This window comes from Ailuropoda melanoleuca, chromosome X, assembly GCF_002007445.2.
Source record: "Ailuropoda melanoleuca isolate Jingjing chromosome X, ASM200744v2, whole genome shotgun sequence".
NCBI lineage: Eukaryota > Metazoa > Chordata > Mammalia > Carnivora > Ursidae > Ailuropoda > Ailuropoda melanoleuca.
In genome coordinates, this window is record NC_048238.1 from 85134444 (window position 1) to 85206532 (window position 72089).

The window sequence follows — 72089 nt, forward strand, 5'->3', positions numbered from 1 at the left end:
TGGGATCGAGCCCTGTGGCTGGCTGCCTGCCCAGTGGGAAGCCTTCTTCTCCCTCTCCCCACCCCGTTTCTACTGCTCATGCTTTCTCTTGCTCTCTCTCTCTCAAATAAATAAAATCTTTTTTTTTAAAAAAAGATGTTAGCTTTAAGTTTTTCCCTGACTCACTTCCCTGTCAGTTACAGGTGGCTTCTTTAAGAAGAGCTAAATCCACAAAATATTGAAATGAGGGAGTAACTATTTGCATTATGAAATCATCGACAAGAAGATTTCTGTGCACAGTTTGCCTTAAATATATTAACTAGGATTAAATTTGTAAAATTTCTCCTGATATGTATTTATAAAATATGTAAAAATATGTCTATATTTATAGTCAAATCTGTTCTATGAAGGAAGTTATGAGTAATCTATCAGCCACCCATAAAAGTATTGAGTTCTGGTGTTGAAAAATCCTTTGGTAAAGACTTTTTGAAATGGAATTATCATCTGTTATTTATTGGCATTTGTCCCTTGGAGTTTTGCTCCATTGAGCTTTCAGTAAAGTGGTGGTTGCCACTATGCAGGTTTTTTCAACCTTGATTCTATTAATATCTTGGGCCAGATAATTCTTTGTTGTGAAGTTCTGTTTTGTGCCTTGTAGGATGTTAAGCCTTGTCCCTGGACTCTACCCCGTAGAAGCCAGTAGCATCTTCCCACCCCCTTTTTTGGTCACAAAAATATCTCCAGAGATTGCTAAATGTCCCCTGAGAGGCAAATAGTCCTTGGTTGAGAACTTCTAAAGTATGCAGATCTTGAATATTAGGAAATACTTATATATTAGAATAATTATAGCAATACTTCTGTAACACTTATTTGTGGCCAGTGTTTTGCATATGTAACTTATTTAATCCTTACAGTTCTGTAAAGTAGATGCGCTTATTATCCCATTTTCCCTGTTTTTTTTAAAAATTTAAATTAAGTATGCTCCATGCCCAGCATGGAGCCCAATGTAGGGCTTGAACTCACAACCCCAGAATTAAGACTTGAGGTGATATCAAGAGTCTGATGCTTAACTGACAGAGCCACCCAGGTACCATACCCCATTATATCATTTTAGAGATAGGGTAATGGAGGCACAGAGTGGTTAAGTAAAGATTTTTGTAGTGCCAGGATTTGAATCCAGGCTGAGTGGCATCAGCATCTGTCCTCTGAAACACGCTGCACTATCTGTACGATGGATTGGCCAGATAATAGAATTTTTTTCTGGAGAAACAATATTTGTGTTCTTTCCTACTTATCCACATTGACCATCCAGAGGGATGTTGTGCATGGTCAGCTGTGGGCCTGCCACTGTGAAGGACTTCAGATAAAGGCTAAAGTAGTATAGTTAATACAATTTTTTTTAGATTTTATTTTATTTTAATTTTTTAACGATTTTATATTTAAGTAATCTGTGTATCCGATGTGGGGCTTGAACGCACAACCCTGAGATCAAGAGTCTCGTGCTCTCATGCTCTACTGACTGAGCCAGCTAGGTGTCCCTCTACTTGTTTTTTATACCAAACATTTGTAGGAGACTTTGATAGACTGAGTATGGCATATGTGCAGGCAGGGCTCATCTTATGCTGACTCTAGAGTTAAACACTGATGGTGGGATTGTATTTCAGTAGTTTTATGAAAAAATAATGAAATTGCAGCTGATCTTGGTAGACTCACCTTGCCCAGAACTTGATTACCCAGACTGAAGAGCGAGGATAGTTCCAAAATTCCAGTGTATTTTTGGTGGTAGTTATGCAAAATTTTCATGAACTTTGGGTACTATGCAGATGAAGGAGTGCTGAAAACATAACCCAGGCTTCTTTTTGGATGAATAATAGGTGACATTAAAGACTATTATTTGATTTTTTGCTTTTGAGATTGGGTCTGATGATTCTTTTACTAGTAGGCGGTACCATACCCTTGATCAGTCTTAGCCTAAAGGAGAACACATGGCTGGAAAGCCTGTTTGGGGTAAGACAGTTCTAGATTTTAATTCATTCCATTTCTTCCTTTATTCATTCACCATTTTTAAAAAAGATTATTTATTCATTTGAGAGAGAGAGAGTGAGAGAGCACTAGTGGCGGGGGGGGGGGGGGGGGGGGGGGGGGGGGGCAGAGGGAGAGGGGGAAGCAGACTCCATGCNACTCCATGCCAAGCAGGGAGCCCAACGTGGGGCTCTATCCCAGCAACCTGGGATCATGACCTGAGCCAAAGGCAGATACTTAACTGACTGAGCCACCCAAGGTCCTGCTAGGGGAAGGCCTTATTCACCATTTATTAAGAGTCACTGTAGCATAGTTTTTAATACTACTGACTCTCAGATTCTACCTATGACACTAGTTGTATGGCCTGGGACAAATGACTTAATCTTTCCAAGCCTTAGTTTCTCCTTTGTAAAATTGAGATATTGTGAATAATATTGACCTCAACATGATTGCTTTGAGTATTAAATCGAATAATGTACATAAAGTACTTCACTGACACTTAGCTAAGTAACATATTCAGTAAGTGTTAGCTATTCCTAGTCTGCGGTACCTGTCATGTCCTTGTGTTTGTCTACTAGGGAGAGGAAGCAAGAACATAGTTACCACACGAGGCAGAAGGTCCTGTGTCATGAAAGGAGGAAAGAGAAAATGCTCTGGTACTTCAGAAGAGTATAAGAGTCCTGGATGAAGAAGGAAGGAAGGAATCATGGAGGAAGTAACAGCTAAGCTGAGCCTTGAAGGAAGGATAGAACTAAGGCATGCAGTTGTGAGAACAGTATTTCTAGAGTCAGCTATAAATACCTCCTGAGACTGGACTGCAAGTGATGAGTCATCCTTTTCTTCTTAATCCTAGCAATGTGCAGTGAGGAAATCCATGGTGGTAGCAAATTCTTACCGACTAGTGTTCCTTCCCCTTCATTTTCTGTGGAGAACATAGAAGCGCAGTCTTATTTCCTGCTGCAGCAAGAGAGGCACTAAGTTCAAGGTCATGTAGTCAGCCTTAAATTAGACTCAGGTGCCTGAACTCTCTAAGTAATCAAGCACCATGTACATTTTGATTAGGCATTTACTCTAACCTAATATCGTGTGGCGCTTTGGGGATGCGGAAGTAGTATGCCCTTGAAGAAACTATGGTCACAATGGGAAATAAGACACAAATACACTAAATAGTATTATAAAATAATATAGAATCTAATATTCAGGTCTGTGGTGTGGACTTCTTTTTTTTTTTTTAAAGATTTTATTTATTTATTTGACAGAGATAGAGACAGTCAGTGAGAGAGGGAACACAAGCAGGGGGAGTGGGAGAGGAAGAAGCAGGCTCCCAGCAGAGGAGCCTGACGTGGGGCTCGATCCTGCAACGCCGGGATCACGCCCTGAGCCGAAGGCAGACGCCCAACCGCTGTGCCACCCAGGCGCCCCTGTGGTGTGGACTTCTTATCTCAAATAAGTTCTGGAAAAAAAGATTGATCAGTGGAACCTGGGTTGATTTTGGAAAGATGGCTTCATGAGATAGGAATTTGAGCTTTGGACTGATGTAGGGGAGGGGAGAGGAGAGCATTTGAGATGGGGAAATTTATTTGGCAATGCTGGTAATTCGTGAATGAATGAATAAATATAATGTCTTTTAATTCATGGATTAAAATTTTAGTGATATGTGCATCTCTTCAGCTGAGTCATATTTGCAGAGAGCTGTGATTTGATCTCTGCTGTCCGAATGTTCCCACTCCAGGTGATTTATAAAGCATGCATGTATGTGGGGCACTTCTCATATTCCTGTTTTTGCTGATGCTTTCCACCATCCAGAAACTATGCATATGTGAGCTAAACAAATGTCATGTCATTGACAGGAATAAGTCTCCATTTCTAGACATTTTGAGGAAATGAATAATATTGGCTCATTTCAAAAAGGGGTCTTTCAAAGTCAGCACATTCTCTGACATTCTCCCTTCTTCCCCTTCAGTATGTGAACCCCACTGATTTCTTAGGAAGATGCACTGGTTGTCATGGTAAAAACTACGCTAATTGGGTTCCTCTAGTTGATGTTCTGTCAGGCTCACTGCCCCACTGAGGATTTGGAATAGAGCGCTTAACTTTTTACTTCTCAAAGAACATGTTCTCAGGAAGTCAGCTGGCTCAGCAGAAAATGGAAGGTATTTGAAACGTCCAGTACGTTATCCAAATATTTCACCCTTCATGGGGCCAGACATGCACAGTTTCAGTTTCATTTGGGATCTTCTTTCCACAGAGAGTGCTGATGGAAAGTCAGCTGGAGATTTTTAACTGCGTTAAGTGGATTTGGGGAATCTGTAAAGAATGAAAATGTGTGGGCAGACCATTAATTTGAGAAAGGAGACCCGAGTCCAGGGCAGGGCTGGTCCGAAGCAAACAGAAGTAGTCATCCTTTGTGGTCATCTTGCCCTGTTTCCCACACCGCTAGAAGAAATGAAGGAAGGAAAAAGGAAGGCACGCAAGCCTAGTACCTCTCCCACAAATGATGATCTCAAATTCAGACTGTTCCTGATATCCCTTCTCTTCCAGGGTATTTTCTTTTCTTGGGAGCCTATAGAAAAATCTGAACTATGGTTTTCATGGCTCTGAATGAGTTAACATATCACTTATATAACTTACCATTTGAAATTCATGTTCTTGATGACCATTGGGCTAGATATTTTGGTATTCTTATATGACATCAGGTTAACGGTTGCCATCATCTACATATTGGTGTAATTTTCCTAGCCCTTCTTGGTAATACTGACTCACTGAGAAATTCTGAGTATACTGTGTAGCTCTATGCTTCAGTTTTTGAGGTTGATTCTGCTGAGTTGGGAGGAGCACATGCCTAGGCTGTATGAGATCAAGGGTTCCCCTTGGTCTTTTTTTCTTTTTACTGTCTCCTAGAATACTTTCAGTGATGTTGTAACTCATCTGAAGACCCTTCATCCCATCTCTTTCTTTAAATCCACTTTTAACTGTCACTGGTCCTCTGTACCTCAGTGTGAATGGGCGTAGGAGAAGGCTTTTTGCACTGGCCACCTGAGGGAACAAGGAGAGGAAACACTAGGGTGAAAAAGTGCCTACTGGGGGTTTGAGGCTAGGAAAACAACTTGTATTTTCAACAATTTTGCCTCAGGCCTGGTAGTGGGGATAATAATGATAATTATCATCAGCAAGTGGTACCCAATTAAGTGCCTAATTGGGCATAATGCTGTCCTTAGAGAACTTCACAGACCTATCCATTTCTGCATTGAGCCTAAGACAAACACAGTTATAGAGACTGGGTTATTCATTGGTAATTCCAGGTCGATGCTAAATGTGTGGTCCACATCACACAGGCTAAAGATCAGTTCATTTTTGAGGAATAAGGGGCTGTGAGATTAAAGGTCTGAAGGCAAATGGAATCTGAATATTATTTTGGCTTTACTCCTTATCAGATATTCAGAAATAGTTGAGGTTCTCTTTCCCGCTTCAGAAAGTAACGTCACAGAGTCTTCGATGATAAAGAATGCCCTTGCTAGGCAGCAGGAACATTGTTCACACTATCAGAGATCACGGTCTCCTCTTGGAAATGGGGATGGAAAAGGAGAGGGATGGATGGGGACTCCCACCAAAATGTGCTCTGGAAGATGGTTTTGGGTGACTTTATAGAGTATCAATATATGTTAAGATTTGAATTCTTATAAGTTCCAGGTGCTGTGTGGAGTACCCTACATCGGTTATGTCATTTAACCCTGATAACAACCACTACCTAGATGAAGAAATAGAGGGCCAGAGAGTGTAAGGAAGTTGCCCCAAATCACACAGCTATATAGATGACCTCCTCCCAATACACCCGTTTTGTACTAAGTTTATGTGATAGTTTCTTTCTTATCACGGGCACCATCTCTGCAAAAGGTGGAGGCAGTTAGCTGAGGACTCCACTTCATTGGATTCTGGGGTAATTGAGGTTTGGCTCTTTCATACAAGGTTGCAGATGATTCATTTGGCTCGGGCATAGCCCCTTACTGTCCACCAAATAATTGCATCTCATGGTAGTGTTTTGCTAGAGATCGAGGAGTCTAATATTTATACACCAAGGAAACCTGATATATCAAAGGAGAGGCCTGAGTTAAATAGTTCAAAGGGCTTGGAGCGCTATTGAATTCAAGCTGTTCTTATAACCCAACAACCCACAAGCTCCCCAGCCGTAAGGGCTTGTTTACACAGGGTTCCTTTATTTTAAAGGGAAAAAGAGCTTTGCAGCTCCTAGGGTGGAGGTGAAGCTCGCCTCTGCTGTAGTTCCTACAGTTTGCCCTTACATGTTTCCATAGAAACGGAATTGTTGCTTGAACTAAAAATTCTTAGATTTGTTTTGAACTTAGATTTGTTTGAAACTTGTGCTAACCGTATCAAAACTGGGGGAGAGTTTCCTGGCATTCCATTCTACTGGCAATTAGTGGAGTCTTTGTGCTTAGAGGGGAAACAAGGCACAAGGCCTCTGTCGAGTCCGGTTTGCATTAACCCTTGATATCAGTGGAGAGAGAGATCCCTGCGTGTGTGAATCCCCTTCTAATTCTTTCCCAAACTCAGTCTTTCCATTCAGCTCAGCCATCTCGCCCCAGACTATAGGATCCTTTTGGAGGTGAGAGTGTAGCTAAGGGGCGCCTGGGGGGTTCAGTTGGTTAAACGTCCGACTCTTGGTTTCGGCCCAGGTCTTGATCTCAGGGTCATGGGTTGGAGACCCACGTCTGTCTCTGGGCTCAGCACAGAGTCAGCCTGTCCCTGTCCCTCTCCCCTTCCTCCTCCTCTTCTCCCCCCCGCCCCCCCAGCTCAGGCTTGTGTGCGCTCTCTAAAAAACATACATACATAAAATTTTTTAAGAAAAAAAGAGTGTAGTTAAGAGCATGGGCTCTAGAGTCAGGATAATTTGAGTTTGACTTCTGGCCCCACTACGTATCACCTTATGTGAGCTTGGGCAAGTAATATAAGCTCTCTGATCTTCAGAGCTTCATCTGTATATGGGGGATAAAACTGATACGTGCACGGTAGAAATAATGTGAAGGCATAGTGCCTGAAACATGATAAACATTCAATAAATGGTAGGTTTTGAAAAAGTTACTTGTCCTTCCCCCAAAACCTTGACAATCTCTCTTAATCCATCACACCTTTGAAGACCTTTTCTTGAACCCCCATCTCATGTCACCTGCTTTGATGTCAATTGCTTGGCACATTTGAGGTTTTTTTATCGTAGTTTTTTTATGGCGGTGTCTCACAAATCACCTAGATTGTAATCACTTAAGGGCACAGGTGGGCTCTTGCCTGGCCCAAAGCTGCGCACCCAGGAAATACTAATCAAATACTTGTGGGGGTAAAGACTGGGCTTTGGGCTTCAGCAACTTATCCAGAGACTGGAGTTGGCTTTTTGTCTTCACTGGAGTCCAGGTAGGCACTCTCTTTCCTAGCTTTTGCTGCCCCCACTAATAATTCAATCTGGTAAAATACATCTAATGTGCCCAATGTTATAGATTCCATCTCTAAGGACTGATGAAAATGAAAGAATGTTCTCATACAACCTAAGGCTTCTCGGCCTGTATGTGCCGATGGCTCATTTTATTTGGGGAAACACTGTATTAGGTTTGGTCAGCCTTCAAGGGAAGCCACTGGGGCCTCTTACGGAGGGTAGACTGGCAGTGCTTCCAGCCAAGCAGAGCTGAGCTAGGCTAAGATCAGCTTCACTTTACATTCTCCTGTGGATCACCATTGGGTGGTGGTATTGCTCAGACTGAAGTTTTTAGCCTTCAGCCTGGGCTACTTTTCTCAGATATTTTGCAGTTAAAGATCCTATCTAAGGTGAAAAATCAGTTATGAGACAGGGCTCAAGTTAAATGGTGAGCGGCTTGTAGGTAGCCTGTTGTGGCCAAAAAGGGACACAGTAAGGCATTATTAAGGCAAAATCAGTTGGTTACCAGGGATTTGCAAAATACAGGGGGAAATGAAAATAGGGCTTCTTTGATAAATGAACAAAGAGCTTGGTTTTCCTCATTTCTAAACTTCTCTGTCACTCTAGTCATATAGCCGAGGTTATTCAAACACAAATTCTTTTTGCCATACTGAATAAAAGAGGAATCCAAGGAGGGTCTTTGGGAGATTTTCGGGTTAACAGCCACATCCTAGGGAGTGGATAATTTTGCTCGTCCCTCTTTAGCTCTCCCTGTGGTTGTCACTTTGGTTGGCATCTAGGTGCCAGGTTGGTTGAATAGTTTCCATGAAGAAAGACTGTGTTGGGAAATTCTCCCTCCAGCCTGCAAAGCCAAGGACCAAGGGCAGGCCCGAGACACTGGTTTGAAGGCAGAGGAGAGGCAAGGAAGAAGGGAAGTGGGTGAGAAGGGAGGTGAAGAGCAGAAAGGCAGAGGGGACAGTATCTGAGCTTACTGAGCCAGCCTGTTCATCGTGTTTCCTACCGCCGGTCCTGCCTCTCTCTAATCCATTTTCCACACAGCCACCATTGATTTTCCTAAGCATAAATCTGATTGTCTCATTCCCTTGCTTTAAACTCTTCAGTGTTGCCTATTAAGCTGAACATCAAGTCGAGGCTCCCCGACATGATGTATAAGGCCCTTCACAATCTGTTTCTTACCACGATCTATCTCACCTCTACCTACTTTCTGTATCACACTTGATGCAAGGGGAATATTGAATGGCTTACAGATCTTTCTACCTCGCCTTCCCTGCTTCTCTCTTAGACACACAAAAGGCTGCCGCCATGTCCTTGCCTATGCAGATCCTTCCGCATGGGACCCCGTGTCCACCTTTCTTTGCGAATTCCTGCTTATACTTCCAAGACACAGCTCAGATACTACCTCCTCTAAGAAGCATTTTTCCAAGCCCTTCAGGGGGGTTTATGTTTCTCCTCTGAGTTCCATGGCACCTGTGTATACTTCTGTCTTAGCACTAAGCCCATTATACTGAAGTTGTTTATTTACATGTCTGTCTTCCCCACTAGACTGAGAGCTTCTTGGAGGATGGGACTGAAGGCATTCAGTATTCGAGATGGTGGTGAGGGCCAAGGGGAGGGCCCAGAGAGGGCCAAGGCAGTGGTCTTACGTACCTGTCAGAAGTCGCAGTGGTTTGGGCTTTCTTCTTTTGAAGATGCCTGCTTTCTCACTGGCTGACATATTTGTGAAAAGTTGTCCATGCAATTAGTCATTGGACTCCTGGCTCTAGGAACTGTTTGCACTTTAAATGGGTGCTTTTAGTGCCTTCCCTTGAGGAAACAATGGAATTTCAGGTCCTAAGGCAGGCTGATGTAGAGACATTATCCTTGGCCCATGGACCACATGGTGTAGGCAGCTATCCACGAAGCCGTGTTTAGGGTCAGCCCTCAACCCAGTGAACTCTGGTCACCATAGTGATCTGTGAATACTCAGTTAATTTGTCTTTTAGAAGAACAAAATATGGGCATATTGATTCTGGTCCTCTAGCTGGAGTGTGAGGTCCTTGAGGAAAGAGACTGTTTCCAACTTGCCTGGGCTTCCTCAGAGGCTCTATAATATGGGAGAGGCTCTGAGGGGGTTCTGGCCAATCCTGCTGATTTATGTGAAGGTTTCTCTTTTCGCATTATGCCTAAACCAGCATGGAGGCAACACTTTGATACAGTTTAACCAAGATTGGTTGTCCTGTGCTTCAACTCCCAGGGTGCTATCTTGACTAAGTCTTAAGTAAGAGCTGGTGCAAGGGAAGTGAAGGATGGGTAGATGAATGGACCATCAAACTTGGCTGCTCTCATCACAGTATCATTTCTCAGAAATCTTAAATGATTCTTACCGAACAATTAAAAAAATGAAGGAATCATATCTTATAGTATCTGTAGGAAAATGTGCTTTAAGTAGCAAGATCCAGTCTGTCCTTATTGGAGAAATGCCAGTTCTCCTGATGGAAAAGATTTTCTCAGACCATCTGTCAGTTATAGCAGTCTGTGTTTAACCCCTTCTGTACCAGTAGAAAAGAATTCACTAATCTAGGAAGTTGCTGCAGTTGGTGCTCTGGTGGATAAGACATGGCACCTGCCTTCAAGGGGATCAACATTTGAGGAGAGACAAGAGCTAGAGGCTCAGGGGTAAAGTTGGCTGAATGTACTAAGGGCAATAAAGGATTTGCCAAATGTGGCGGAAGCACCCTTGAGAGGGTGATTACTTCTGGCTAGGGGCCGAGAAATTTTGATGGAAGCATTTGAAGGCAGGGGGAGGGGCAGGAAGTGTGGGCCCTCTGCTAGAGGGACAAGCATGTTCAATGCCAATTGAGGTGCCCAAGTCCAGCATCGGTCTGCACAATGGGAATAGTCTGGTGCTATAGGAATAGGGGATGTGGAAATAAAAGAGGTGGGTTGAGGGTCGGATGAAGGGCGTCACTTGACTGTCAGATTAAGAGGTCGGCATTTGATTCTATAGACAATGGATTGTCAGTGGCAGGTTTTATAGTAATCAATATCTTGTTCACAGCTGTGTGCAGGGAGGATTATTTGGGCAGCTTAGGAATTACGGGTTAAGTACTGAGCTCTTTCTCTAACCTTAGGGGAGGTAGAAATGGATTCATGGTTTCTGCTAATCAAGATGTGATGCATTGGGTTTTAGAGACTTAGAACTATATTTTTATTTTATTAGTTGCTACTAGATTGATAGCCCTGAGGTCACTGCTCAGGATAAGACAGCTAGCCCAGGTGGCATGGAAGGGTACATTTTTCTGTTGGACTTTGAACCTGTGTGAACTTCATGGGCTTTGAGTTAAACCTGGGCCAAGTTTTCAATATTAGTTTGATGACCTTTTTAATTTTGTCAGTGTGTGTATTGTTTTGATTTTTTTTTTTTACCAGTTTTTTGACTCTTTTTTTTTTTTTTTTGTGTCCCATGGAATAGAACAGCTGGAGGTTGGGGGTGGTAGTGAGGAGGATGTGGGATCATATCTGAAATATCTGTATTTTTATTCTCCTAAGTTCCTTCTGGCCGAGTGCTATCAAGAGGCATTAGTTATGGGGTATGTTTTTGGTTGGAGTAGCCCTAGTGTTTATCAAAGTGTGGCTTTCTTTGACCACCTGTAACAGAATTCACCGAAGGAAGAAATCTGGGTAAAAATGCAGGTTTAGGGCCCTGCCTTAGATTGCCCGAATTCGAGACCAGGTATCTACTTGTTGAATAAGCTCCCTGGGTGATCAGATGCGTGCTCAGGCTTGAGGAGCACTCGAATAGGAAATGATTAAAAGCCAAGCAATTGAGTTTTGTTTTGTTTTTTAAAAGATTTTATTTATTTATTTATTTGACAGAGATAGAGACAGCCAGCGAGAGAGGGAACACAAGCAGGGGGAGTGGGAGAGGAAGAAGCAGGCTCCCAGTGGAGGAGCCTGATGTGGGGCTCGATCCCATAGCGCCGGGATCACGCCCTGAGCCAAAGGCAGACGCTTAACCGCTGTGCCGCCCAGGCGCCCCAAGCAATTGAGTTTTGAATTAAAATGGAGATCATAAGGTAGAAAAAAGGTAGATCTTAAGGCTATTAAAAGGAATTTCAAAAAGTCTAGAACACTTGGCCTTTTGGATTTTTTCTTTTAGTTTGTCAAGCTAGGAATTTTTAGGTCGAGGAAGAGTAACTTGTGGTAGAAGGATCTTGCTGTTCTGGAATGGTCTTTCTTCTTTGTCTCTCCCTGTACAAATCCGACCCATTCCTCAAGACTCCTCTCCCCTCATACGTGTTCCAGGACCATTCCAGCCAGCGAAGATTTTCTTGGCTTTCAGAGCTCCCTTCACTTCCCCGTTGTTCCTTACTTTTCCCTTTTAGCCTTGGGGCCTTTCGTGGATCAGCTTCCCTTGAGCTGGTGGTGACTGCTCTTGAATTTGGATCTGGGATTTATCTGCTTCTTGCCTGTTGATGTTGTCTCCCCAACTAGTCTCTAAAGTCCTTGGGGCAGAGGCTGTAGTTTATTCTTCTTTAACGCCACTCATGTAGCACCTGACACCATGCTTTTCATCCAGTAGGAGCATGATAAATGCATCGTGAATGAAAGGATTTCAGAAGACATGATGTAGCTTTGCTTGAGAAATACAAATGCCAAAGCTATGTTGAGAAATAAAGGGGAAGGTGAACCTAAGACACACGCTTATAGTCACTAAAATAGTCAAGTCCTTACAAATGAAGTGTGCAAAGTTCTCCGTCTTCTCAGTAGCTTTTAGGGAATTGCAGCGAGTCCAAATTCTTGATATTCATTTATGAGAAACCCATTTCCATAACTCGCCCTCCATTTTCAACACGTTCTTTCAATTCCAACTATGACTCAGGCTTGCTTTATTTCTGGCAGCATGTCGTCTTTTAACTGGGGAGTGAAAAGAACTTGGAACAATGACTTTCAAACTTCCCTAGTCCTTCGGTAATAGTCCTTCTTAAGTGCTGAGAGATAGCGGGTGGTGCGTTCACTGATTACATCATCCATTATCCTGGCCCTGTCAGGGGATTTTTTTCCTCCTTTTGGGATTTGATAACTGACCCTGTTTGATTTCATTTGTCAAAATGCATCTTCCCCATTTCTCCATTCCTCCTCGTTCTTCCTTTGAAGCCACAGCTTCCCTGATTTTCGAGTGTGGGGGACTCGGGGTGGGTGGGAGTTGATGCCTGCCTGGGCTTTTTAAGTACCAGCAGCAACATTATTTCTATATTTTTTGTTCTGCCACTGAAAATGCCTCAGCCCACACATAACTAGTTCTCATTCTCTTCTTGTTCCCCCACCCACAACATCCTCCCGCTCCCCCTCCAATGCCTGCCCCCCTTCTCGGTGGCTACTTTCCTTCACAGTTCCAGAATGGTTTCATTCATCACTGTCACGGTCCCTGTCGATGGTAAACTCTTCCATCTTATCTGCGGCCACCAGTAAATGAGTTTGCATTTAATATTTTAAAGAGTTTTCTTTGTTTCTGACATTTCTCCACCCACTGATACTTGCACTTATGTGGCTTGCTGTCACCTTTTTCACTGCCAGTTGGTTGTCAGGCACCAGTCTCCCCCAGAAAACGCAAGAGGATCATCTTGTCACTCAGGAAATCTGTCTGATTGTCATCTGACATTGGTTACAAGTGCTCACTTTCTTCTTTGGGCGAGGAAGGCAGACTTAAGAAGAGGAACAATTTAAGAATTTGGTAGAGGAGGCTAAAAGCTGCAAGTGATTGGGCTGGACGCTGGGAAATTTTGGATTTGAGTTCCTGCCTTGGGCTGACCTGCTGTCAGTTCTGTGTGAATTACTTACTCTATCCTTGTCCTCTTCTGTTCTATGGGAATGATGTTAATTTCTAAGCTGGGATGGAGGACGGAAGCAATGGATATTGTATTTTGAAAATAAAAAGAACTTTGATAATAATGATAGCGCTTGCTGAAAGCTTGCTATGCACAAGAATGGTAGGTTGTTTGCACACATGATCTCTACTCCTCAAGACAACATTGAATCATTTGGGGCTCAGAGATAATCAGTTTCTTGCTCACGACCACACAGCTTATAAGCGATGGAACAAAGATTTGAACATAGTTCTGTCTGTCTCTAGAGTTTACACTCTTAGGACTCTGTTACACAAGCTCGGGGTGGTACTGGGCACAACTGGGTGTTCTCAGTGATTTGTGTCTCCTCTTGCCTTGTTTTCCCTTAAGACATCCACTAATGTGGGGCTGATGCGTGACTAGGAGTGTCTGAGTTTGAATTTTAGCTCAGCCATTTACTAACCACTTAAATTTGGGCCAGTTATTTAACCTCTTTGTGCCTGTAGTATCTGTGAAATGGGGATGAAAAAGGATGAGAACAGCTTCTACCCCACAGGTTTGTTGTGGGGCTTAACAAGTTAATATAGATACAGTACTTTTGCTTAGCACATTGTCAGCCCTCAATGATCATAGCTGTCGCCATCATCAGCTACAGCATTATTTCCCCACAGTGATTCTCCCCAGACCTGTTCTGTGTAGCTCACTGGCCATGTTCCAGCTGTCTTCTTCCTTATTAAACACAGAAACAAACAAACAAACTCTTTGTTCTGTGTCTTTTCTGAGAGTCTTACTCTGTACCTTCCAAGGTGACTGATCCTTCCAAGATGAATTAACTCATTCTGGGGTGTAAGTAGTGGATGCTTTATGTTGGGCATGAAGTTTCTGATGACACTGTTCTTTAACTCCAAGAGGTGAAATCACGTAGGATGATAGATTTTAATTGGTGGTGCTCTGAACCTGAATGGAATAAGGCAGGGTGTGGTTTGTGGTATAGTTAGGATGAGGGCATATTTTATTCAAATAGAGCAGAGCCACTTTTATATCTTTTTTTTTTAAAGATTTTATTTATTTATTTGACAGACATAGAGACAGCCAGTGAGAGAGGGAACACAAGCAGGGGGAGTGGGAGAGGAAGAAGCAGGCTCATAGCAGAGGAGCCTGACGTGGGGCTCGATCCTAGAACGCCGGGATCACGCCCTGAGCTGAAGGCAGACGCTCAACCGCTGTGCCACCCAGGCTCCCCGCCACTTTTATATCTTTTAGACATACATTCAGCTTCCTGGTAAAAATTTGTTAGAATTATAAAAATAGCAAACACTTACATAGTAAGTACTTTGTGCCTGACCTTATTCTCAACACTAAATATTATTTCCTTTAAGCTGTAAGATAACCAATGAAGTAGACATTATCCTCGTTTTACAGAAGAAGTTAAAGCACAGACATGTAACTTGTTCAAGACTAAATAAGTAGTAAGTGGTTGAATTGGGATTCAAGCCCATGCTGTACTCTTTGCTACCATACTGTATTGCTTCTGTTTGAAGGAAAGGTTGTCTTGTCTTGTCTTTCTTTTTTTTAAAAATCTTTGAAAACCAACTGATCTTTAATAATGAAAATTTAGGGCATTGATTTGTGGTGAGGTTAGGTGATATCAGAATGCTGTCGCTCTGAAACTGTAGTTTTTGTTTCAGTATTGCAGTATTTTTATTGTTTGAACATTTTATTTTTTTAGTAACTGCCCCTGTAATTTTCTTAAAAAATTTTTTTTAAAAAAAATTTTTAGAGAGGGAGAGAGTGGCGGAGAGGGGCTGAGGGAGAGGGCGAGAGAATCTCAAAACAGACTCCCTGCTGAGCACGGACTCCATCTCACAACCCTGAGATCATGACCTGAGCCAAAATCAAGAGTCAGATGCTCAACCAATTGAGTCACCCGGGTGCCCCAAACCCTGTAATTTTCAAGAAGTATTCTGTTACCAGGTAGTAGAAGAGAGTTATAAGTCGTATGATTCATAAGGCTTGAGGCAGAAATCAAAATATCGTCCTTTTTAAATTAAAGTACTCTATTAGCAGAAAAACTTACATAATATGAGTCTTAATTTTTAAAGAGTTCCTTATGGGACAAAATCACAATGACATGGAGCCCCCCTACAGACCATGTTATCCAAAAAAAAATGGCTGAAAGGAATTAAGGTTGTTTCACCTACACAGAGGAGACTTATGGAGCTGAGAGAAGTATCTTCCAGAACGTGAGCATCCAATGATTGTCATGAGGAAGTGGGACTTGGATTGCTCTCTTTTGTACTTAAGGGCTGAGCTAGAGCTAATACATATAATTTTAGGAAAAGTAGATTGTGGATCAGTTTAACGGAAGCTTTTAATAAATAGCTCGTATTTTACGAGGCAAGCTTTCTAATGAGTGCTCTGTTATGACTACAATATACTTGGGGAAATAAGACGTTCTGAGATGCTTATTAGGGAACCCTTCATAGATACCTTTTCTTAGCTATTTAAGTGTACTCTTTCAATTCGTTAAAATTTGGTCCTAGAAGACAGTGGCCTCTTCTGTATACACATGCACCATTTATTGGATTCTTCTTATTAAGTCTCAGATCTTATTTGAGCTTTGGTTCACTACTCAGAAAACTTTTTTGTGGTTGATGGCTGCTGCTTTCTTTTAGGTGGTCGCATTTGTGTTCTACCCTTTGCCTTCTGACTTGGAAAACCCAAGAGACTTCATCCTTAGACCTGTGAAAGCACTAGAAATCCCACATACCTCCACCAGGAGGAGAGAGAGCATCTAATTCTCTAATTCTAATTCATCTAGAGCTTCCTGGTATCCTAGCATTTTTCCTGAGCAATTACCTTATAATGGAGGGAGACTGGATTATAAAATGACAGAATCTTGTAAAACAAAATGGAACAGAATATGAAAAAAATTTTTAAGTTTTTATTTAAATTCCAGTTAACATACCGTGTTATTTTAGTTTCAGGTGTATGATATAGCAATTCAGCACTTCCATACATCACCTATCGTTCAACATAATAAATGCACTCCTTAATCCCCATCATCTATTTGACCCGTTCCCCTACCTTCCTTCTGGTAACCATCAGTTTTTTCTATATAGCTAAGAGTCTGTTTCTTGGTTTGCCCCTCTCTCTCTCTTTTTTCCCCCTTTGCTTGCTTGTTTTGTCTCTTAAATTCCACATATGAGTGAAATCATAGGGTATTTGTCTTCCTCTGACTGATGTATTTCACTTAGCATAATACTCTCTAACTCCATCCACGTCATTACAAATGGCAAGATTTCATTCTTTTTTATGGCTGAGTAATATTCCATTGTGCATATATATATATATATATGTGTATATGTATATATATATATAGCTATATACCATATCTTTATCCATTCATCAATTGATGGACACTAGGGCTGTTTCCATAATTCCATAATTTGGCTATTGCAGACAATGCTACTATAAACATCAGGGTGAATGTATCCATTTCAATGAGTATTTTTGTATTCTTTGGGTAAATGCTTAGTAGTGTGATTGCTGGATCACAGGGTAGCGCTATTTTTCACTTTTTGAGGAATCTCCATACTGTTTTCCCCAGTGGCTGCACCAGTTTGCATTCCCCCCAACAGTGCATGAGGGTTCCTTTTTCTCCCCATCCTCACCAATATCTGTTTTTTGTTTTGTTAATTTTAGCCATTCTGACAGGTGTGAGGTGATAATCTCATTGTAGTTTTGATTTGCATTTCCCTTTCCTGGATGCGTGATGTTGAGTATCTTTTCTTGTGTCTCTTGGCCATCTGTTTTCTTTGGGAAAATGCTTATTCATGTCCAGAATCTGAAAATTTTAAAATCACAGGGTGGACCTTGGAGTAGCCCATAATAACTTAAAAGTATTTTCCTTTTTTGACCCTTCAGACTCAGGGAAAAGTTTTTCTCATTTATCTTGGGAAGCATAGTTTTGTTAAAAAAGAACTTTGATTTCTTTCAGGAGAGCAAACTCCAGTAAGAGCTCTTGAAATATGTTCTTCAAGATCATTCTGATAGAGAGTTGAGGTTAAAGATGCTGTTTCATCTGCAGTCTGTTCTGTAGTATCAAATATTGGCTCCATTTATAATTTATCAAATTTCACTATCCCATGACAGATAACCACTTTGATGAAATGCTTAGGAATGGATGGTATCTTGTGTGTCAGCCTTAAATATAGTAAGATTTTAAACAATTTAGAAATCGCTCTTGGAAGTGTACACTAGTTTATTAGTTGAAAAACCTGCAATAATTCTGTTTGATTAAAAATCAAGCCAGGTCCTCCCCCAGCCAACCCTCAGTTTTCTGTTAAATATTTTCTTCTTATCTCATATGCATGGCTAAATATTATGTCCCTCCAGACTCGTGTTAGGAGGAAGGAGGAGATGTATCATCATTTTTTTCTTTTTCTTTTTCTTTTTTTTTTCTTTTTTTTTTTTTACTAACCACACTAATGAGTCATGGATAATAAAGACAAATTAATCTCTCAAACCAGACTCCATTTTTATTGAGGCTTCACCCTAACTATAAACCTTTACATGGAGCTGTTAAACATCCATCTGTCTTTCATATTTGGAGCTCACCCCTTTGTTTCTCTAGTCTGGAAGCCAAGGGAGCCAAGAGCAGGTTAGGGAAGAAGCAGCCTAGAGCCTGGTATCTGGCGTAATATCTGATGTTAATGTCTTAATGTATGATTGGCTCAGCCGCTCCTCAATGTAAGAAAAATAACTGAAGAATCCACAGAGAGCTGCTCTCTAGGAGAGGTCACTTTTTTTTTTTTTTAAATCACTGGTTGCAAACTGGTTGCAGGAGGTGGAGTTATAATAGCTGCTGGAAGTGGTATTCCATTTTTTACATGAGTCAGTAGAGAGAAGCCAACTGCTTCTGGACTACTTCCACTTTTTCCTGCACTTGTGATAAGGAAACCTCTATTAACCCGAATGCCGGGGTATAGGAAGAAGGAAAGCATGGAAGGTTATTAGTGGGATTTTTCAGGATTACTTTTAAATTCTGGTTCTCTTTCTCTTTTGGTTGAAACTATTTCTAAAACATTTGAATAAGAATAACTACTGTTAATTGGGGCTGGACTTATCAGTGCTTATCTTATAATTGCCCTGGGAGGTGAGTGGTAAATATATATCCTGATTATACAGAGGATAAATCTGGAATTTGGAGAGCTTAAGTACATTTTCCAATTGAATTATTGTTAGCTGGTGCTTGTGAAGCTATGATCAAAATCCTGTGATTCAGCCTTTTGAAAATAAAGCAAATAACCCCCCAGTTGAGTTGTTTTCATAAGTTTGAATTTTTGTCTATTGAACAACATAAGGTAGAGCAGATCAACACACACAAACTGTAGGCAGTTCCTCAATTTATTGTAATGGGATTTTAACTTTATTTCAAACTACAGTTAAATGCCAAGGGGATTGTGGAGAGCTAGTTTCTGGGAGAGAGGCTGTCTTTCCTCAGCAATGGGAACAGAACAGCTTGTCTATTTTCTTCTTAATGAGAAATGGCAGGTGAAGTAACTTCTGGTATGCTGGATTTCTGATAAATACCGTGGAGATTCCGACCGTAATTCAATTAGGTCAGGCCTGTGAAGCATTTTATGTTTAAAAATACAGTGCAGAGTGCTTGAAAAGAGTGGAGATGAGGGAGAATGTTTAAGATGTGCTCTAGAGGGAAAAATCTCAAGGAGAATCTTCTCGTAAAACCGTAGGCAGTCGCCGCTTCTTTGTTGTAGCCTTAGAGCTGTGCATTTTGGTGGCTATCTGGTAATTGTGGCCCAAGAGCAAACCTCTGATCAACTGTCTGTGTAATTGTAGAGGAATTCAGTTTTTCATTTTGGTAGTCATGGCCATATGAATGTGCTGATAAAACAAAAGGTGAATAAATCAGATTAAATTTGTTGTGGTTTACCTAATTATGCATGGAAAACAATGCATAATTAATAAAAGGGGTCCTGGATGCAGAACCATATAATGCTACTCTTAGAACTTTCCAGTAATTTGTAGATATTAAATTCTTCAGTAGAAGTGGTATGTCAATATTATTTTCTTTTTCTTTTTCTTTTTTTTTTTTTTAAGATTTTATTATTTATTCGACAGAGATAGAGACAGCCAGTGAGAGAGGGAACACAAGCAGGGAGAGAGAGAGAGGAAGAAGCAGGCTCATAGCAGAGGAGCCTGACGTGGGGCTCGATCCCACAACGCCGGGATCACGCCCTGAGCCAAAGGCAGACGCTTAACCGCTGTGCCACCCAGGCGCCCCGTCAATATTATTTTCATAGATAGGCATAACATGGCAAAATGTCATGAAGGGCTCTAGATGTATGTTTCAGAATTGTTTTTTGGTCTTTGGGTATATCTGATAAGACATCAGCATTAGCTAATGTGTTTAGCAAGGAAAAAGCAACTAGTAAATTCCCTAGTCAAAGTTAACTATTCATTTAAGGGAAATAGAGGATCAGTATTCTTCAAAGCTGTTCCTTAAGAACAAAACAAAAATATGGCCACATTTATTAAAATGTATTAGTAGTTTATGTAAGCCAAGTGTCTATCACCGAGTCTACAAATTACAGTCTGAGGCAAATATGACCGCCACATATTTTTGTGAATGTTTTATTGAAATGGGCACACAATTTTTTTCAAGGTGTTATCTATGGCTATTTTCATGGTACGACAGCATAGTCAAGTAGTTTTAATGGACGTAGTATGACCTGCAATTCTTAATATTTATAGTTACTCTCTGACTCTTTATAGAGAAACTTGACTGATCCCTGCTATATAGTATTTCATAGAAGGATCTGTGCTGAGGCAGCATTTATTTGCTCACCCTTGTAATTATGAATGCCTTGTTTCTTCGAGTAAGGAATTACATTTGTTTGCAGTACAGTAGACCCTTGAAAAACTGGTTCGAACTGTGTGGGTTTACTTATGTGGATTTCTTTCAATTAATACAGTGCAGGACTGTAAGTGTATTTTCCTTATGATTTTCTTAATGACATTTTTTTTCTCTAGCTTTTACTTTATGGTAAGAAACAATATATATGATATATATATCATGTCATGTATTGACTGTTTCTGTTATTGGTAAGGCTTCCAGTCAACTATAGGCTATCAGCCGTTAAATTTTGGAGAGACAAAAGTTGTACAGAAGACAACATGGATTGTTGCCATATTTTGGCTGTTGTGAATAATGATTCTGTGAACATTGGTGTACAAATATCTGTTCTAGTCCCAGTTTCAGATTCTTTTGGATATAGACCTATGGGTAGAATTGTTGGGTCATATGATAGCTCTATGTTTGATTATTTGAGAATCAGACTGTGATGTTTTACGGTTTGATTTTTTTTCTTTAATGTTGAACCATTCTCGCATTCCTAGGATAAATCTCACTTGGTCATAGTGAATAATCCTGTTGGATTCAATATAGTGATTGTTCGTTGGGGATGTTTGAATCTATGTATGGTATATCAGTCTGTGATTCCTTTGTCTTGTGATGTTTTTATGTGTCTTTGGTAGCACAATAATGTTGGCTTCATAGAATGAATTCTGAAGTATTTCCTTTTCTTCTGTTCAGTTTTTGAAATAGTTGTGAAGTTTCGAGAAAGACTGGTGTTAATTCTTTTTATTTTTTAATTTTTTAAAAATAGTTTCCATGCCCAGTGTGGAGCCCAACGGGGGGCTTGAACCCATGACCCTGAGATCAAGACCTGGGCTGAAATCAAGAATCAGATGCTCAACCGACTGAGCCACCCAGGCCCCCCTGGCAGTCTTATTTAAATATCTGGTAGAATTCACCTTTGAATCCATCAGGCCCAGGACTTTTCTTTCTTGGGAGTTTTTTGAGTATTGATTCAATCTCTTTGTTATAGGTCTGTTGAGATTTTGTATTTCTTCTTGAATCAGTTTAGGTAATTTGTATGTTTGGAGGAATTTGTCCGTGTTTTCTAGGTTTTATAATTTGTTGGTGTACATTGTTCATAGTATTCTTTTATAATCCTTTTTATCTTTGCAAGATGAGTAGTCATGTCCCTATTTTCATTTCTGGTTTTAGTTATTTGTGTCTCCTGTTTGTTTTTCTCGATAAGTCTAGCTAAAAGTTTGTCAATTTTGTTTACCCCTTTTCAAAGAATCATCTTTTGGTTCCATCAGTTTTTTTTTTTTCCCTATTGGTTTTCTATTCTCTATTTTGTTTATTTCTGCTCTACTCTTTTTTATTTTTCTATATTTGGGTTTAGAGTGTTCTTATTTTTCTAGTTCCTTAAGGTGTAAAGTTAGGGTATTGATTTGGGCTTTACTTCTTTTTTAACACAAACATTTACAGCTGTTAGTTTTCCTATTTCCAGTACTTTCTCTGCATCCTATGTTTTGGTGTGTTGTGTTCCTTAATATATGTTAAACTGCCTTCCTCTGTTGATTTCGCTTTTAGCTGTTACCCTCAACCAATGTCAGCTGACTGCTGTATTGTTTTTGATGAATGTGCATAAATTACATCATATATTCCTTCATCTGATACAATTAAAGGTGGGCCCATTTGTAGAGATAGTCTTGGAGGCATTTTTGAAGCTCATTCTGACCCCAGTAGTACTCTTAACTCTCTCCCTTGTTCATTCTGTCAAACTATTATCTAGTGTATAGTTTAAGGTGTTGCTCTTGTGGAACTGCCAACCTCCTCTTAATTTCCTATGGCACTAATATCCCTTGTTTTTGATAGCAGGCTTAGGCTTGAAATTCTTTGTGGTTTTTTCCAAATAGAGCTCTCCCCTGGGGAGACCTATGTAGTCCTCTCTTAAGCACCCTCCCTCCTGCCATCACAAGCTCTGTACCAGTGTTCTGGGGCTGAGGGTGGCACAGTAGCCCAGTTCTCTTGGAGTGACATTGCAGGTTTTTTAGTTTGGTACTGGGAAAGAGTAGTAGCTTCTGGTCATCCCAGCTTGCCTCTCCTGGCATAGCCCCATGAGCAAGCTGGCTTGGAGGTCGCTGAAGCCCAGTGTACCTCTCCTGCTATGCCGGGGGTAGAGCTACCATTCTGTGGATGTGGGCTGAATGGAGAAATGGGAGTCCCAGACTTCTCAGCTGCCCTTGCCTAGAATAATCTTTCTGCAACATGGAGTTGTGGGTGAATGGAATTCTTATGGAGAAACTGTAGCTCTGGATTGGAAACTCAGGGAGAGGGAGCTCTGTGTTCTTTGCTGCATTCACCAGGTGTTGAGTATGGGGGAGGGATGGGAGAGGTCATGGCTCAAATGCTGCAGACTTGCTATTTTAGCAGTTTTTCTTGAGTGTCTTTTTACTGAATGACCTTAAGACAATTTCTACTGGCATCAAATGGTTGTCCTTTATAATTTTCAGCAGTTATGGTTATTTCTTTAGAGAGGAAGTCACTGTAGCGCCCTTATGGTCCCCTTCTTATCACCTATTCTTTTAACTATATACTCTGTTGCCTTCTGGGGAGGCAATAGGAATTTTCTTCTTTTCCCTTAATAAGAATTAGCAGATGAAATAACTTTTTGCATGTTCAGGATTTCTGGAAAAAAAATGGGAATTCTGATTGTAATAGAAATATTTTAAGGAATATTCATTTTCAAAATACTTTTTTATTCCATATACATTTGTCTAGGCTCAGTCTTAAGCTATTTTAACACAGAAACCACTTAATTTGTTTTAACTGAATTGGTGCATGTTCATCATATTGGGATTGGGATTTGCTGCAAGACTCAGAAAACCCGAAATAATATTGGCTTACACTTGACAAAATTTTTTATTTTTTTCTTATGTAAATTACATGATTAGATAAGCCTTCTGGCAGCCCTGTGATCAACCAGGAAATAGTCTCTTTCTGTGTTTTGCATCCGAATTCTCAGCACTTCCACATCATAGTCCAAAAGGGTTGTTCCAGCTATAGACATCATGGATACGTTGTAGCCAGCTGGAAAGAGGAAGTGGTTGGAGGACATTTCTATTTTCATCCTGTTGGACAGAGCTTAGTCATGAGGCCAAACCTTGTGGCAGGGAGGTATGGAAAATACTCTCCCCCCCCCCCATGATGACCATGTTACTAGCTACAAAGTAGAGGTTCTGTTTTTAAGAAGGAGGTAGAGAAAAAATATTGGGGAAGAACTAGTCTCTGCCATGGTCAATACTATAGTGTTTGAACTAGTGTCATTTTCATTTTCTGATTAGACTCTCATCAGTCAATTAAGACAAAGCAATCCATTTCCCCCACTTTTAGATAGAACATAAATTTGGAACTGAGATTCTTAAAGCATTTCATGGCAAGTATAAAATAGTAATTACTTCAATTCTTCAAAGAGTGGGGCATCCATAAATATCCTGGGGAGAGTTGCTGGATTAATCAGCAGCCAACACGTATTTCTTTAGCAACAAATAATTGCCTGGCTCCATTGCAAGTGCACGTATGTGTTAGAGGAACAAGATTAATATGTATGAAGTAGAAAACAATAAAAAATTATATTTCTTTGACCTTGGACAAACACTGTATTAACCATTTATATGTATCCTATATCTTGTCTCTGAACTCTTTGAATTCGGGGGCCACATGTGATTCATCAGTTTGACATCTTAAGTACTCAACATAGTGTTTCTTTTTTTCTTTCTTTCTTTTTTTTTTTTTTTTAAGATTTACTTATTTAGAGAGCTCATGATCATGAGTTGGGGGAGGCGCAGAGGGAGAGAATCTTCGAGGAGACCCCCTGCTGAGAGTGGAGCCTGTCGTCATTTCGTGGCTCAATCCCATGACTTGTGAGATTGTGACCTGAGCCAAAACCAAGAGTTGGATGCTCAACTGACTGAGCCACCCAGGCGCCCCTCAACATAGTGTTTGATACATAGAAGGTGCTCAGTATGTGTTCCAAGTCCAATCGTAGCTCCAGAATCTTCTCTAAGTCCTCTCTTCCTTATTCCTTATAGCGAATTCATCAGCAAGTTTGGTTGTTGTAGCCCTAAAATATATTTAGAATTCAGGTTCCTTTCTTTATCTCTATTCTTGGCACCATTGTCCCTAACATTGGACTTCTGCGATAGCCTTCCAATTGATTTTCCCATTTTTATTCTTTTTTATAATCGATTTTTTTCATAGTAGCTTGAGTTCTATTTTAAACATAGAAGTCCAATAATGTCACTGCCCTGTTTGAAAATACTCTAATAACATCCAAATATACATAGAATGCAACAGAAACTCCTTATCATCATTTGGCCCCTGTGCACCTCCACCTTCATCTTTTACTACTTTTCCCTCACATCCAGCTACAGTGACCTTCTTTCATTTTCAAGAACGTGCCTAATGTTCATTTGCACAATAAGACCTTCGCACTTGTGCTGCCCTCTGCCTGGAATGCTCTTACTGCATATGTGTGTATGTTGCACCAGCCCTTATGTCACTTTTTCATTGAACCCATTTGTGACCACACAATCTAAATTAGCCACACTTCCAATTCAATTTCTGTCACATCTCACAATATTTATCACTATTTGAAATATTGTTTTGTAGTCATTTGTCTATTACCTCTGTCCCTTTACTAAAAACAGGCTCTGTGAGACCAAGAACTTTATCTGTCTAGTTCAATGATACATCCCTGATACCTAGAAAAAGTGCTTTGTGTACAGTAGATCTTTGATGGACATTAATTGGATGGGTGTTTAATGAATTAGAATGCATTGCACATTTCTTATAGTATTGCTTATGTTGTCATGGCTTGGGTTCCCTTGGATGCAGACTCTGATATGGCATTTAGACTATAGGTTGTTTATTTAGGAGTACGCTTTGGATCAATACCTGTGGAAGGGAAAGGAAGGAAGTAGGAGTGGACAGAGGGAGAATTGAGCTATATAGTTCAACAGTAGCCTCCGTTAACTCCACAGGGAAATCTGGAGCAAGAGGGTCCTTCAGAATTTTCCTGAGATGGGACAGAATAGCCAGGTCCTTACCCCTTCATCAATCAGTTTGTGGATGTGGGCCACTCTAAGATGGATCATGACTTTGGGCAAGATGGTTCTTTGTAGTTGAGGTAATCTTTTTTTTCTTTCTTTTTTTTTTTTTTTTAAAGATTTTATTTATTTATTTATTTATTTTATTTTTTTTGAGGTAATCTTTGAAGGGACGAATAGCTGTCTGCACATAGCTTCAGCAATGAGAGCATTAGATATTTCATTGGAGTGCATCACAGTTTCTACCCCTTGCTGTCTTAGATTCACTTTTTCAAATATATTTTGTTTGCAGATTTTTTCCCCAGGATTCTATAGCCCTCTCTTCCTGAAGGGAATTTAGAAAGCAAAAGTTATTGGTAAAAATTTCACTGATGCTCTTCATTTCCCCTCCACGGTCAATTCTAGATTTCCTTCAACCTCAGTATCTCTAGCGTTCTTAGTGTCTTACCTAGGGGCCCATATCCTCTCCCCTCAGGGGGGCTTTGGTGATATTTAAATGTGTTCACCTCTGTGTATTCTTTCTAAGCACTCCACTCCTTTTAAAATTGTGATAAAGTGTTTCAGTGGTTAGGTAAGGTCCTGTTTGCCCTTTAGCAGGCAGAGTAAAATCACCTGAAAGTGTTTTCTTTACACTATGGCAGCAGGTGCAGCCTTGGAATTGAAAATCTAAATGTGTCATTGAAACAAATTAATGGTTGATGAATTTTTTATAGAAATGTTTTCAGGTGCTGAAAGAGAACTGCCCATGGCCCTTTCCCAGCATAATAAGTCAGGGAGAAAATATCCAAACTGTAAACCAGCACTGACAAAATCTGCAAAACTGAATTTGAGACTCTATTTAAACTCTGACCCTAAGGAAGGAAGAATACCTCAAAAAGGCTATTACTCACATATTTCTAAATTCTTAAAAATTTGCTACTCCTGGCCTCTAGTAGCTTTTTGCTATTTGAAAATTATGACTCTTTTCCTTATAGAAATTTTCCCCATTTCTATTTGGAAATTATCGGTTTTTTTTTTTTTTTTTTTTTTTTTTTTTTTTTTTTTTTTGTGATGTACAGACGGCTTGAACCAGCTCTTTTCTTGTTTTCTGGGTGTCAGCATCATATAAACCATAGGAACAACCAGGGTTGCTTAATTAGCAAGTTTTTGCCGCTAGTCACCAAAAGGAAAAGTGGGCCCATGGACAGACTGAGGGCCACCTTAAGGCAGCTTGTATCATATCCTAAATCACATACACTTTTTTTGTTCGAATCCCATACATTTTCTAAAGTTTCCAATGAGGGCTTGTTGCACTGTGTCTCCCGTCCTACCCTACTGCCATCACTGGATGCCAGTGGCCTGATTTTCAAAGTTCCTGGCCCCTGTCTTTCCTCCTCCTTTCCTACACTTATTCATGTTCTTTTAATAAGAGTAGTAACGACAAATATTAAGTGCTTATTGTATTTAGTTACTTTGCAGAGCCTTACATGTATTTTACTCATTTAACCCTCACTGCAACTTACTGAGGTAGGTAGCAGTAATCTCATTTTACAGATGAATCAACTGTGACAGAGAGAGTTTATATAACTTATCCAAGACCATTTATTCATTCACAAATGTGCCCTGAGCACTTTCTAACTTCCAGGAACAACTCTGGATACTGGGGATATGATTGTGAATAAAGCAGGTGATAATTCATGTCCTAATTTACCTTATATTCCGGTGTATACATCTGGAGATAGACAATAAACAGAAAAATCAAATTTATTTTAAGTTAGAGAAAGTAATTGAGGGAAGGCCTATCAAAGCCTGGGATGGCGGGTGTTAACTGTATTAAATAGGGGTAGGCTAGGCCTCATTGATAATGCTATTTGAGCAATACATGAATCATGGAAGGAACTATGTAGATATGTGGGGTAAGAGTTTTCCAGGTAGAGTAAACAAAAAGTACAAAGAAGCTGAGGTAGAATCTTGCTTACTTTATTGAAGGAAGAGCAAGGAGGCCACCAGAGTTAGCATGGAGAGAGTTAGATGTGGGAGATAAGGTCAGAGGGATAGTAGTGGGGTAATAGGATCCTTAGTAGGCTATTGTACAGATTTTAGCTTTTACCTGCATGAGAAAGTAATAGGAGGTTTTTGAGCTGAGGAAGGATATGATCTGGCATACATTTTAATAAGATCCCTGGCTGCTGTGTTGAGGACTGACTACAGGGGGTCAGTGACAAGAGCAGGTAGGTCAGTTGGAGGCTATCATAAATAATTCTTGTAAGAAATGATGGTGACTTAGACCAGAGTGGTGATGGTATAGGACTTGAGAAGTGGTTGAATTTTGGAGATATTATTAAAGTAAACCAGTGGAATTTGCTACCCAAAGGGATTGGGATATGAAAGAGAAGTAGGAGTCAAAAATGACTGCAATGTTTTTGGCCTCAACAGTTGGGAATTTCTAAAATTGAAATGAAAGTGATGGCCATGTGAGCAGGTTTGAGAAAGAAGAGCCAGAGTTTGATTTTGGATGTGTTAGGTTTTAGAGGCCCATCAGATAGTGAAGCAGGAGGTATTATGGAAGTGGTTGCATATATACATATGGAGTTCAGGGGAAGTGCACTGCGTAGAATTATAAATTTGGGAGCTATAAGTGATTCAATGCGATGAGACTGATGGAGTTCAACAAGGGTGTGTATATATAGAAGGAGAGGAGAAGAAAGTTCAGAAGTGAGTCCTGGGGCATTTAAGCATATAGAAATTGGGAAGAGGAAGGAGAACCAAAATGGGAAAGAAGGAGAAATCAGTGAGGAAGGAGGAAAACCACGAGTGTGTTGCCCTGAAATCCAGGTAAAGAAGGTATTTCAAGTTTGAGAGATATAATGTTAAATACTACTAATAGTCAAATAAGGTGAGGACTGATAATTTACCTTTGGATTAGCAACAAACAGATTTTATTTGTCCTTGACAGGGGTAGTGTTGTGAATTAATGAGGGCAGAGGTTTACCTGGAGCAGATTTTAGGGAATCCGTACAGATAGGAAGTGATACAGATCCACAGCTATTAACTCAGGCAGCCATGCTTTTAATCATTATCAGGTGTATATTTGTCTTTACTTAAAAAGATTTTATTTATTTGACAGAGAGCACACATGTAGGTAGAGTGGCAAGCAGAGGGAGAGGGAGGAGCAGGCTCCCTGCTGAGCAGGGGTCCGAAGCAGGGCTCTATCCTAGGACCCTGGGATCATGATCTGAGCTGAAGGTGGATGCTTAACCGACTGAGCCACCTAGGCACCCCCAGGTGTATTTTTTTCAACAGATTATGTAAGGTCCTTTCCTCATAATGGTTTTACTATGTCCATTGTCCTCAAATAAGATGATAATCATTGTCTTAATGTTTTAGTAGTATTGGAAACTTCAGCCACCATTAAAAGCCAGTGTGGCCACTGCTAAGATAATACTCTGTGGTGAAAAGCAAATGCTTTTCCTATAAGATCAGGAACAAGGATGCCCACTCACTTTCATTCAACATAATTTTGGAAGTTCTATCCACAGTAATTAGGCATGAATAGGAAATAAAAGGCATCCAAGGCGGAAAGAATGGCAAATGACATGGTATTATATATAGAAAACTAAAGATTCCACCAAAAAACTATTAGAGCTAATAAATGAATTCAGTAAAGTCACAGGATACAAAATTAGTTTACAGAAATCGTTTGCATTTCTATATACTTTAATAATGAGCTATCAGAAAGAGAAATTAAGAAAATGATCCCATTTACGATTGCATCAAAAGAGATAAAATATCCAGGCATTAATTCAACCAAGGAGGTGAAGGATTTGTACTCTGAAAATTATAAGACATTGATTAAAAATACTAGAGACAACACAAATAAGTGGGGAAGATATACATGCTCATGGATTGGAAGAATTAATATTGTTAAAATGTCCATACTACCTAGATTCAATGCATTTCTCATCAAAGTACCAATAGTATTTTTCATAGAACTAGGACAAAGCATCTTTTTTTTTTTTTTTAAAGATTTTATTTATTTATTTGACAGAGATAGAGACAGCCAGCGAGAGAGGGAACACAAGCAGGGGGAGTGGGAGAGGAAGAAGCAGGCTCAGAGCGGAGGAGCCTGATGTGGGGCTCGATCCCATAACGCCGGGATCACGCCCTGAGCCGAAGGCAGACGCTTAACTGCTGTGCCACCCAGGCACCCCAGGACAAAGCATCTTGAGTTTATGTAGCACCACCCAAGACCCTGAATAGCCAAAGCCATCTTGAGAAAGAAGAACAAAGCTAGGAGGTATAATTTTTCTTGAATTCAAATAATACTATGAAGCTATTTAATCAAAAAGTTGTGGTGCTGGTTGGAAAACAGACATATAGATCAGTGGAATAGAGTAGGGTGCCTAGAAATAAACCTGCACATATCTGGTCAATTAATCAATGACAAAGAGGCAAGAATATACAATGAGGAAAAGGTACTTTCCAGTAAATGGTGTTGGGAAAAGTAGAAAGCTACATGCAGAAGAATGAAAATAGAGTTCTATCTTACATACAAAAATAAATTAAAAATTGATCAAAGTCTTGAGTTTAAGATCTGAGACTATAAAATAAATTCTACATGGATTACAGTTTTGACTGTAAGTCCTAAAACTATAAAACTCCTAGAACAGAGTTCTAGGTAAGTTCTTAGGATATTGGTTCTTAGCAATAATTTCTTAGACCAGTTTCTGCAGGCAAGGGCAACAAAAGCTAATATAAATAAATGGGATTACATCAAACTAAAAAGATTATGCACAGTGAAGGAAATCATCAAGAAAAGGAACAGGCAACCTAGCGGGTGGGGGAAGATATTTGCAATGATATATCTGATAAGGGGTTAGTATCCAAAATATATAATGAACTTACACAACTTTTTTTTTCTTTTTTTTAAAGATTTTTTATTTATTTATTTGACAGAGAGAGACAGCCAGCGAGAGAGGGAACACAAGCAGGGGGAGTGGGAGAGGAAGAAGCAGGCTCTTAGCGGAGGAGCCTGATGTGGGGCTTGATCCCAGAACACCGGGATCTCGCCCTGAGCCGAAGGCAGATGCTCAATGACTGCGCCACCCAGTCGCCCCAGAACTTACACAACTTAATAACAAAAGAACAAACAACTCAATTAGAAAATGGGTAGAGGCCTTGAATAGACAGTTTTTTTTCAAAAAGACCTACAGATGAACAACGGAGACATGAAATGATTCACACCATCACCAATCATTAGGATAATGCAAATCAAAATCACAATGAGGTATCATCTCATGCCTATAAGAATGGCTACTGTCAAAATGATGAGGAATACCAAGTGTTGGTGAAAATGTGTGGAGAATAGGGAAGCTTTGTACACTGTTACTGGGAACGTAATCTGGTGCAGCCACTGTGGCAAACAGTATGGAGGTTCCCCCCAAAATTCAAAATAGAACTACCATATGATCCAGAGAATCCAGTTTTGTGTATTTATCTCAAGAAAATGAAAATACTGATTCAAAGTCATATACAGCCCTATGTTCGTTGCAGGATAATTTATAATAGCCAATATATGAAAGCAACGTTAGTGTCCATCCGTAGATGCATGGATAAAGAAGATATGTTGTGTATGTGTGTGTACACACACACACAAACACACACACTGGAGTATTACTCAGCCATAAAGAATGAAGTCTTGCCATTTGTGACAACATGGATCAACCTAGAGGGTACTATGCTAAGTGAATTAAGTCAGATAGAGAAACACAAATACAGTATGATTTCACTTAATACGTGGAATCTAAAATCTAAAGAAATGAACAAAACAGGAACAGACTCATAGCTACATGAAACATAATAATAAATATACAGTTGAGCCTTGCCAAATGTCACACTATCTGTTATGCTGAGTGCTTTCTCTCATAAAGTTTTATTCTCTATGTTGTGTCTTCCAAAGTAATTTATAAATAGGTCTTGGTTAAGTGCCCAGACTTTTACTTCTTCATGTTCTAAGTGCTTAATAAATCCCCTTTTGCCAGTTAGAGGACAACACACATTTGAACAGAGGTTGTAGTCTCCAAAACACATTTTGGGTATATGTTCTGTCATGGTAATAGACTTTTCCAGCATGTGATACTCACCATTTTTGTTGCTGTTTCGAATTTGAATCATAACAAAAATTTTGTGATGTTTATATAGTTAAAGAACATATAGAAGTAGAATTTATGTTTCTCAATTATATAGCTGATTTATATAATATTTTATTTCGTGGATTTTAATCTTTGAATGGTTACAAAATTGTGTTTCTTTAGGTTGTTGGTGTTTCACTGCAATGTGCACTTGTTGAGTAGATTGAAGATGTGCTTTTGAACTTGCTGATCCTTTGCTATGGTCTCTGAACAAAATCTCAAGTACCGCGTGTTTTTTAATGTATCCAAATGCCACAGCCTGTCCTTGATTCCCAGTTTTATGTCAATGCTTGAAGGTTATTCATATACATGTGCTCTAGCAGGTAATGGAGTGTCAATCTCAGCAGATGCCAATTAGAAATTCCTGGGCCAACTGGGCCCTAAAGGCATCCAATCTTGCATAATATAAAATTGTAATCAGTTGGATGGATCAACCCAAGTTCCAGAGCCATAAATCTAGTTAAAAATGCCTTCTCAGTACCAGATGGCCACTTCTGGAAAGGCAATGGAGAAACTCCTTCTGAGATGACCAGAGAGCAATCCACAGTCCTTCTGAAGAAGATGTTAGTTATGTGATCCATAGAATCCCCAGGAGAGAATAATGACAGAAGAATTGATGTGTTTAAACTAGCATCTGTAAAATTACTGGTAATCAGTAGTGACTATGCATAATGGGGTTAATGGAAACTATGAAGGCAAAATTCCTGCTCTCTAAATCTCTCCACTGTTGTTCATTTGATGACTGCATTGTTGTCAGTTTTGAGTCTTGACTTGGGTGGTTGGGTTACTGCTGCTTTTGGGAATTTAGTTGATTATGTATATAGTGCTGGGAAGGGCAACAGTTAGCAACATCATCAGTCATGGCCGCCTTTGCATGGAGGTATTTGTTGCTGTTCTTGTTTTTAATTAAACGTGTATTTTGGCAAACAGGTATAGGATGTCTGAGGAAATGTGACACTGAATAGGGATTTATTCTGGAACAAGAAGAGTATGTCTTAGTGTTCATATTACTTAGCACCGGCGGCACCTGCATAGAATAGTAGAAGTAGCACTAGGCTGGGAGTTGGAAAACTGTGTTTTCTTTCAAGTTCATTTCTATCACTAATTAGCATCATGACCTCAAGCAGATCCCTTTGTTCCTCTAAGGCCATATTTTCCTTTTTGAAAAATGAGTGAATTTATTTTATTTTATTTTATTTTTTTTAAAGATTTTATTTATTTATTCGACAGAGACAGAGACAGCCAGCGAGAGAGGGAACACAAGCAGAGGGAGTGGGAGAGGAAGAAGCAGGCTCATAGCAGAGGAGCCTGACGTGGGGCTCGATCCCATAACGCCGGGATCACGCCCTGAGCCGAAGGCAGACGCTCAACCGCTGTGCCACCCAGGCGCCCCTGAAAAATGAGTGAATTTAGACTAGGAATTCTCAAACTTCAAGATGTGTAAGAACTGTGCAAAGGAATGTGTTAAAAATGCAGATTTTTTTGGTTGTCCTTCATTTCTTTATCCTTTGAGTCAGTAGGTTTAGATGAGACCAAGGAATCTTGGTATTAAGAAGTAACTTAAAGGGTCTATATAGTTTAAGGATAATTCTTTGAGAAACTAGATTAGATGATTTCTGAGGTCTTTTCCAGCTCTAAAAATTCCTTCTTACCTTTGTTTTGTAACAAACCATTTGTATGCCTTTGTTTTCCATCTCTCTTCCACTTTCTTTGTTCATATTCTTCCCTCTCCTTCCACCTTTTCCCCTTGGTGCACCCCCTCATCCTCAAGGCATTATTTGGCTCCAGTGGGGTAGGAACAATTCAGTGAACACTGACTCTGAAAGTACTTACTACATGGGATCTCTCTTGGGACTTGCTGAGAGACAGGGACAGCTAAGCCAAATTCCTTGTTCTTGGGTGGAGAAATACTATATTCATCTCGTAGTCATGTTGTAATGCATGGGATGCATGTTTTGAGAGAGCTCTAAACTCTGTGGGGTCAGGTGGGTCACAGAGGAGCAGACGACAGAGGTTGAAGGACTTCTGATGTGTTTATCTAAATGTTCCTGGTTTTTTTTTTTTTTTTTTTTTTTTTAAANTTATTTATTCGACAGAGATAGAGACAGCCAGTGAGAGAGGGAACACAAGCAGGGGGAGTGGGAGAAGAAGCAGGCTCATAGCAGAGGAGCCCTGATGTGGGGCTCGATCCCAGAATGCTGGGATCACGCCCTGAGCCGAAGGCAGACGCTTAACCGCTGTGCCACCCAGGAGCCCCAAATGTTCCTGGTTTTATATCTTCTGACTTGTGATCTGACTTGTGATCTTCTGACTTGTACCCGGAAGGGCTGATCAAACACAAGTAGTGAGAAATGCTATTCATATCTGAGATGGCCATTCAAATCAGTTGTAGACCCATTTGTTCTCTGTCTGGCTGCACATTAGAATCCCCTGAGTGGCCTATAAGAATTAACACGTTGACCATGCCATAGACTAATTAAATTCAAGTCTCTGAGAGTGGATGTTGGCATCAGCTTCTTTTAAAATATACCAGGTCATTGTAATGTACAACCAAAGTTGAGAACCACTGCTATAGGAGGTTACTGGTAGAAATGAGAGAAACAAGACTTAAATAACTAACCGGTCTTCTAGTAAGTTGCTAAGCTGCTGATTAGTACTGTTCTGGTAAAGTAGGCCTGAGAGTTTGTTTTCGATGTTCCCTCCCTCCCTCTGTCCTGAAGTATGGGTTATAACTTTACTTACAAAGCATGTGCCTATAATGCCAACTTCCCTCTATACACCTAGACTCTCTTGCCTGGGTGTCCTTTTACCTATGCTCAGTTCTCTGTTCCCAGCACTGGTATATAATACTCAGTTTTAGTGTTTCCATGATACGGATTTGCTTTAAAGAAATCAGGAGGATTTTATCCTTTATTGTAGTTGCAGGCTTTCAGTCCACTTGCTGATACGGTCTCAATTTTAGCTTTTGCATGTCCTACGAATTCCAGCAATAAAAACTAAATATATAGAGTTAATGTGGCTGTGGTCGGCGAGGGTGGTTCTGGGAGTGGCTGTTCGCAGGAACCCCCCCAGTTATGGGGTCACAGGGCTCTCAACCAGTTCCAAGCCAGTGGTGAAGCCTGAAGTGGACCCTCTGGAAAAAGAGGCTTTTTTTTTTTTTTTAAAGATTTTATTTATTTATTTGACAAAAAGAGACAGCCAGCAAGAGAGGGAACACAAGCAGGGGGAGTGGGAGAGGAAGAAGCAGGCTCGCAGCGGAGAAGCCTGATGTGGGGCTCGATCCCAGGACGCTGGGATCATGCCCTGAGCTGAAGGCAGATGCTGTACGACTGCGCCACCCAGGCGCCCCTGGAAAAAGAAGCTTTTGATCGAGTGTTCACCAACCAGAACTCCCAGCATCTGGAGCTCGTAGCTGTAGCCAGGAAAGAGCAGGGTCAGGGGACCATGTGGCCCTCTCCTGAGTTGCGAGTTTTAAAAGACTGAGCGTCATGTAGCAGCATTGTTGAGCTCTGCAGTGGCTAGGTTGTGGTTTCGGTATCCACTCAGAATGGGCTATTAAGCACCTTTACAGCACCAAAAATGTGGTGGCCTGTGAGAGTAAAGGATGAGTACTGGCAGAGCGATGCCTAGAGGCAGGACCCAGCTTCACGGTCTACCAGCCCACTCCTTGGGAGGCAGCCTCAGACTCCATGAAATGACTACAGAGGGCCGTGAGAGAAGGTGGTGGGGTATTGCAGGAGCCTCAGAGAATCTATGAATGGAATAGAAGTACTGGTCAGAATGTGTAAATATACAGCTTTGAGCTGTGACATCCTTCAGGCAAGAGCATCTGGAAGAACTGCCAGCTTGGAAGTTTTATACAATTGTTTAACAGTAGAATGTTATTACAAGTTAAGGTCATCCCCTCCTCCTCTTGAGTGTGTGTGTGTGTGTGTGTGTGTGTGTGTGTATGTGTGCGCACGCGCGTGTTTTAATCAAGGGCTAAATTCCTTCCTTCTCTTTGACCTGAGAGAAATATCTGAGAAAAGTTGTTGCCAATTATAATGAACTTTCGAAGGACAAATTAAATGCTGTTTATAAGTTAAAGAATAAATGCATATTATGAACAACAATTAAAAAAACCCTCAGGGGCGCCTGGGTGGCTCAGTCATTAAGCATCTGCCTTCTGCTCAGGGCGTGATCCCAGGGTTCTGTAATCCAGCTCCACACTGGGCTCCCTGCTCCACTGGGAGCCTGCTTCTTCCTCTCCACTCCCCCTGCTTGTGTTCCCTCTCTTGCTGGCTGTCTCTCTCTGTCAAATAAATAAATAAAATCTTAAAAAAAAAAACCCCAAAATTCAAATACGTGAAATGAGAATCTTCTCTGATTCAGCTTGAGTCTCAATTCGTTTTCTTCTAATGCCACTGAGGAGAACCTGTGGTCTATATTGATTGGTATCCTTTTATATGTTGCTACTGAGCCTGCCTCTTTATATCTTGTCTTTGGAAACAGCAGACTCTCTGGCATGCTGAGTTTCTTTGCTTGCTTCCAGCAGTGAAGTGGTCAGAAGATTTTCTTTCCTTTCTGGTAAAGATTATGTAAACAGTTTGCATTACACAGTGAGCTTTTGAATCTATTCTTTCATTTGATCCCTACAGCAAATCTGTGCAGTGGTCCTGGCCTGAGGTATTAGCACTTTTTTTTTTTTTTTAAACAGGAGATTGAGTGGCAGAAGGAATATCAATTGCCCCATATTTTTGTATTCAGGACTCAATCTGTTTTCTGCATAGCACATATCATTCCTCCGTATCATTCACATTGTTCGCTTATTTGCTTGATTGTCATCTGTCTTCACTGCCACTAGAATGCAAATTAAATATTAATGGGGGGCTTTGCTGTCACGTTTAGTTCTACATCCACAGAGACTAGATCAGTGCGTGGCGTACAGTAAATGCTTTGTTGCATCTTGAAGACTCAGTCTTCACGTCACACTCTTCTTTGGCCAGTGTTCAAAGAGATAGATGGAAAAATGTACAAATGGTCGCGTGGCTAGTAATTAGTGAGCCTGCACCAGAACCCGGCTTATTTACTTCTCAGTAGATTCGTGTTCCTTTATTTTATTTTGGGACACTGGCAGACCCCACGCAATGCTGTGATTTAGAAAGATCCTGGAATGTGCATCTTCATGCTCTAAGGCCACTGACAGAGCCAGCCTTTCAGCATTCTGGAGTGGGGAAAAGTTTGTTGTCTTTGTTTATATATCCACCTCCCTTTCTGTCTGAGCTGAATCTCCTCTCGTCTGTGTTCTCTAGTTGCTTAGTGCTCCCATCCTGGGGCCTCACCCTAGCCTGCACCTCAGTGTTCATGATGTTTCCAGATCCCTTCTCTGAAATTTTCTGTCCTTTGACCCACTCTCAGTGGACTCTGATGTCAGTGGCTAGCCAGATGGGGTCACCTTACCCTTGGAGTCTCAATTTTCTTAATAAATAACAAGGATAATAATACTTCCTTCTCATGTCATTTGTGTGGTATGAACATAGAAAGTATCAGTGTGTACATTATAAAGCATTTTACAAATTATCTTTTGTTATTAGGTTTTTCTAGGAATTTGCCCAGTATAGCAGACCAGTTCCTTTAGGACCCTATGGTTTTTGGTAATGGTTTTGAGTTACCTTTTCTAGGGTTACCCAGTTAAATTTTAACAAGGATATTCAGTACCTTTAAACTAAAGGAGTAATGCCTGTGATGGGAATTTTAAGAATCTTGGCAGGTCTGCGAGGGACAGACTTTTACGTGGGGTTGAAAGAAGGAGAAGTTTTTAGGTCTTTGCTGTTCACTTTCTTTCTTTGCAACATGGTTCACCTTAACTCTGTTCCTCCTTTGTAACTTCTGCCTCACTGAGTCAAAGCTATTGGGCAGGGTTGTCTGTACTTTACGATGGCCAATTTGGCCTGAAATGATCCGAAGTGATCCTAGCTATTTAAGAGTCCATGTGATTTACTTCCAGAAAGATTCTCACTATAAGTCTCCTATTTTGGAGCTCATTAGGCAACAGATCTCTACTGTGCAGGTGAATTTGAATTTGGACAAAGTGTTCCTTTGCTTGTTGGTGTTCTGTGATTGGGGCACCAATGCCATTGAGGTGAAAGGTGAGGGTTAAATAGTGCACAGAAGCCCGCATTCGAAAAAGCTGGGGCCAAACCAGAAGGTGGCTGATTCATATGGAAACTTGCCCCAAGGGGCCCTTTTGTCAAAATCTGTCAACAAGAGGCTTTTGCAGAGTTGTGAGTCCCTGAGGTTGGTGTCTTTCTAGGCATTTTCTTGTCAGAGCCATCATTCCAGAAAATTATAGAGTGTGGATTGAAACTAAGATTATAGGTTTAAACAGCCCTTGCCTCTCTCCAACTAGGGACAGCCTAAGCAATGCCCAGAAGCTAAATTTGGTCTCCGTCATTATGAAAATTGAAAGTAATGCTTTACAATTGAGAGTTTGAAAACAGCCTTTAATTTAGCTTCCATAAAACACTGATGGGGTGGGAGGGTGTGATGGCTAAGGGCTCAAGGGGGGCCTGTATTAAAGATGGTAGAGGCTTTTAAAGCTTTGTTACTAGTTTCAGTGTGGTTCAAGGGTCTTGACAATCTCAGGGCATTGAAATTGGTTGGTTGTTTCTGGTTCTGTGAAATGGAGTATTCAACATCTTCGTAGCCAGAATCCTGAGAATTACTGCCCAAAAAGGCAAAATGGACGCTAGGATTCTAGATAGGTAAGGTGGACTTTAAATAAATGGACCTTAGAAATAAAGAAGTGAAAGAGACTGAATTGAAGAGATAGGGATATCTTTGGAAGGACTGAGGAAATTGAAAATAAACATAGAAACCTGTGTTTTAGCCTGAAATGTAAAAAGAAACGAATAGTTAACATAGAGTGCAGATGGGACCAAATTGGAAAAGAAAAGCACAACACAACAAAACAAAACATTGGAAGATGTCCTACAACTCCCCATTCAGAGGGAGAATCTCAGCCGCACAAGAAATAGTAGAAACCTGGACCTCCGATCTCTCCCTCCTTTGGAAGAGCCAGGGCTAAAAGGAAACTTAGCTCGCCTCCATGGTGTAGAGAATGGCATCTTGCTAAGGAGGTGCTTGTCTGAGTCGGTGGAGAAGTTTCACAAAATAGAGGAAGCAGAGTCAAAGTCACTTAAAGAGCGGATGTGTGTGTGTTTGGGATGGAGGGAGAAAGAAGAAATTGAAAGCATCTACGATCCCGCCACCCTGAGATGACCACTTTAGGATGGTCACCCTTTTGTGCGCTTCCTTATGTCTATGTGCAGATGGTGCTTTCCGTAGACGGCATCAGAGTCTAAATGCTTGCTGTATTGTTAAGGGTACCTTTTAAGGGACTTTCATCTCCCCTCTTCTCTTCCCTCTCATTACAATTCCCTATGATACCCAAAGTTAAGAGCCTGGTGGATATCGTTCTATACATTTCTCTGCATTTACTTCATCTGATTCAAATACACACAGGTTTTATTTGGTCAGTATTTTATAAAATTGGTTATAATGTTATACATTTTTCTTATTGGTTGATTGATCAATGCCTATTGGATTTGGTGAGATTTCCACAGTTCTCTTAATGGCAGTATAATAGCTTACCATATGAATGTATCAGACTTTATTCAGGCACTTCCATAGTAATGGGCATTTGTTGTATTGCCATTTTCTTTTTGCCATCACCGTTTGTTGTTGCAGTTACTATTATTATTATTTTTTTAAGATTTTATTTATTTATTTGACAGAGAGACAGCCAGCAAGAGAGTGAACACAAGCAGGGGGAGTGGGAGAGTTGAAGAAGCAGGCTCGCAGCGGAGAAGCCTGATGTGGGGCTCGATCCCAGTACTCCGGGATCACACCCTGAGCCGAAGGCAGACGCTTAACGACTGTGCCACCCAGGCGCCCCTGCAGTTACTATTCTTGTATTGATTTAAGCCATAAGAGATAACTGGTTTTGTAGACCAAAACAGCTAACCACCAGCAACAAAATTATACTAGTTTATAATAAGTAAATTGGCAATAATGTTCAGGTTTGAGAATGTGGAAAATAAAATCACTTTTGGGTTCAAACTTAAGCTCTCCTAGAATGTAGAGAAAAAAAACAAGGAGAAACAAAGAATAAGTTCACCAGTGAATGGAGAACCACTGTGTGGCTAATCTCTGTATCTCAGGAGGCAAGAACAAATGCATTAGAAGCAATAATAGAAGAAAACATTCTGAAATGGAGAAATAGCTGAATCTGCAGATCAGAATGGATCACTAGGTACCAGTCAAACTAAGATGTGACTGACATCTAAATAATCCTGGTGGGGATGCCTGAGTGGCACAGTCAGTTAAATGTTGGACTCTTGGTTTCAGCTCACTTCATGATCTCAGGGTCCTGGGATCCAGTCCCGTGTCCCTCTCTGCACTCAGTGGGGAGTCTGCTTGCCCCTTTCCCTCTGTTCCCTCCCTTGCTCTCTGTCTTTCAAAAATAAAGAAATCTTAAAAAAAAATCCTAGTGAATGTCCTGAGTTGTAAGAATTAAAAAAAAAAAAATCAAGTACCCAGTCAAAAAAGAGAAGAACCGAGAAAAAAACCAAAAATAAACAGGTCACCTCAAAAATTGTTTTTAAAGATTTATTTGTTTGAGATAGAGAATGAGAGAGAGAGCACGAGCTGGGGTGCAGAGGGAAAGGGAGAAGCAGGCTCCACACTGAGCAGGGAGACCAACTCAGGCGCTCAATCCCAGGACCCTGGGATTATGACCTGAGCCAAAGACAGACGCTTAACCGACTGAGCCACCCTGGGTTCCCAGGTCACCTCAAAATTTAAAAAAAATATAAGATTTGGGCATTTTGGTATAATATTAAATACAATAAGACAATAGAGCAACATTTGTGTATTTGATCGAGAAATATTTTGTCCAAGGCGTTCTCTACCTGACAACGCAGTAAAATATACCTTCAGAAATAGAATAGCTCAGAAAATATACCCTGTGTAGAATCCGTGGAAAAGGAGGGGGGCAGCTCAAAATAGATGTGGAAAGCATCTGGAAAATAATGAAAAGATAAATGTCTTAAGAATATGGACTTAGGTATAAATAGATTGATGCATACATTGATTTCATGTAGACATAGAATGATTTAAATGATGTTTTGGATGAGGTTATAAAGACACAGATATTAATAATCAGTCCTTGAAAGAGTAGATAACATTGTTTCAAACATTGCAAATATAAAATTTCATCTATAATATTATACTATGTCTCCATTGCCTTGGAGATTTGGATGGGGTAGGAAAGTGCAGGAGGAATTACTAGATAATGTTTCAAGGAAAACCATATGGTTTATATTTTGGCAGGGGGAGGAGCAGAGGGAGAGAGAGAACCCTAAGCTGGCTCCACACCTAGTACAGAGCCTGACATGGGGTTCCATCTCACCACCCTGAGATCATGACCTGAGCTGAAATCAAGAGTCTGACGCGTAATCGACAGATCCACCCAGCGCCGCATAGATTCATGTATTTTAAATTTAAGGGTAACCACATGCAGAATTAAAAGCAGAAAGTATACTTTCCAAATTACTGAAGTAGAAAAAAATTAAAGATAATCCATATTAAAAAAAGAGGGGATAGGAAGAAAGCATAATTCAAATACAACAACATAAGTAAGACCAAGCAATGCCAATAAATGTATGAGTTAAACACTTAAGACCATTCCAAGAGTGAATTAGGAAACAAAATACATTTGTAGTTTCTGTGGTTTACAAAAGCCATGTGTAAAAGTAATGCTTAAAGGTGAAAGGTAGAAGGATGACATATATCAGCAAATGAAAGCACAAAGAAAGCATAATATTAATTGACAAAGTAAAATCTAAAGCAAATTCCTTCATAAGATAATGCCATCCATGTATTATTAATTTAGCCTTGCTCTAATAGTGTAGTTACTTGCTACATGTGGCTGTTTGAATTTGAATTTAATCTAATTAAAATAAAATTTAATTTAAAAATTCTATTCCTCAGCCACATTTCAAGTGCTTAGTAGCCACCTCTGCTCAAGTGCTTAATAGCCAGCATGTTGGACATCACTGGCCTAGAACATTTCCATCGTCTCTGTTCAATTTGACATCCTGGTAAGGAATTAAAAAAAAAAGTGTAATGAAAGTGTAATATTTATAAACTTTTATGCACAAAATAAGATTCTTTTGAAAATGATAATTGAATACTGCCAGATACAAGGAGAAACTGAAAGTATGCCAGTGGGAGACGGGGAGTTTAACATCTTGTAAAAATACACAATATATGAAGCAATGTGGAGGATCTGATTATTTTACCTAATCAAGATAATTCTTATAAAATTCTTTATTTGAAAGAACTGTATCTTATTTTGTAGTATCCATGGAACATTAAAAAAATGTAATCGTATTGGTCACGATGTAAACCCCAGTTCTAAAAAGCATACATACTACAGCATTCAGTAATATTTGCAATTAATAATAGACATAGCAAATGGAAAGCTTACTTATGTCCACATACAAAATGCAAAACTTTAATAATTCTTGGTTTGACGAGGAAAGCAAAAGCCATAGTTCACAATACTTGAAAAAATAACAATCACAAGAATATATTGTGCCTCAATGTAAGAGATAGAGGTGAGCTTTAATCAGAGGAAAATTCATAGCTTTACAAAGTTTGTTTCAGTAAATGTTTAGCTTCCAAAGTTACAACAACGTAAATATGAGGAAGAAATGAGGAAACAATAAGACTAGGAACAGATGTTAATGAACTAGAAAATAGGGAACCAATGAATTCTGATCCCTAAATGTTTTTTCTAAAAAAAAAAAAGGTGGATGTGGGGGACAAAATCCTAGCCTAATAAAAGTAGGAAAGGAGGAAAATCCATAAAATTAAATATGAGAAAGGGAATATAACCACAAATATTGAGGAGATTTTCAGCGTTATACAGAAGTCACATATAACGCCATGCTTTTAATTTGAAGATTATACTGACACAAATAACTTTCTGAAAACATAAATTACTAAAATTGTTCAAGAAGTAGAAAGCTGTACAGATGAGATAAGAGATAGTACCCTTGGGTTTAACTTTACAGATGGAGTTGGTCCTAACTTTGCATTGTTATCTTAAACATTAATTTTTTAACACTAATTCATTTTTTTATTGTATGTAAAACCATAATATAAACGTTCAGTCTTAACGATTTCCAAATGTGTAGCTCGGTACTGTTAATTTCATTTACATTGTTGTGCAAACAATTGCCAGAACCTTTTCATCTTTCAAAACCGAAACTCTATACCCATGAGACAAGAGCTCCCCCTTCTATATCTCCCCCATACCCTCATAAATCTACCAGTTTCCTTTCTGTTTCTATGAATTAGGCTTCTTCAGTTACTTCATTTAAGTGGAATCATACAGTATTTGTTCTTTAGTGATGGACTTATTTCACTTTGTATGATATTCTCTAGGTTCCTCCATGTTGTATCATGTGGTAGGAGTTCTTTCCTTTTTAAGGCTGAATAATATTCCATTGTATGTAGTACATTCGACATTCTGTATATCTGTTCACCCGTGAATGGACACATGGGTGGCTTTTAAATTTTTTTCACATATTTTATTTACAAAAATAATATTTTATAATGTGCACAGTTTTACAATCTGCTTTTTTTTTTTTTAAAGATTTTATTTATTTATTTGACAGAGACAGAGACAGCCAGAGAGAGAGGGAACACAAGCAGGGGGAGTGGGAGAGGAAGAAGCAGGCTCATAGCAGAGGAGCCCGATGTGGGGCTCGATCCCATAACGCCGGGATCACGGCCTGAGCCAAAGGCAGACGCTTAACGACTGCGCCACCCAGGTGCCCCTACAATCTGCTTTTTGATATATGTAGAAGAATGACTTAATCAGGACAGTGTGTATTTTCAGTAATTAATGGTTTGCAGAATATATATGTATCATTGCCAATTTGGACATTTTAGGACACTGGAAATCAAGAAGAGCATGTTTCAACCAAGTAGATAGGCTTGGGGACCCAGTATTCTCGATAAGGATTTTCCCAGATTATGATGTGGGTGGAATTTGTATAGGTGCTAATTAGAATCATGATAGAAAGTAGACTCTTTGCGTCCATTGCTTAATAAAGACCTACTTCATTAGGGAGCATTGCGAAGTGAAAAAGAACAGTGAAGTGAGATCAAACCATATCTCAGCCACTTGGTTTATATTATAGTGGGAAGATCTCTTACTTCCCCAAGCCTTAATTTTTTCATACTAAAAAAAAAAGTGGGGCAGAACCTACCCAATTTACTTTTTCAACTTTGTGAGGTAGTCTGTGACCATATGTTAAAAATACATTTGATAGGAACGCCTGGGTGGCTCACTCAGTTAAGCGTTGGACTCTTGATTTCAGTTCAGGTCATGATCTCAGGGTGGTGTGATCCAGCCCCTCGTTGGACTTCGTGCACAGCACAGAGTCTGCTGGAGATCCTCTCTTTCCTTCTCCCTCCACCCCTCCTTCCCCCCACCACGAATAAATAAATAAATAAAATCTTAAAAAAAAATATATATTTGATAAATAGTAGATTTCTCTTACAATGTAAGTTATCCCATAGGTTTTTTTTGTTGTTGTTGTTCCCAAAGGGAATTTTGTGCCTTTTTCTCAACCAAATATTCATTGAGCTATGACTTACAAAGAGTGAACTGTACATGGTTAACTTGTACAGTGTGATGAGTTTTGACCTGTTCATGTATCTGAGAAATCTGGATATGGAATGTTTCTCTAACTCCACAAAGTTTTCTTGTGCCTCTTTGCAGTTCATGTGTTCCTTTACTCCTGTCTCGCCGTAACCGTTGGTTTCCTTTTTATCATTGCACGTTAGTTTGCCTTTTTTGCGATTTAAATAAATCTTATAGTATGTTCTCGGTTTTGTCAGGCTTCTTTTACTGAGCGTAAGCTTGAGATTCATTCATGTTGTGTGTATCAGTACTTATTTCATTGTACTGCTGAGTATTATTTCATTAAATGGCTGTGGAGCATTTTATTTATCCATTTACCTGTTAATATACCTTTGGGATGTTTCTAGTTTTTAATTTTGTTTTTATTATGCAATAAATTAAAATACTGCATAACTTAGAAGGGGTAGATGAGTATCACCGAGTTATCTTTAATTAATCAGTAAAATGCTTCATTAATTGATATTCTCCAACCCTTTGACCCATTGTAACGATTAACTCCAGAGACGTGCCTAGTCTTTGCATAAAATTTCACTGATATGAATAATGAGCAGCACTTTTTACTTGCCCCCATTACTGAACCTGTGGATGTGCACAGGGGCTATGCTGGAGATGACCAGGTTCATGGCCATGATGCTGATCCCAGGCAGAATCTCTAACTACATTGGTCTGCGGTTGCCAGGGCCAAAACCCTTCCTCCTGTCCCCTGAAAGGTTGGGATGTTTCAGGTTTTGCGGTATTCTGTATAAAGATGTCATGGTCATTCATGCACAAGTCTTTGGATATAACTTTTTTTTTTTTAAGATTTTATTTATTTGACAGAGAGACAGCCAGCGAGAGAGGGAATACAGCAGGGGGAGTGGGAGAGGAAGAAGCAGGCTCCCATCGTAGGAGACTGATGTGTGGCTCGATCCCAGAACGCTGGGATCACGCCCTGAGCCAAAGGCAGACGCTTAACGACTGAGCCACCCAGGCGCCCCTGGATATAACTTTTAACTCTTGGGTAAATACCTAAGAGTGGAATAGATGTGTTACATGGTAGACATTTAATATTTTACAGAACTTCTAAACTATATTGCAAAGCAGTTGTACTATATACATTTCCACCAGCGTTTATTTAAGTTTTAGTTATTCCACATCTTTTTCCTCTCAATGTTGCCATTCTTTTTATATTTAGACATTATAGTGGGTATTCAGTATTATCTCATTGTGGTTTTAATGTACATTTCCCTAATGGTTAATGATGTTGAGTATTTATTCGTGTGTTTATTGGGCATTTGTGTATCTTTATGGAGCATATTTTGAAATATATTGCCCATTTTTCTACTGGATTGTTTCTCATTCTACTATTGACTTATAAGAGTTTTCTTTTATATATTCTGGATAAATTGATTTGGCTGATATATGAGTTGCAAATGTTTTCTACCAGCCCTGTGGTATGGTTTTTATCTTATTTATTTTAAAAGAGATTTTATTAATTTATTTCAGAGAGAAAGAGCGTGCACGCGCATGCTCATGAGCAGGGTGGAGCGTCAAAGGGAGAGGGAGAAGCAGAATGCCCACTGAGCAGGGAGCCTGATCTTGAACTCCATCCCAGGACCCTGGGACCGTGATCTGAGCCGATAGCAATGCTTAACTGACTGAGCCAGGCGCCCCTGGCTTGGTTTTTAAGACTTTTTTCATTAATTTATTTTTGAATAGATATTACATATACTCAGTAGAAAAGACATTGTGTATATACATTGCAAAATAAATTCCCTCTTCCTCTCTCTTGGTTCCCACATTGGTCTATACTTCCAGAAATTGACAGTGGAAGCATTGCAGATGGATGTGGGCCATCAGGAGGGAGAGTGAGCATGGCATCATCTTGGATTATTTATTGTACAGTGGGGCTGCATAGAGAGATATGGAAACTTAAGTAGAAATATGCCAGACGTCCACCGCAGGATGCCCAGGGGTTGTACAAAGAGTCCAATTTAGCTATGTAAACTTCTGGTTTTAGAGGCACCGGAGCTGTACCTGTTGGGCCAAAGGAACAACAGAAGAGATGGCCCTTTGAAACAACCCAGGAAACTCCGTCTACTTCAACTATTGCCTGTCCCCAGACCCCAAAAGCACTAAGTGAGTCAGGTAAGAATTATCCTTTCCCTTAACTCCCCCACTTCTTTGGCCTGGAGCTTCCAAAATAAGGGATTTGGGGAGCATGATCAGGGAGAGAAAAGACTAGCAAAAGGAATTTTTATATTGCAACAGCCTACCCTGAACTGGAAGGAAAGATTTGATTTAAGTAAAGTTAGGATTTTTCATCATTATAGGAAAGGGAGCATGGAACTTGCTCAAAAAATAAAAAACCATATGATCCAGCAATTTCACTTCTTGCTGTTCATTTGAAGGAAAGGAAATTACTATTGTGAAGAGCTATCTGCACCGCTGTGTTCATTCCATAGTTATTTACAATAGCCACGGCATGGAAACAACCTAAATGTCCAGCAGTGGATGAATAGATAATGAAATTGTGTATTTTCACAACAGAATATTATTGAACCATAAGAGGAAGGAAATCCTGCCATTTGCGACAACATGGATGGACCCTCAAAGCTTTATGCTAAGTCTGACAAAGACAAATATTGTATGATCTCGCTTATATGTGGAATCTAGAAGAACAAACTCATAAAAATAGAGAGCAAATTGATGGTTTTCATTGGCAGGGCTTAGGAGTTGGGAATTGGGTGAAGGTGGTCAAAAGGTAGACTCTTCCAGTAATAAAATAAATAAGTCCCAGGTGTGTCATGTACCACATGGTGACTGTGGTTAACAGAACTGTGCTAAGAAAGTATACCTTAAAAATTCTCACCATAGGAAAAAAATGTTAACTGTGTGAACTGACGGTTGTTAACTATGGCAATTATTTTGCAATATTTACACATGCGAAATCATTACGTTGCACACTTGAAACTTACGCAGTGTTATATGTCCGTTATATCTCAGTAAAACTGGAAAAATTAAAACTAAGTTTTTTTTCTTTTTAGTCGCATATAAATTACGTAAGTGTAATAGAATTGTTGAAAAGTGTGCTTCTTTTAAAAGATGGTGAACACTACATATTTTGGTAGAGCCAGGTGTAATACTAGTGATGCTAATAGGTAAATTTGTAAGTTGTTAGCTTGGAGTCTCTCTGTTCTGCTTGTAATAAAAAATTGGTGATGATTCAGTCTCATTTGTTCTTTATGTTGTTGTGGAGATATAATTGCCATGTTTCCAGACATAGTGTGGATCTCAAACCAGGTACTAGGGATACATTATATATCTTTATATTTAAACATGCGAAAAGCCTAGTTTGTCCTGACCCATTGCCTTGGGATTATAGAATAACATTCCTAATCAGTGACTCTGTGAACATTCGTATAGTTTACCTCTCAGAGTTTGACCCAGTGTCATTGCCATGGCTACAGAGATCAGGAAGAACTGAATAAAATTGACCTCCTCCGTTAACTCCTCGTATAGCTTTTATAAGGCTTTAGTGTGTGTGTGTGTGTGTGTGTGTGTGTAGAGGGAGGGAGAAATATTATTCTTGCCAATAATTTGTGAAGTTTATATTCTCTTTCTAGTTCTTGACGTGCTTACTTTTGTTCCTATCCTAAAAAATGATGTCTGTTGACTTTGCATGAGCAAAAGCCAAATAAATCTACTTTATTTTACTGCTATCTCCTTTTCCTTCCTTCCCCATTTAGTTGGTTATATTATTTTCTTGGTTTATTTGTTTAGCTTTATACTTTTAAATATTCCTATAGATCTGACTTATCTGTCTCAAGTGATGATGTCCTTTGATCCCCAGCTTTAAAATATGAAGAGATCAATACACCTGTATTAAGCCCCGCCTTCGTTTTTTGTTTTTTGTTTTTTTTTAAACGATTTAGTTGTTCGAGGAGAGCTGGAGCATGAGCACGTGAGCAGGGGGAGTGGGGCAGGGAGAATCTCCAGCAGATTCCCCCTGAGCATGGAGCTCCACGAGGGGCTCCATCTTAAGACCCTGAGATGATGTTATGAGGGGAAATCAAGAGTCTGATGCCCAAACCACTGAGCCACCGAGATGCCCCTGAGCCCTGCCTTCTATCTCCCCGCCTGTCTTTATTTTTGTTAGTTATATACTTTTACATATAATTTTATATAGTTTTTAGTTACGCATTTTTTTTTTTTTTAAAGATTTTATTCATTTATTTGACAGAGATAGAGACAGCCAGCGAGAGAGGGAACACAAGCAGGGGGAGTGGGAGAGGAAGAAGCAGGCTCATAGCAGAGGAGCCTGATGTGGGGGCTCGATCCCATAACGCCGGGATCACGCCCTGAGCCGAAGGCAGACGCTTAACCGCTGTGCCACCCAGGCGCCCCTTTTAGTTACGCATTTTTATTTATAAGATTTCTCTTCTACTCTGTAACCATAATTTCTGGGGTTATTTTAAGTAGTAGATGGTTTCCGGGCTTAGTGCTAATCCTTTTGCCGGAGATTCTCCATCCATCTTTTGAGCAGGCTGACATTTGTCCTCCAGCAGTGTTTCCAAGATGTGTTCATTGGAGTGTTATCCCCGAAGTTCTTGTATGATCTGAAAAATTTGTTGCTTTTCTTCAGGAAAGACTATGTAGCAGGATATGGCTTACATTTTTCCTTTTCTGAAGATATTCGGACAGATATTGCTTCAGTTTTTTCTAGATTTGAATGTTACACTGAAATCCTTTGCAGCCAGCCTAATTATTTCTCTTAACGATGACTTTATCTTTTTTTCCTGGATGCTGAAGGATTCTTTATTATTGAAATCTAATCGTTTTATGAAGTTATGCTTTAGTGTTAATTGTTCTGTATCAGTTTTTCTGGGGTTGTGGTGTGGTTTTTTTGTTTATTTCTGGGAATTTTTAAATATTTTCTAATTCATGTTTGGTGTGTTCTTTGTCTTTATTCTTGTATTGGATCTCCTTTGTCTACTTCTTTTATATCTATTATATCATTTTGAATGCTTTTATACTCTTTGTTCATTTCCATTTTTAAAATACCTTTTTATAATCCTTTATACCAGATAATTCTTACTGGGTTTTCGTCAGTATTCTTGTATTATTTAGAATAGTGTTTTATTCTTCAATTTTTTTATTTACCAAGTAAGCTGTTTTATTCTTACCCACATTAGCTCATATATTAAAACCATTCTATAAAATAATCTAGTTCATCAGTTTCTTCTTGAAGGAATAGTTCTTCCTAACCTCCACTCATTTTTAAAGTTTTAACCTAGATAACATTTCCTCCAGGAAACTCTTATCTTCACCCCTCCTCCATCCCCCCCATGCGGCTCTTGAAGCCTTCAGCGCTTTCTTGATTATACCACTTACCATACAGTCTTGAACATTATTGTTTGTTTTCTCTGGAAAAGAGACTCTACACATTTGGGCAGTCAGGGTCCGTGTTTATTGTTCTAGCTCAGTGATGCGTCACCTGCATCTGGCCTCTACGAATCCTGCCATTTAGGTCTTAAGTTGTCTGGAAGGGCTTCAAGATGAAGCTCACCAGAGAGAACACAATCTTGTGAGTTGCCAGTTACGAACATGCACTGAATCTTTAGGATGGTGCAAAAGCCAGTTTTGTACTTTTTCCAGTTGTTCAGCTGAATGGTTCTAAGTGAGATGAATGCTCCGGGAGTCCGTTCTTTCCCTAATGACCGTCCAGCTTCCATTTTTATTGCTTTTGCTCTTCCCCAGGGTTCTGGCTCTCTCTGTCTAGAATCAACACCTTGGATTTCGATTTGAGACTTTTTTTTAAAAGAGGTCTGAGAATGACTTCTGCTCCATTGATTACTTAAAGTCTTCTTTGGGCACTTGCTTAAATATTCCAGTTACTTCGGAAGGGTGCTTCCATATGACAGCTGTTTTTCTTATTGATAAGGCTTGCTCATTATTTTGCTAAAATTACCAATCACCACTAAAGACGTCAAGAAGAATGAAGGTAAGGGAGGTGAGGAGTGAGGAATTCTGCTCTTCCAGTTCCAGGAGGTGCTCAGTAAATGCATTGTAAGTGGGGCTTATGACTATCCAATTACCACCACATGGTATGAGCTGACTTTGAAAATGCATCAGGGCCTACAACTGCAGGGCATTTGAATGATGACCCAAAATGGGATTCAGATCTTTTCACACATGTGTATGGAGGAGTGGGATGCCATTGAATTCCTCTGGATGGCTCATTACATGGGAGACTTTCTTACTTAGTAGAGTTCCTTGAGCTAGAGAAAAACAACATCTAGAGGGCGAGGGTCCTGGAAGTGGGAATGGCAGTGATTTTCCAAGGGCAGCACAAAGACAGTGGGTTGCCATGGCTACATAATTCTGTCTGTGAAGGTATCTCTGGCTTGATTTCGCTACCTACTGACTGCCCATTTTTAGTAGTTTTAGCATATTATAATTCTTTCTTGTTGATACTCTTTTTTTTTGTATCATCACCTGTTTGCCTCTTTCTGTTATGTTGCTTTCTGAGTTGCTGTATTGTATTTGAGCTCTCCAGTAGGAAGTAGGGAAATAATAGCAGAAACAAAAGGAAGTGAGCAGGGACTGGGGGTTCTAGCGTTCGGTGTGTGAACATGCTTACCAGCTCCAGGGAACCATGAATTGAAGCCAAACAAATAACAGTTCTTAGACTGACCTCAGGTCCTATGGTCTGTCTCTAATCTGCAGCTCTACACATTTTGCATTTGGTTTCTCCTGTTTTTGTGCTTCTTGAAGCACCTGTCCAGCTTGTTGAGAGCAGCTTTGTGTGGGGGAGGGGGAGGGAGCGGCATTGCTCCTTCCTTGCCCAGCCAGCTCTGCTCTGGAGCCCCATGGCTGCAGTTGTTTCAAATGGAGTGCCTTCCTCCTAGCTTCTCTAAATCCTGCTGTTTTAAAGATTGAGCTCAAATCCTGCCTTTTCTGTGAAGCCTTCTGTGATTTCTTCCAAGTCTTCTACTTGTTTTCATCTCTGAACCTGACTGACTGGATCTGAATCCAAGGTCACGCCTCCTTGTGTGAGAAGTCTGACCTTGGAGAAGTTACTTAACCCCTTTGTGCATCAGTTTCCTCACCTGTCAAGTGAGAAAGATAATCGTGTCTACTTCATCAGTTTGGCTGTTGTGAGGATTAAATGGTATACTGAATGGTGCCTGGTGCAAAGCACAGTCCCCGCTCAGTAATGATTAGATATTTTTCTTAATACTTCCAATATGGCTTCAAACATACACTTTTTTTTTTTTTTGGAATTGGGTTTTTTATGGCTGCATTTTATCTCCTTAAGTGAATTTGGGGTAATGGAACAGTGGAAAAAGTATGGATTTTGGTTGCAGACTGCCTGAGTTCCAGTCCTAGCTCTGCTACTTACTAGCTTTCTGATCTTGGAGAAGTTTCTTAACCTGTATGGGTATTGGTTTTACTGCTGTATAAGGGAATAATTATATCAACTGACTGCAAAGTCTCTGTGAGGATGAAATAGATGATGCTTATAGGGTGCCAGATACAGTAGATAGCCCCTAAATGGGAATGCTATTGTTAACATTTTTTAGTATTCTCTGTTCCTAGACCCAGATTAAACTCTCATTACATGTTTGCTAAATGGTCTGGAAGTAAAATATTCTGCTTTGTCAGGCATCTGTCTTTTGCATTATTCAGAAACAGAGAGAGCAGAAAATGAAAACTGCGTCTTTGAGCTCTTAAAGTTAACCCCAGGGTCAGAATCTTTTCTACCTATCAAGCTGCCCCTTTTTGTTTCGTTAGGGCCTAGTCAGGACGGTGATGGCGACGAAGAGCAGCTCCCACTTGTTTTCTGACTGTGCAGTGGAAGCACTAAGTTCTTCACACAGGTTAGCCCTAGTTGTACTGCGCCCCCCCCCCCCCCCCCCCCCCNCCCCCCCCCCCCCGGCCCGCCCGCTACATTCTCTCCCTGGAGGATCTCAGCCGTTATCTTGGTTTCAGATACCATCTATGTCCTGATGACTCCCACGTTCCTGTCTTTATTCCAGACTTCTGAGCTCTAGATCCATATATGGAACTAAAAACTTGACATTGGCATCTGAATATTCTAGAGGCAACAGAAACTAACAGTTTTCAAAGCGGGACCATCTCTCTCGTTTCCCCCACCTCAACACCATTCGGGTTTTTCTTCTCTGTATCCTGTCAGCATGCATGGCACCCACCAACGAACTATTCACTTGCACCTCACATTGAGAACCCCAGGAAATTTGAATAGTTCTTCTTTTGAAATATATATTAAATCTGTTTCTTTCCCTCTTCACTATCACCACCATAGTGGAAGCTATCATTATTTTTTCTGCAGATTATAATAGATTTCTCACTGGTATCACCTCTTCCATACTTGACCCCTTCCAATCTGTGTCTTCAGCTTGCCCAGATATTTTCTGTTCACTTTTTACATTGATGTGTGATGGACATATAATGATACGTACAAAGTGCGCTAATCTTTAGTGTATAGCTGGATGAATTTTTCTGTACATATATACACTCATGTAACTATTCCTCAGATTAAGATGTAGACTATTTCCAGCACCCCAGAAGGTTTCTTTGAGTACCCTCTCCATGGTCACTGCTATTTTGCAGTCAGATTTTTAAAAATGATGGGGGGGGGAGAAAAAGCAAAACAACCAAATATTTGACTCTAGTTAATGATAGCCGTGTCGAAGTATTTAGCGGGAAGTGTATTGATGACTGCAACTAATCTGAAATGCAGATGAAGATTGACTGGGCGCATAGGCTGCCTAGATGGATACTTACGTCATGGAGCAAGTCTAATAAATGCAAATCATAGACTCTTACTGATGGGACTCAGGTGTTCAGTGTACAGTTCCATGAAACTTTCTGTAAGTCGGAAAATTTTCATTATAAAGTGTTGGAAAAGGGGGATCTTTGGAAAACAGAAAATGATCTTTCCCTATTCCCTAAACTCTTCAGTGGCTTCCAGTGGTACTTGATATAAAATATAAAATCTTTAATATGTCCTAAGAAGCTCAAGCTTGCTTCTCCCAGACTTTCCGCTTTCTTCCTTCTCCACTCCATCCTCCTCACTATGAGCAAGCCACACTTGCCGCTTTTCCATTTCTACCAGTATTCGATGTTGAATGCGTGAATGAAAATTTTAATAGGCCAGCAGCACACAGTGATGAGGCAGCCTGGGGAAGGGATACTTTTTCAGAAATATAGTCTCAGGCAGGCAGTATTTTTCATGTTAAAGGTGGGAAAGAGGCTTAGTTTCTTTCTTTCTTTTTTTTTTTTTTTTAAGATTTTATTTATTTATTTGACAGAGAGAGACAGCCAGTGAGAGAGGGAACACAAGCAGGGGGAGTGGGAGAGGAAGAAGCAGGCTCCCTGCGAAGGAGCCTGATGCGGGACTTGATTCCAGGATTCTGGGATCACGCCCTGAGCTGAAGGCAGACGCTTAAGGACTGAGCCACCCAGGAGCCCCTTAGTTTCTGTTTTTAATAACATCCAGCTACCAATTGCTATTCCCCCACTGTAAGCATGAAGTCTGCTTATAGTTCGGTGGGGACACTATTTTCTCCTCCTTGTGATTGTAAGTTCCATGAGGGCAGAAAAAGCTGTTTCTCTGATGTGTGGCACCTGGCACCGTCTCACCGTCTCAGTCATCCATAAAATAGACGTTCCATAAACATTTGTTGAGTGAAACAATGATGTCATTAAATTGTTATAATAGCCTTCTGGGATACCAGTTTGACGCCCATTTTGAGATGAGGGAACTGAAGCTCGTCAAGGTGAATAACTCACTCAAGCCCACACAGTTAGTGAAGCTCTAGGATTCAGTCTCAGGTTGGCCTGCCTTCAAAGGCCAGTCTCTTCTGTGCTTTCCTGCCTTCCCTCAGGCAGTCCTTCTGCTCTTCTGTGGAAGTTGCCCCGAGAGTGAATTGGGCAGGGCCTCAGAGAGCCAAGGAGAGAGGAAAGGGTGGCTATGTAGGCATAACGGAAGCGCTAGATATTTGTCTGCTGGGGTGATTTCCTCTTATCAACTCCTTTCTAGTGGTTGCTGGAAGCTGCAGTTTGGAGTCCACACCTGGAAGTGAGCAGTGCCCCTGCTGAGCCAGCACTCCTCCCTAAATTGGTGATTCATTTTGGCTAATCACCTTAGTTATACTCATTAGTTTCCTTTTCATTAAGACAAATGTAATAACTGCCATTTTAGCTGATGTGGGTTTAGGGTTGAATAAAGCGCTACAATGAAAAAATTGCTAGCATAAATGAAAAAAACAGCTTTCCTAACCAAACTAGTTTGGGACACTTACAAAGGGAGGAGATCCTTAGGCAGTATCCGCCACCTGACTATCTCCTGGCTGTTGGACCAAAGCACTCCTTGGCCCCATCCCTCAGTGAAGTAGGTAGCCGCCTACATGCCGTGAAGGGAGGGGGCTGGTTAACAGTCCTTGACAGTCATCAGTTCTCCCACCTTAGATATGCCACAGTATTGGAAACCTGCATTGAAGACATTGCTTCAGGTTAAGGCACTTAGGGCCCCTATTTTTTCCTTTCTTTCTTAAAAAAAAAGAAACAAAAAAAGATTTATTTATTTGAGAGAGAGAGAGAGCATGAGCAGAGGGAGGGGCAGAGGGTGAGAAGCAGACTAACTCCTGAGCGTGGCTCCATCTCACAACCCCGAGATCAGGACCTGAGGGGAAATCAGGAGTCCCATGCTCAACCGTCTGAGCCACCCAGGTGCCCCCCCACCGGCCCCTATTAAAGTTTAAATTCATCCTCCAATGGGGGCCACTCCTTGTCTCTGTCAGCCATTATCATGTTCATTTATTCGCTCTTGCTCTGTTTCTTTTGTTGTCCGTCCTCCTCGGCCTTTCCCAGGTGAGCCCACAGATAGCTGAAACTACAGACTGCTTTGTGCTTCCTGAGCCAGTCCTGAATGAGGAAAATAATAACCACAATTAGGAACTTCTAATGAGTAGTTACTGTGTGTTAAGTACTATGTTAAGTACTTTACCTATACTGTGTCAGTTTAATTTTTCTAATGGCCCTGTGAGATATTTTTGTCATGATTGTTTTGTGGAGCATGTACGAGAGGTACAGAGAAGTTCGGCAGCTTGCCTAAGGTCACACAGTGTAGGCAAGCTAGAAGTGTAATCCAGATGGCTCGATCTCAGAGCCTGTAGTTTTAGCTGCTTGCAGTGCTGCTGTCCGCCTCAATCTGACCGTTAGTTATCTCCAGCCCTAGTGTCCTTGTTTGTGAACTCTGCACCCCTGTATGGTCTTTAAGTCCCCACGTGAGAGGAACAGAGGCTGAGCAGAACAGATGCACTTTGGAATTGGCCTGGTGAAAGACAAGGGTAACCAAGCAGTTGTGTTATAGATTTCTAAGTAACTATTGTAGTAACAACTATCACTTATTGAGGGCTTCTTCTATGCCAAGCACTGTGCTATATCCATTATTTGTATTAACTCAAACTGGAGGTGGTAGTTTCAGAGGTCCAGTCTAGATCCCCATCTTGTCATCCACATTACCTGGGAACATCTAGGATAGGATCCCATTAGGAATATTGACTCAGTTAACTAGGGCTCTAATACCTTACAAATTCTTGCCAGTACCTTCCTAGGAGATTAGATCCTGTTTCCTTTTTGGTCAGCGGCTGGTTTAGGGACTTGTTCTCTATGGGGGGGAATTTGTTACAGCCCGACTACTGACTGTCTTTGATGTATTTGCTTACTTGGATTCTGAACTGATTCAGACACTGACCTTACTGGATAAAAGACCAATACTGAATGTTTTCTGGTTTTGAAGAGAAACTCTCATACCCTTTGGGAAACTGAGCTGTCCTTTCTAGCTAGCCTGTGCAATTAGTTTTTCAATTTCTATCTAGACTAGCCCCGTCATCTTTCCAATTAACAAAGGTGCCTTCTTTTTTTTTTTTTTTTAAAGATTTTATTTATTTATTTGACAGAGATAGAGACAGCCAGCGAGAGAGGGAATACAAGCAGGGGGAGTGGGAGAGGAAGAAGCAGGCTCCCAGCAGAGGAGCCTGATGTGGGGCTCGATCCCATAACGCCGGGATCACGCCCTGAGCTGAAGGCAGACGCTTAACCGCTGTGCCACCCAGGCGCCCCGACAAAGGTGCCTTCTTGGCAAGGTCCCAGCATGCACTGGGCCTTAGCCTCCTTGAATTATGACAATGGCTATTCAAGCACAAGACAACAACCTAGACTTTTTTTTTTGATGGGATTTTAAATTTCTTAAATGCTCTGTAGTGGAATTCGGAGAAAGATTCAGAAGCCCAAAGAATCATGTGAAACTTCCATTTCTCCTTAGACTGTTGCATTTTTTTTTTTTTGTTAAAGATTTTATTCATTTATGTGACAGAGAGACAGCCAGCGAGAGAGGGAACACAGCAGGGGAGTGGGAGAGGAAGGCAGGCTCCCAGCCGAGGAGCCCGATGTGGGACTCGATCCCGGAACCCCGGGATCACGCCCTGAGTCGAAGGCAGTCGCTTTAACGACTGCGCCACCCAGGCGCCCCCTAGACTGTTGCATTTTTAAAAATTTTTTTTATTGAGATATGATTGGTAAAATTGTATGTCCAACTATTGTATTTTGAAACTACTTTGTTAGAGTCCTCTCTTCCATTTTCCGTCTATCTACAAAGTATCACTAACTGTATCTTCCCCCTCAGCTTGACTTGCCAAACGTTGGTTTAACACATTTATCGAAGGCACAGAAGGTGGCACATAAAACCATTATATTTGAATTGACTGAGGTAAAATATATGATTTTTACTTGATAATTAAGAAGGTAGTGCTCCTAAGCCATTCTTTAAAAAATATGTGCTCTACATCTTTTCATTATTTTTTTTAAAGATTTTATTTATTTATTTGACACAGAGAGAGAGAGAATGAGAAAGAGCACAAGCAGGCAGAGTGGCAGGCAGAGGGAGACGCAGGCTCTCCGCTGAGCAGAGACACTGATGTGGGACTCGATCGCAGGACCCTGGGATCATGACCGGAGCCGAAAGCAGATGCTTAACTGACTGAGCCACCCAGGCGCTCCGTACATCTTTTCATTATTGACACATGCCGGGGATGTCTTGGATGGAGCTAGCCATATTCGTAGGCCCAGACCGTTTGTACTTGTTCGTTGGTGACTGGGTTGGATGGGGGGTAGACTCTGATAAGTGAGGGAGAAGAGCTATCTAGTTCATATGTGGATTAGATTCATAACCATGGCATGATGAGATTCATGCCTTAATTTACGGAGTTTACACTCAGCTTTCCGCAGTTGCTTATATGTGCAAATTCCTTCTTTTCACTCCTCTCCTCCACCTCGAATTTATCAGTGCATTTTTGTTCATGGGCAAAATCTACCTTTGTGCAGGTGCCAAGAGCCCTGCGTCCAAGAATGATGAAGTGTGCAGCCTTCAAATGTGAAGTGTCGTGATATTTTGGTATAAAGCTGTTTAGGTTTACAAAAGGAGTATCACTTGTTTTGTGATTTGTAGGACAAGAAAATAATACACATGATGTACTTGGAAAATTGAGCTTTTATGGAGTTCAAGTGAAAGCTAAAAGAATGAATTGGGCCCTTCTTAGGCAGGATTTGTTTGCATGCCATTATCGAGCAGTGCCTAGGGATCAGGATTGTTTTTCGGTGTGTGCATGGGCCAGTTTCTTCAGAGGAGCCCCGGCTATCACCCTAGACACTGAATGGGGTTTCCCTGCCCAGTTCTGTAGATGAACAAACTGTATTTGACATGCTCAGTCTGTGTCTAGATGTGTTTCTTAAAGTGTGTTCTATAAACCAGCAGTAGCAGTGCTGTGTGGGGCCTTTGATGAGCTGGCAACTTTCTGGGCCCTACCCCAGTCTTAAGGAGTCAGAATCTCTGGGCGTGGGCTCCAGACGTCTGCGTATTGAACGAGTGCTCCTATTCTGATAAGCAGCGCTCCACACTTGGAGTGCCTTTTCCCTTATTCTTGCCTGTGAATCTCCTGCCCGTCTTTCAAGGCCCATGTCAAAGGCTATGTCCTCAGTTGAAGCTACCTTGATACACTCCTCTCATTCCCAACAGAGAAGTGGACTCTAGAATGAGGAACGTAGTGCTAACAGAACCGGGACGCACGGAATAGTCAGTAGAGCTGACATGGGTTAGTGTGGACATAGTTGGGAGGCAGACTCTTGAGTTTTACAGGGGGATTTTGTTCCAGGTTTTGCATGTGAATGGACTACTGCATTGCAGAGAAGCTGGAGAAACCGCTGAGAAAGTTACAGCGAACCTGATTGGTCAGCACATTAAATTTGAGTTCCATAGCAACCGTGTTTGAGGAAGAGGTTCAGTGGCCATATCAGGACAAGGAAGTAGGAGGAAAAAAGAGACAAAATGCCCACTTGACAGCAGCCTCAAGAGTGGGGAGGGATAAAATTATTTTAAGAACTTCACAAGATACTTGCAGGAAACTTATTAAATATATTACTTGCACATGTATATAGCATTTCTTGAATGTATATATCCTGGGTTTCGGTTACTATTTGTCACTGTTTTCTCACCCGTCGGTTGTGAAGCATAGCTATTGTCACATGGAGGTGTGAGAAAATGTTTGATGGTAAAGAGAGGCTCTCATATTTCGTGAAAATAGCTAGAAACTATTAACCTGGTATTTGAGTCGATCAGGCTGCGGTAACAGAATACCCTAGACTGGGTGGCTTAGAAACAACAGAAATTTATTCCTCACTGTCTACGGTAAGGGTGCCAGCATGGTTAGGTTCTTGGTTGAGGCCCTGCTGCCACGTTTGTGGATGGCTGTCCTGTTGTCGTGTCCTTACATAGTGCGACGGGTGAGAGAACTCTAACCTCATGAACTGATCACCTCCCACGAAGATCCTTCTAATACATTCCCATTGTCGGTTAGTAGTTCAACATAAACAATTTGTGGGGGACACAAACATTTAGTCCGCAAGACTGACTTATGAGGTCAGACAGTGTGGAAACAGTTTGAGAAAGTTTCCTTAAAAGAAAGTCACTTGTTGCTGGGTAGTTTCCTGTTGATATCTGAAGTTCTCGTGATGTAAAAGGTAAATCCCAGCAGCACTGGTCTTGGCAGGAGGAGAAGCGGTGTCCCCCTCCAAGATCACCACTCGGAGACCCTTTGTCTTCTGTTTCTGCTTGCCTTCCCATACGCTGCTTACCTCTGGCATCCAGCAGGGCCTGCAACCCTCATCAGATGGTGGACTGTGATCTTTCTTGTTGCCAGAGAATCTGCGGTTTGCAGATGAGTCATTTCAGCTTGAGCTTGTGCTCTTTTCATACCGATTTTCTGTCCTGCTAAATGAGGTAGCTGGCACCCATGAATATTAGGCCCATCTCCCAACTGCTATAAGGAAGCAGAAAAGAAATGACAAAAGGTCCTGTATTAGTAAAAATAATGCTTGGTGTCACAGTGCTCATTGCTTTGAAATATAAGAGCTGTTACTTTTTTCAAAAGCCGGCTTAATGATCTTCCTCATTTTAGGAAGCAAAAGCATCTAATTAAAAGGACTTGGCAAGGATGAACTGTCATCTACAAATAAACTGCTTTGTGACATGCAATGATATGGTTGCCTTGAGCTCTCAAATTCCCTGGGTATGAACACAATAAATAGTTTTAGTTTTGCGAAGCACAGTATAAGCAAAACCTTTGATGCGCTCAGCGACCACCAGAATTCTCTTGTGATCATGCAATGACAGAGCTCTTTATTTTCCAAAGCCCTCATTTCATACTTGGGGAAACTGAGGCTTAGACAGGCTTAGTCAGTCAATGTTAGAAGGCCTCATAATCTAGTCAGGGAACTAGCAAGGTTACCTGTTAGATACCAGATGACGCAGGACTACATTCCTGATAGAATGTATCATCCTTGTTACATTTAAAGTATTTACTATGTTTTAAGCAATATTATAATTTTGTTTAAAAAAGATTTATTTAATTTGGAGAGAGAGCATGAGCGGGACGTGAGAGGGAGAGAGAATCTGAAGTGGATTCCATGCTGAGCTTGGAGCCTGATCCAGGGCTCAATCTCACAACCCTGAGATCATGACCTGAGCTGAAACCAAGAGTCAGATGCTTAACCGACTGAGCCACTCAGGTGCCCCTAACCTTATTTTTCATAAATATTATGTCATCTTTAAGATTTTTTTTTTTTTTTTTTTTTAAGATTTTTTTCATTTATGTGACAGAGAGACAGCCAGCGAGAGAACACAGCAGGGGAGAAGGAGAGGAAGAAGCAGGCTCCCAGCCGAGGAGCCCCGATGTGGGACTCGATCCCGGAACCCCGGGATCACGCCCTGAGCCGAAGGAAGTCGCTTTAACGACTGCGCTACCCAGGCGCAAAATCTTTAAGATTTTGTTTATTTATTTGAGAGAGAGGGTGAGTGAGAGAGAGAGAGAGCGAGAGTGAGCTGGAAGGGAGCAGAGGGAGAGGGAGAAGCCAACTTCCTGTTGAGCAGGGAGCCTGATGCGGCGCTCGATCCTGGGACTGAGGATCATTACCTGAGCGGAAGGTAGCCGCTTGACTGACTGAGCCGCCCAGGCACCCCATTTCATCTTTATAACACATTCCTGAAGCATGTAATACTAAGATAAGAAACTGAGTCACAGAGAATAAGTAATTTTCCCATTGTTATCCAACTACTAAATATTTTTTTTTTAATCTCAGTCTCAGGGAGGATTAAATGAAATGATAAATGTGAATTTCTTAGCATGGGTTTCAGATGAGTGTAAGCTGTCAATGTTATTTTTTCTGCCTGCTGTATTGGGAAAAAACCAGATTCTGGAGTGTCATATATACCTGAGTTCCGATTCAGCCCTTCCAGTAATTGCTTCTGTGATCTCCTTGATCCTCACTTTTCTCACTGTGAAATGAGGATGATAGTATTTTACAGGGCTCTTACAGATCTGGAATGAAATCATCTGTGATAAGTATCTAATGCGATTTCTGGTACATTGCAGACGCTGTATTAGTTTTCTGTTGCTGTTGTAACAAATTACCACTGCATTAGTAGCTTAACACAAATTTATTATTTTACAGTTCTAGAAGTCAGAAGTCTGGAGTGAGTCATACAGGGCTAAAATCAAAGTGTCAACATGGCTGTTTCCTTATGGAAGCTCCAGGAAAGAATTCATTCCTTGTCTCTTCCCGCTTCCGGTAGCCGTCTGCCTTGCTTGGCTTGTGGCCACATCCCTGTAATCTCTGCTCCAGGAGTCACATTGCTTTCTCCTCCTCCCTGTGGTACTCCCTCTATGTGTGATGGCATTTAAGTCCCAACTGGATTATTCAGGATAATCTCATTTTATGTTCCTTAAATTAATCACATCTGCAGTGTCCCTTTTGTCATATAAGGTAACTTTGACAGGTTCTGGGAATTAGCTAACCAATTGCTTAACGACTCTATTATTAGGACCCATTTCTTGTCAATACAGGGATGTTTCCTTTGTAGTTCACTTCCTCATTTTGAACTTCCGTCGGCCACTGTCTATAGAGAATTTAGAAATAATAATGAATCTACAATCAACCTGCATTTTAGCACCATATACCAAAACTGGAAACCCATATTCCTCCCAACTGGGCAGACCTCTCTGATTGCATCCCCCACTTTTGGTGGATCACTGCTCAGGATTGACCGCAGAGTTCTGGGATCCAGAGAGAAAGAGTGATTCGAGACAGGACTTTGTCCTCTCCTCTGCTTACCCCACCATCATTTATTGTTGTACCCAAGTTATCTCCTATACGTTCATATGGTGTCATGTTGCCCCTTATCCAGGAGTCCTGAAAGCTGCTGCTAGGATAACCAGTAGGTGTTCTGGATGGTGTGCCTTACTACACTGGACAGCAATCGTTGAGTCTCCCTAGAAAGGTCCTTGTAAGTAAGAGATTGGGGTGGGGGACGGATTCAGACCTTCTTATGGCCTTTAATTTAGAAGAAAAGAAATTAGTCTTTATTGTCAGAAATTGAGGCAAAGATTTCCTGGTGTGTGTGTGTGTGTGTGGGGGGGTGTTTGTAAAGTTCTCTCATGACAAATGGAAAATGAAAATATGATTAGAAGTTGAAGGAATGATACAAGGGAAGGAAGACTACAGTCCCTCTGTGGCTGTGGTCTTTACACCTAGAACTGAAATCCAGGTTGTAAAAGGGAGTTCTAGAACCAGAGACTATGAGTGCTGCAAGAGACCTCACTGACCCTTCAGACTAATAAAGCCAGCATTTTACATTTTACCTTTGTGGTACTTCAGGCCCAGGAAGGGGAAAAGACCTGTTCAAAGTTCCACAACAAGCCCAGGGCAGAAAAGTCTTTTCTGACGTTCTAAGCGGTAGAACACAATTTGTGCCCAGGAGCCCCCTGCAACTCCCACTCATATACTCACGCACACTCACACAAAGTTAGACACACTCATTTCCTTCCGTTTATCCTTTAATTGATTTTTAATATTATTCTCCAAGGATGATAAAACCGTATTTCACTGGCTTTAATGGCTGTTCTTGGGCATTCTCTGTCCTGTGGCTCAGGCTGCCGTACGTAAGGAGTTGCAGTCTTTATCCTAGGGTAATCTGTAGCTACCTCCCTCAGTGGATTGGAGCCAGCCTTCCTAATCTACATGTGGAAAGCCTATGACAGCCATAATTGTGGCTCCGTGCTCATTGGCGACTAGGTTGTTTGAGTCTGTTCTAGGGTCTCAGACATCCTTATTTAAAAAACCTATTGTTGGGGTGCCATTGGTGGCTTAGTCTGTTAAGCATCTTTCTTCAGCTCAGGTCATCATCTCAGGTTCCTGGGATCGAGCCCCACAGTGGGAATCTCTCCTCAGTGGGGGTTCTGCTTTTCAATCTCTCTCTCTCTCAAATAAATAAATAAAGTCTTAAAAAAAAGAAAAGTTTCGTTGGACCCAGTTAGACAGAATGAATATATGTTAATCCAATCCTGTACCTGGAGGGACTATTCAGTGTTCACACCAACTTGCCCATAGCCCCTTAGTGCTGGCTTTGGCGATGACGGCGGGCAGATCGCTTTCTCCTGGGGACCTGTTAGTTTAAGCACCTGGCACACTGCTGGGTCTTTGTACCACGGAGCTGCCTAATGCTTGTAGTAGGCAGTCACCGTTCGTGCGTGTGCCACTCCGCTTAGAGGAAATTAGTTACCATTGTGCTCAACAAGGTTGGTCTGAGTGTGGGGTCTTTGACGTAGCAGTTTGAGATGGCAGCTAGCGGCTCTGGGTTCACACTCTGGCTCTGGATTCTACCTTCTTTGTTGTTGCTCATTCTACATTTCTGTCACCACCCTAGCCCTGCCTGTCTTGTAATCATTGTTGTCCTGATTTTTTGCCTGATTCCTTGGCCTTTTATTGCTTTGCCTTTAGGCCTGGTTTTCTGGTGGTGGAGGCCTGACCTGACAAGCTCTCCAGCTTGTAGGCCTCACGGTCTTCCTGACTTGCCTCAACCAGAGCCACTCTGCCTATAGGTTTTATAGACTGAGGTGCTATGTAATTTTCCTTTTCCAGGTTGGGGTGAGGGAAAATGCATATTTCACCGCTAAAGAAAAAGATCTTTTTGAATGTCGTTGCCCTTCAGGGTGCGTAAGGGACCTTCTCTGATTCTGTTGTAGGTGTGTGTAAGCACCTCAAACGTTTGCAGCATATTTAATATTTTTGATGTCGTTTCTGTCAAAACACTCATACTTAGGAGGTGAATTTCCAGGAGCATTTGTGAATAATAAAGGTCTAGTTCCTTGAGGGCCCCTAGACAAACATTTTAAGCATTTTGAAATTATTATGTTGCATGGCTTTTACGAATATCCTGAGCTAGGATGGGGTGGAAGTATTAGTTTAGGCAAAACCAGTGGTGAGATCTGGTACATTTGTGAAAGCCAAGCCATTTGACTTGCTGGCTGTTCCTCTGATTCTGCTATATTACTTAGAACTTATAAAATAGCATTAGAACAGAGAAATTTGATAATAGTAGTGTCAGAAATGATCAAAGAACACAATAAACAAATGACAGGAACATTAAAGTTTATGAGCTAATGGAGATTGAACACATGTGTTCACCATTGAAACCTCTTTGTGTTTGAAGACGAGATTAGGTATAATTGTTTTGTTTTTTAAAAATGTTATTCTTTAAACACCACGAGTTTTTTCAGCCTGTTTTTTAAGGAGAGGTACGTGGAAATTGAATACTAATTCTCAGAAATTCTTGGAGTAGGTGATGGGTGTGGTGTAGGAGGGAAGATGGCAGAGGGGGAAGAAAGATGTTGTTTAAGGGTTTATGAGCAATTCAGTCTTAAAAGAAATTTGCATTGCTTATAACGTTTTCCTCAATACGTAGCAAGCAGTGGTATATCTACTTTATAGATCAACTATGTAGTATTTTGGCCAGTGAACTGGTAGGAATAGCTGATAAATGTCAAACCAAGGAAATGAAATTCTTTACACGTGTCTGAATTTATATTGCAATTCTAAAAGTGATTCCACGTTTACAGCTTTGAGGAAGACAGAACATTTCTCTGCTAATCTGTATGGATGATTTTCAAAATGGCAAAGATTTGGAGATAAAGATAATAAGTGGCACTGATTGGAACACCTTGGGGACTACTGCATTAGTTAAAAATCTTGAATAACAGAATATATTTAAAGCACTGAAAGTCTGTTACTATCGAGTACACTTACGGATATCATTTATTCTTTTACTTATTTGCCAACTATTTATTAAACATGTACATGGCAGGCATGGTTTAACGTGCTGGGAATATAGCAATGAACAAAACAAGAAGACTCTACCATCATCAAACTTGATTTCTAGGAGAGGGAGAAAGACAGAATCAATTACAATGTAATAAGAATTAGAAATATTAAACAACATAGCTCAATAGGGTTCCTTAGTGGAGCTGTCTTAGTGAGTAGCTAATGATCTATAATTTTCTTATCTGTTATTGGCAAACAAGGGACTACTTCTAAAATGGTTGAAATAATTGGTTAAAAGTATAAATATGCTCCTTGAAATTTTGTCTGTATTACTTAGCATACTAAACTTTTTTTCCTAGATGATCACAAATTTTGTATTATTGTCTAAATTTATGAGGTTCTCTTACAGACTAATCTTTAGATTTATACTTGTGTTTTGTCTCATGGTATCTTAAGGTGAAATCTTAACTCTTGAACTTGGCATTAGATGAAATATCAATAATGTTAAAGCATATAAAGTAGTTTCTTCAGTTTGCTAAAGAAATAAAAATAAAAGCAAACATGGATCAGACAAGGCTTTGGGAGTTGTGTATTTTGGCTGTGATCACAAGAGATAAAAATTTATTGCTTACGTTGCCTTTTTTTTTGGATATACGCTCCACACCCAACATGAGGCTTAAATTCAGCACCCTGAAATCACGAAGTGCCTGCTCTACTGACTGAGCCAGCCGGGCAGTCCCCTTAACGTTGCCTTTTAATCCTAGGGCAGCAGAGAATGCCTTTGTCCATGTACAAGTAGAATTTTTAAATCTTTCTTCTAAAATCTAGTAATGTATTCCGTAGAAATTGATTGAGCACGCCCTGTTTGTAAAGCAGGAGTGTGTGTGTGTGTGTGTGTGTGTGTGTGTGTGTGTGTGTAAGTGTAATAGAGGGCAAGAGAAGGGAAGAAATGACCATGGGAAAGAAGAAAGTGTATGAGTTGAGTCAGTTCTTGATATGGTTGAATGTATATGTTTAGGTAAACAGCATAAAAATATTTAAATTATAAGTTCCTGGTAAAAAAAATCTGAAAGATAGTTCTATGTGAGTTAAGGTCAGGCAGGGAGTTGTCATTTCCACCGAATGATGGAAAGTTTCATGCAGGGGAATGCCTGGGTTTTCTTACCTTTTCTTTGATGTTCTATTAAATTGAGACCATGAGCTTCCACATTACAATTTGATGGGCACAAAATGTCTACATGCAGATAAATGTATCCCTTCCTGACCCTGCTATAGGACCTCAAATTCCCATTTTTTAAAATTTTTTTTGAAAGTTTATATTATAGCTCAGTTGTGATTAAATGGATAGAAGAACGTCCAAAACCATTCGCCTCCATTAATGTCTTTGGATTTATTTCTGACATAAACCATAAAGAGAAAATTCCTGAGGAAAGAGAACACAGAAATGGGAGGTTCTCCTTGTCAGTGCAGTGTGAAAAAAAAAAAAGGGGGAGTCAGGAATAATTTGGAATGGCAGCCTAGGAGAAGGGTCTTGGCCCATATAGGCAGAAGACTGGATGAATTCTCTGGATACTTGGTGCTGGGGAGTGCTGAATGACCAATAGAAAACTTAGAACTTTGCCTGAACAGGTGTGTGTTGTTTTTTTTCCTTTTTTTTTTTTTCCCTGAATGGTGGTTTTCCAGTGTTACCTATTTCAGCAGATGGCGGCTTCATCCATCTGCGTATACAAACTGGGAGCCTGGTGGAAGGTATATAGACTGGGGCCTGCCATGCGCTTCCTTCTGTTTCTGTTGCTCTATTCTGTTTGCCGTGAAGGAGAGGAAACATACTGGAAGCTTAGGCCATAGGTGAAAACAGGTGCATTCTCTCTTTTAAAATATTGTAATGTTGTTTTGCATATGAGAAAATGCTAGAATAAAGAAGGTCCCTTAAGAGGGTTTGTCCTACAGCTCCGTATTACTGCAGTAAACCTTATATACACTCTTGAGCTCCCAGCAGTTCGTGATTCTAAGAGATTCACGGTATTCAGAGGATCATTTTTCACTTCGCTCTCATAGGGTGTCAGAAATGATCGATAACAATGGAGAGTTTCGGAACCAGAATGTTTTTCTTTCTTTCAGTTGTGCTCTAAGATCATACCTTTGTTTTGCATACATGCCTTGATACTTTAGGGAAGTGATCTTTTGGAGAAAAAAAGAATGATAGAAGAGAATACCTATACTAAAGGAGCTTTGAATCAGTTTCCCCGTGTAATGTGAGATTAGCTTATTCATCAAGTCGACGTGAACGAGGCACCAAAGTATATGTGATGGCAGTGATCTGCATTGTAAGCAGAGTGCTAAACAATAAACAGATAGCTGGTGAAAGCTAACCTTCCAACTCATAGACACTGAGTTGTAGAGAAAGTCGTGACACCTATAGAGGAATTTACTTGCTATAAAGAACAATACTTCTAATGTGCCTATGAACTACCTGTCAATGTAATTTTTATAAAATATAAATAATCCTTTATCATTGTTCTATTCATATTTACATAGCCATAGATTTCTCTGGGATTTTTGAAGATGAATTGGAGTTGCAGATTATATCTAAACCCCTAGAAATCTACACTGGGTAGTACCCGTGAGAACAAATTGTTGATATTTTTCAGCTAATGTCCAGCCTTTGATTAACAACATATACACATGTAATGAGCATGACTTGCTTCCTACTTAACTCACACCAGACCTCCAGCTCCTTTGAAAGCCTGTAACCCCATCTTGCTCTTCTTTATCTGTGCCTGTTATTTCTCACTGTCCAGATACAACTTGCAAACCCACACAGTTTCTGTTGTGTGTTTCTGCTGGGCTCGTCTCCTTCTGTACTTTCTTCTACCTGGCACTCGTCCCCCCCGCCCCCGGGCGCTGCTGTTACTCTGTGAGGCCCTGTAGTGTGCTGCGTGTGTGGTGGTGGGGTGGTCCTTGGTGCTCGTATCCTACGGGCTCCGAGCAGGGCTCCATCATTGCTGCAGTCCCTCTTAGGGTAAATGGCAGTCTCCTGCCGGGTGCTGCTGCTCTTCCCTTGGGCACTCTTGCTCCTTGTCTGGGTGTCCCCCTCTGATTGGTTAATTAATTAATTCTAAGATTATTTATTTATTAGAGAGAGAGCGTGCATGCAGAACACAAATGGGAGGTTGAGGCAGTGGGATAAGCAGGCTCCTCACTGAGCAAGGAGCCCAGTGCCAGGCTCGATCCCAGGACCTGGGATCATGACCTGATCTGATGGCAGCCACTTAAGGGACTGATCCACCCAGGAGCCGCTCCCCCCACCCCCCCTGTAATTCAGAGCTCCGATGTTGGCCCAGGTGAGCAGTTCTCTGTGGCAAAGACACCCCTATTTCACTTTGTCCTGTACGGTTAGAGGAGTTTCAGAACAATGTGCTTATCTCCCAATGTGTTAATGCTTTCTGTGGAAACAACATTTTGCAACTTTACACACAATTCTCTCTTCTTGGAACACCTATGTATCCACGGGGCTAGGCCCGGGATGGATTGGAGTGATGGTCCTGTGTTCAATGTGGAATAACTACTCCATTCAGATCACTCAGGCTTTGCTGTACAGTCAAGTTTTTTTTTTGTTTTTTCCCGTCCATTTTGTCTCTTTCTGTGGAGCAGGTTTTCTCTCAAATGCCTGTTTATCCCCTAAGCCCATCCTACCACATTTGTTCAGGGATTTGTTAGCCACAGCAATGGCGAGCGTTGAGGTTCATGCTTGGCTCACTTTCATGGAGAAGAGGCCATTTGGTTTTATAGTACCTTCTTCAAGGTGTCAGTCATCGACAAAGATAAGTTCTGACTAAAATCTGATTTTCCCTATTAAAAAAATGTGGCTCAAGATGGTGAATTAACTAGTAGGAGCTGTCACATACTGTGGTTTTATAAATACATTTTTACATTTCCAGCGCAAAGAATGCCCATCAGTACCCAAAGCGTCAACCACTGCTGCTTTCCCGTTTTGGATTTATGCCTCACATTATTATTATTTCCTTTATGGATTCTGTCAGCGTATTAATAAGATAATGTGGCCAAAAGAAATAGCTTTTTATCAAAATCAGGCAGCTTTGCAAAGCCATACTTCCATCTGGATATATTTTCAAAATGCATGGCTGCATGAAAACTCAACCCTGATGCTGAGATCAAACCTTTTATTACCTAGTGATTGTTGGTAATGCTGAAATTTGTAGAAAAGCATGCATTAGAGAATTTCTAGTGGTTTCACAGAGGTTGTTTCAGTAATATTCCGAGCCTTAACATTTTTTATGGGGAAGGTTTGAGAGTTTGGGGTCAGATTTGAGTGATTTAGACTAACGCTCATGGGTTGAGCTTCCAACCATGTTGCTAAACCAAAGCTAATGTAATGAAATAGAGGATTTTTCCATTGCAGCCCAGCGCAGTTTCCAACATTGACAAATGGGATAAATTTGGAAGAAACAGATTTTATCAGGTAATACCGGAAGTACAAGTCAATTTCAAAGCTTGCTAATAAAAAAATACAGGTATTTCAGCTTTTTAAACTAAATGCAGCTGAAATGCTAAGATCATTTCTTGTCTAGAAAGGAGGAATATTTTCCCCCGATTCTCTGAGCATTTATTTGTCACTTTCTGTGCGCTAGGCACTGTATGAGATGCGTAAGATATTACTTACAAATAAATGGTCTATGATCTAAAAAGCCACTTTTTTTTTTTAAAGATTTTATTTATTTATTTGATAGAGATAGAGACAGCCAGCGAGAGAGGGAACACAAGCAGGGGAAGTGGGAGAGGAAGAAGGGCTCCCAGCGGAGGAGCCTGATGTGGGGCTCGATCCCAGAATGCCGGGATCACGCCCTGAGCTGAAGGCAGACACTTAACAACTGCGCCACCCAGGTGCCCCCAAAAAGCCACTTTCTTAAGTACCTCTCAGTATTCATAAAGATTTTAATTATTTTTATCTTAAATAGCTTAGTAACTACAAAAAATGTTTATTGTAAAAAATTAGAAAACTCAGTGAAACAAAATTTTTCTACAAATCACTCATAATTCTGTTGCCCAGAAATAACCACTGCATCATCCAGGTGAACCTCTTTACAAGGCTGTGTCTAGGAATATACTTCTGTTTTATAAGTTACACAGTGCTTTTTAAAAAAAAAAGATGTTCTTTATTCATTTGAGAGAGAGCGAGAATGAATGGGAGCGGGAGTAGCAGAGGGAGAGGGAGAAGGAGACTCCCCACTGAGCAGAGAGCCTGACATGGGACTCGATCCCAGGACCCAGGGATCATGACCTGAGCTGAAGGCAGACGCTTCACCATCTGAGCCACTCAGGTGCCCCTATAAGAATATAGTTCTAAAATAGCTTGTTCTGTTCCCAACTTTCCTTCCTTTTAAGTATACTATGCTAATTATTACTTAACTTCATCATGATTACTTAAAATCAGGATTATAAACAGCAGTTATTTTCTTCTTTTAGCCTAAGCTTGCTATATGAAGTCTTTATTCTGGATGTCTAGGAGGCACAGCCGAGAGGCTACTTTGAATCTAAAGAGAGCTTCAGGGCTCAGTGAAGTCAGTACCACAATAGAGCAAGTATGCACATGTTCAGTGATTGTTGTGAACCACCTGTGTACTCTCACCTGCAGAAACGGCGTTCATAGTTTATTCTTGGTAGGGTATTTTGAATGAATGCTTCCGTCTCAAGGATGGTTCTAAGCCTATTTATTTGAATAGGTGATTTGAAACAAAGTTGTGGCCTTCCGTTTAGCTTTTGTTACTAATATGCAGACTAGTTGATTGCTTATAGATTATGAATTGAAGGCTATTGGAAAATATATCACAAGTATTTCTCCAGGGAGTTTTCTTACCTTCTAGTTCAGTAGTATATAAATTAACCAGTTGAACCTCATCCTGGATATAGGTATTACAGGTCACTATGGAAATGAGAAAGTGTTATCCTGGAAGGAAAGCACAATGAACTACCAGCATCCAAAAACAGCTGAGTTTGAATGAGAACTGGAACGCAGCAAATAACACGATGCCTGGTATATAGTAGTTGAATCATAACTGATTTGTTACTTGAATGTTGAGGGAAAGTTCACATAGCTTGAATGGAAATGGCTCAGAAAGTAGTACAGAAGAACATCAAATACAAATAATGGCTCCTCTACTGGTCTCAGTTTCTAGAGTGTTCACTGGTCACAGCTTCTGGAATGATGACTATCCTGAATGGAGCAGGTGAGAAAAGATTGTGTTGTAACTTTTGCTACTTTGCAAAAGTCATTTGGATTGGGGATTGGATTCCTTAATCCAATTTGAGATGAGTATTATTTCTAGGATGATTAAACAAGAGCTAGGTATCTTTAAGGATAAGGAGGGAGACCAAGTTTTCTAGACTGGGCTAAATTTATAGTCAGGGTCAACAAGACAATTCTCACCCAAGGTTATGAGACAGCAGTTTTTTTTTTTTTTTAAAGATTTTATTTATTTATTTGAGACAGGGAGAGAACAAGCCGGTGCGCAAGAGTAGGGGGACGGAGAAGCAGACTCCCCATCGAGCAGGGAGCCCAAGGCGGGGCTCCATCCCAGGACACTGGGATCATGACCTGAGTTGAAGGTAGACGCTTAATGACTGAGCTGCCCAGGCGCCCCGAGACAATAGTTTTTTGAGTGGGGTGACAAGCCTGTTTCTTGGTTGACTTTAGCTATGGTTGGAGCTTTAGATCAAGATTTTTCTCCTCTGCTTACAGTACACTTACTTAAAGGAAAATCAGTCTAGCATCTACACATTGCAGAGTATAGGATTATGAAAAGACAAGAAACAAGTCGAGCAATGTTTAATGAAGAGGAAAGAGATTGGGCTCCCGTGGTACCATCTTGGCCACAGTCCAGAGATCATCCCGAGTAGTGCTGCCTCCAAAAGGAAGAGAAGTTAGTGCCCCTTCAAAGGACGTGGAAGGGAACCAAAGGAGAAGACTACTTCTGTGTCACTTGACTGTGGCTGGCAGAGTATTCTTAGACCCATCAGCTATAGGAAGGGTAGGAGTTTCAGGATATAACATTGGGTTTGCTTCTACTTTCTCTTCTCGCTTCTTGGATTTTATTCTATCTTTTCTCTATTCCCCTTTGTATAGACCAGAACATTTTGTAATAGCTTTGAATGATGAAAATAGGCTG